Here is a 72089-nt window from a genome sequence, read left to right as displayed (position 1 = left end):
TCCAACCAGTTGCCCTTTGATGGGATTCACGGGAGAACATGTGCAACCGGTCAAATCAATTGAATTACTAGTCATGACCGGATTATACCCAAGACAAGCCACGGTAATGGTGCGTTTTCTGCTAGTAGACCGGCCATCATCATACAACGCCATTATAGGGAGAACGACACTTAATGAGCTTAAAGGTATAACCTTAACTCTGCATCTCAAAATGAAATTTCCAACGAACGACGGAGTTGGAGAAGTAAGAGGAGAACAATGAGTTGCTCGGCAATGCTACAACATTTCAATGAAAGAGTGTTTCGAGACATCAATCCTAGGAGAAAACCATGAAGGAGGAAGATAATAATTACAGGGCGGTGAACCAGTCGAAGATCTAAAGGAGTTTTCAGTTGGTGAGTCGGACATAATTACTAGGGTCAGATCTGAATTAAATCCTACACTAAAGGAATAGCTGGTATCTTTCCTTCGAAAGAACAACGATGTGTTTGCATAGAGCCACAAAGACATGCCGGGAATATCTCTATCAATAATAGTGCACAAGTTGAATGTAGATCCGAGCTATAAACAAGTACAATAGAAGCAGAGAGGATATTTGGCCGAGAATAGCATAGCAGCAATCGAGGAAGTAAGCAAACTATGTGAAGCTAGGTTCATCAGAGAAGTCCAATACACCACTTGGCTGGCCAATGTGGTATTGGTAAAGAAGTCTAACGGGAAGTGGAGGATGTGTGTTGACTTCACCGATTTAAAGAAGGCATGTCCTAAAGATTATTACCCATTACCCCTGATAGATTTGCTGGTAGACTTGACTTCCAAGCATGAGCTTTAAAGTTTCATGGACGCATTCTCGAGCTACAATCAAATATCCAATAAAGACCTATACTACTAAAAGGTAATGCCCTTCGGATTGAAGAATGCCAGGGCTACATATTAGAGGTTGGTTAACAAGATGTTTCGGGAGCAATTGAGATGTAACATGGAAGTATATGTGGATGACATGCTAGTGGAAAGTACACAAGTAGCTAACCATATTGCTGACATGTCTGAAGCTTTCAACACTCTAAGCCGCTACGATATGAAACTTAATCCATCGAAATGCGCGTTTGGTGTGTCCTTGGGAAAGTTCTTGGGATTCATTGTCTGAAGAAGAGGAATCGAAGCAAATCCTGAGAAAATAAAAGTGGTGTTGGAAATGTAGACACCTTAAAGTACCAAACAGCTACAACAATTAACTCGAAGAGTAGTTGCGTTAAATCAGTTTATTTCCAGATCCACCAACAAATGTCTTCTTTTCTTTAAAATTTTGAAAAAAGCCTTCTCTTGGGGACCGGATTGTGATAAACCATTCCGAGAGTTGAAAGAATATCTCAGGAACCCTCCTTTGATAGGCCGACCGGTAGAAGGCGAAGCTCTGTACTTATACCTAGCCATATCTCCGACAGCAGAGAGTTCGGCGTTAAAGGAAGAGTTGCCTCAAGGAGAAACATGGGTAGCATGTGTGGACGGATCTTCAACCCGAAATACAGCGGAGTCGGGGTCATACTCAAAGGGCCCAACAAAGAAGCATGCGAAGTAGCAATACAATTAAAGTTCACCACCACTAACAACGAAGCCGAGTACGAGGCTATAATTGTTGGAATGAATATGGCTCGGGAAATGGGAGTAAAGAGCTTAGAAGTTAGAAGTAATTCCCAAGTAATGGTCGGGCACATCAAGGGAGAATACGAAACCTGAGGAGAGAAAATGCAAACAGTACCTAACCAAAGTGAAGGAAGCTATTGAGTTTTCGACAAAATAGTGTTCACAAAGGTGCCTCGGGAAGAGAACACATGCAAATGCATTAGCCCGCATTGGCGCCTCTACGGATGAAGAAATTAATGCAGCTAGACACCTAGTTCAAGAACTAGCCTAACCTTCAATCACTCGGATAGCCCAGATAGCATGTATTGAAGAGGAGTGGGGAGATCCGGAATGGAGCCACGATATAGTGCAATTTCTCAGAGAAGGTAAATTGCCTTCCGACAACAAGTTGGCTCGGAAGATTCACATCCAAGCCGCCTGGTATACATTGATTGACGAGACCTTGTATAGAAGAGGGTATACTCTTCCTTTACTTAATGTCTATCAAAATCCAAGGCCTCCTACGTGCTAAGAGAGATTCATGAAGGTATTTGCGGTACTCACTCTGGAGGAAGGATTTTAGCCCATAAAGTTATTCAAGCAGGGTATTATTGGCCCGGAATGAACAAAGATTCGAGTGAAGTGGTGAAGCATTGCAACAAGTGCCAATGATTCGACAAAGTAATGACCAACCCTCCAGAGGAGCTAAGCCCTGTGTCGGTACCATGGCCTTTTGCGCAATGGGGTGTTGACCTCTTAGGGCCTCTACCAATAGGGAAAGGAGGTTGAAAATTTGTAGTGGTTGCCATTGACTACTTCACGAAGTGAGCAAAAGCTGAAGCTTTGGCAACCATAATTGCCGGGAACATAAGAAATTTCCTTTGGAAGTCAGTATGTGCAGATACGGAATTCCTCATGCATTTGTAACCAACAATGGCAAGGAGTTCAATTGCGAACCATTTCTTGTCCTCGGGGCACCCTCAAGCAAATGGTCAAGTGGAAGCTAGAAAACAAGACCTTGATGAAAACATTGAAGAAGAAGCTTGAGGATAAAAAAGGAGCATTGGTGGAGTTTCTCCAAGAAGTACTATGGTCCTACCGAACAACTGTGACGTCCCACATCGCCTAGGTATGGAGATGGGGATGTGCTTAAATGTATACTACACCCATATGACAACAACGCGTTTTAAAGCCGTATGATCATGATCCCATCAGAACTTCGCAGTTAAGCGTGCTTCTGCTGGAGTAGTACTAGGATGGGTGACCTCCTGGAAAGTTTGGTTCGAGGGGAGCCAAAAGCGAACAATATTGTGTGTCATTAGGGTGGGATGTTACAATTGGTATCTGCGCCATTGCCCAGCTTGAGATGGGAGGAGCGTGTACAAGCCCATGAAGGTCGCTAGCGGGCGCTTGCTGGGGCGACTGCCAAGAATGGGCTAATCCCATGAGGGTCGCCAGCGAGGACGCTGGGTCCTAAGAAGGGGTGATTGTGACATCCCACATCGCTTGGGTATGGAGATGGGGATGTGCTTAAATGTATACTACACCATTAATGACAACAACGCATTTTAAAGCCGTGATGATCATGATCCCATCAGAACTCCGCAGTTAAGCATGCTTCTGCTAGAGTAGTACCAGGATGGGTGACCTCCTGGGAAGACTGGGTCGAGGGGAGCCAAAAGCGGACAATATTGTGTGTCATTGGGGTGGGATGTTACAACAACTGTTCGTACACCAATAGGAGAAACTCCATTTTCTTTAGCCTTCGGATCCGAGGCAGTTATTCCAGTTGAAGTTGGTTTCGTCAACTTCTGAGTAACACACTACAACCTGGGACTAAAAGAAAAAAGGTATGAAATTAAGTTTGGACCTATTATAAGAGAAGAGGGATGACACAAGCAACGATGGCTACCTACCAACACAGAACAGCCAAATATTTCAACAATAGAGTCAAACCCAGACAGTTCAAAATAGGTGACTAGGTTCTGAGGAAAGTCAGCATAGCAACCAGAAATCCAGCAAAAGGCAAGCTCGGACCAACATGGGAAGGACCATACAAGGTCATTCGGAGTCATCGGCAAGGTGATCTACAAGACATGGAAGGGAGACCACTGCCAAGTACATGGAATGCAGATCACCTAAAGAAATATTATCAGTGATTTAAAGTTTATGTAATTTCTTTTAGTTTCCTTTTCATTTCAAAAATTCATGAATAAAAACTGACTTGAGCGTCGGAGAACCCTTGGTCAAATTGACCACCGGGCCCAATGGCAAGCTTCTCATCTTATAGGAAGGAAAGGGAGACAACCCTTGGAAAAATCTTGGAACAAAGCAGTACTCTTGGAAAAAGAACAAAGTGGGATTCAAAGAGAAAGAAAGGTGCAAACCTTGGACATGGTTAGACAGGGAGAAAACCTAGGTAAAAACAAGAAGGGTGCAAACCCTGGACGCAGTTGGACTGGGAGAAAGCCCTAGGAAAAAAACAAGGAAGGGTGCAAACCCTGGACTTAGTTAGACAGGGAGAATGCCCCAGGAAAAAAACAAGGAAGGGTGCAAACCCTGGACTCAGCTATACAGGGAGAAAACCTTGGAAAAATACAAGGAAGGGTGCAAACCCTAGACTCAGTCAAGCAGGGAGAGAACTCTGGATAAACAAAGGATGCAAAATCGAGGACACAGCAAAACAAGAAAACAAGTGTATTCGTGAATCAGATCACTTTTATGCTACGAGACCTACACATTAGCTGATTAAGGTCGGGGGCACTCTATGCGTCAAACATACAACACACCAAAAATTCAAGGAAGACATTTTATTAAAGAGGCAAATTAAGTTTGTTACAAGAAGATTCAGCCACAAATTGAGTTCGTTACAAGAAGATTCAACCACAAATTGAGTTCATTACAAGAAAATTTGGTCACAAATTAAAGCCATTACAAGACCCGATTACCATAAGCGCAAATAAACCCGACGTCTGAACTCGACCTGGTACTCAGCATTCGACACTGCACAAAGAATCACATTTGGGTAAATACCTGGGAATATGATGAACAAAAAAAAAAATAGCAGCCAGTGTATGGCTAAGCCATTGCCGTTTATATCGAAGATCATTTGCGATGACCCTCATTCGGAGGACCATGTCTTTCAAGAGCTTTTGCTTTTCATAGCCGGTATTTCCTCCAGAGCCTTTTACACTTTTCCTCTTCTTTCAAAAACAGACGGGTAGTAGAATAAATGCCAGAAGCGTGCTTCCTTCTATTTTCATGAACATTAACAAGTTGAGCCTCAAGGTCTACAATCCGACGCGCAACTCCAACTAATGATATTGACGCCACCAAAGACACTGCCTCCGCCAAACTACCGGAGGAGGAAGAAGAAGCCATGAAGTAGAAAACCAAAACAAAAGAAAGGTAAGAACAACGAAGGAAATCTGTCGAAATATCGAAGACAAAGATGGTATTTGTAATGCAAGGATGCTCAGGAAACGAAAGGATGCCTTAAATGCGAGAAGACATTCCATGCAAGAGCGCCTTGGAAAACCAATCGGCGCAAATCTGGAATCGAAAGACTACGCTCCACGCTTCTCACCATAGATAAATGTGTATGATAATGATGGCCTCCGATACCTTAAAAGTCAACGCAACAAGAATTTAATGACCAAGGATAAAAATTACTTTTTTATCCCCGGTCATGAAGGGTAGTACAACTAACTACACAACAAAAAAAAAAAAAAAAAAAAAAAAAAAAAGAAAAGAAAGATTCAAGAAAGTTTTGAAATAACAACTTAAAAACATCATCATCATCAATACCAACCTCGGGGCCGAATGGCTCGGGGGTAGATTGACCTCTGGTCGAAATCCATAAACATTGATCTCCAAAGCATCTGGAATTAGATCTCTACCAGTATTAATGAATTCATCAACAGCGCTAGCCGGAATTGGCAAGAAGTCAGAACCTACTGTAGGAGGGGTCAATGTTGAACCGCTCTCGAATGATGGTCAGATATCGGCAATTCTCGAAGCCCCAATGAAAGCCTCAAGCCCAAAGCAGATCTCAGAGCCAAGGAATAAAAGACAACTCCTTGAAATATCGAGTGGCTTTAGCTCTCCAATAACGATACCCTCGACGGAATTGGTAGAACCGATCCCAAGAGCCCTTCAAATCAGCCTTAGCTTTCTCATGTGCATCCTCGAATTGAGATAACTGAATCTCCAAAGTCTTAAAAAGATTATGATAACTTTCCTAGGAGATCTGGGCCTAATGAAGCTCCTCCACCACTCTGAAATGTTTCGTGGTTGTTTGTTGGACATTAATATCTACCTCTTTGGCATGCTCCACAATCTCCTGGTTCTTCCTGTTTGTAGCTTCTAGGAGTTCTCGCAGTTGTGCATTGGCGATCTCCAACTTGAAACACCTCTACTTGCTCTCAAGAAGCTCTTGATCTTTCATGGCTAGTAAGAGGTGAAAATTCTCTACTTCAGAAGTAGGAACTTCCTACGAGGTCGACGCTTCTTTCCAATTAATCAGCTTCCGAACCAATTCACGGAGTTCAACCCTTTCATCAACGTACTTCTGCATACCTTCCTGGAATTCGTTGTACCAACTAGCGATGAGAACCAAGGACTAGAAAAAGAGATTGTGTGAGAAATATGAAAGGATATTGAAACAGCAAATGTACACAAACATACCAAACAATGACAGTGTACAAGCTTATCCACAAACATCTCGGGAGTAAGCCGACCCTCTCCTTGGGTATGATCTGTAGGTAACAGTTTCGTAATGCCAGTCAAGGAATGTCCCTTCAAATCCTTAGCTAGTGATCTAATCAGAATGAGTTCCTTCCATAATGGCCTTTACGCGGTTGTCCCTTGCAGTCAGGCTCCCGATCCACGGGCTCCGGATTCACAGGCTCGACAAGAGGAGGAGAAGGAACAGTCTCAGAAAGAAGAAACTTGGCAGACTTAGAAACCTCGTTGTGAATGGCGATTGGCTTTCACTGCTCCTGAGGCCGAATACTTAAAGGAGTGACCAGCAAAGGATCTGAATCTCTCAAGGGAACTGATTCGGGAGCAAGAGTCGAAGAGTAGGATTCTCCGAAAGTCACAGCAGCAAAACTGGACTTGACAGATGATACCAAACTTAAAAGCTCCAAAGATTTGTCGACTCGCCCTCTTTTTGAAGACAGATCCAACAGCTTTGCCCTTGTCCACCTTTCTCTTTGGCGTAGGGGGGTTGGTCTCAACAACCGAAGCTAGGGCTGTAAATGAGCCGATACACTCTACAGCTCGCTCGCTACCCACTCGACTAAGCTCGATCCGAAATCGAGTTCGACATTGTACAAGCTCGCTCGTTACTGTTGAAACTCGCTTGATTAGCTAGTCACACATACCCGACTCACTCGATTAAGCTCGACGGGGGCTTATGAGTTTGACTCGTTTAAGTCGAGATCGGCAAGCTCGCCCGAGCTCGTTTAGGGATCGTGAGCTCGACTCGTTTAACTCGATAATCGACCGGCTCGCACGAGCTTGTTAAGGGATCGTGAGCTCGACTCGTTTAACTCGATAATCGCCAGGCTTGCCAGACTCGTTTAGGACTCGCAAGCTCGACCCGTTTTATCATCCGACCCGACCCAACCCGCACGACAATGTCACTAAAAAAAAAAATTAACCATGTTATTAATCAATAATAATCATAGCTTCAATGTGTATACAATTAAATAATTAAGATCTAAGGCTATAGTATAACTAACACTATATGGACTATGTTATTATTTATAGGTTTAATGTCCAATGCCCAATTCAAAAATAATAATAATAATAATAATAATAATCGTATTCATAGGTTCAATGTGTGTACAATTAATTAATTAAAATCCAAGGGTACAGTATAAGTGTATAACTAAAATTGTATAGAGTATAGACTATGTTATTATTTATACGTTTAACGTTCAATGTCCAATTAATTAGTTAATAATAATAATAATAATAATAATAATAATAATAATAATAATAATAATCATATTCATAGGTTCAATGTGTGTACAATTAATTAATTAATATCTAAGGGTATAGTATAAGTGTATAACTAACATTGTATAAAGTATAAACTATGTTATTATTTATAGGTTTAATGTCCAATGTCCAATTCATAAGTTAAAAATAATAATAATAATAATAATCATATTCATAGGTTCAGTGTGTGTACAATTAATTAATTAAGATCTAAGGGTATAGTATAAGTGTATAACTAACATTGTATAGACTATGTTATTATTTATAGGTTTAATGTCCAATGTCCAATTAATTAGTTAAAAATAATAATAATAATAATAATAATAATAATAATAATAATAATAATAATAATCATATTCATAGGTTCAATGTGTGTACAATTAATTAATTAAGATCTAAGGGTATAGTGTAAGTGTATAACTAACATTGCATAGAGTATAGACCATGCTATTATTTATAGGTTTAATGTCCAATGTCCAATTAATTAGTTAATAATAATAATAATAATAATAATAATAATAATAGGTTCAATGTGTGTACAATTAATTAATTAATATCTAAGGGTATCTCCATTCTCAATTCTCCCTCTCAAAAACCCTAAGCCCCCCTCCAGAGCGCCGCCGCCTCAGGGGAGGAGGGATGCCTGTTGCCTGCATCCCTCCTCCCTTCCTTGCTTCCCGATTTTTGTTTTAGGTTTGTTTCTGTCTTTGGTGTTTTCTGTTCTTTTGTGCTTGTGTTCTCTCTCTATGGGTACTGCTTTTGGGGGGGTTTTCACTCAAACTCTCCCCCTCCCTGTTTGTTTGTGTGCGCCGCCGATCTCCTCCGCGCTCGCTTCGCTGCTCACCGCTCGCTGTCGGGTCTTTTCACGCGCCCCTCCCGCGCCAAGCTTTTTGTGCCACCTTCCGTGGCGGTTTCTGGCCAGCTTGCGATCGGCCTCCTCCGGCTGCCGTGACCCGCTTTGAGTGTTTTTCGCATTTATTTTCCTGTTTTGTTGTTTTTCTGTTTTGTATTTCCTTTGAGTTCCCCTGTATTTGGTTTTATTTGCTGTAATTTCTTTTCCTGCATTAGTTTTATTGTTCCCTTTATTTCCCTGTATGGTTTTATTTATGCTTGTAATAAGGCTTTCTCCTCCTGCTTTGTTGCGCCTGGTTGCTGCCCGATATTACTGGTCCAAACCTTTGGGTTGGGGATGTGAAATTTATCCTGGCTTTCGAGTCGAGGAGGATGAGTATCGACTTGTGGGTTTTGCTCTCAAGGCCGAGGAATAAGTATCGGCTTGGGGGTTTTGCTCTCAAGGCAGAGGAATAAGCGCTACCTATGCATTAGATGGTGTCTGTTTGATGCAGATTTGAGTTTTCAACCTGATATTTAGTCATAGGTTAGCGGATGCTGTGTTTTGATTGATTTGGTCTGTTGTTGATGACTATATCTTTAGCTTCGGTTATGATTTACTTCAGAGCTTTTTGCTCTGTTTGTAAGAGCTTTAGGCTCACAACTTTTATCAATGAATGAGTATGATATGTTTCAAAAAAATATATATATCTAAGGGTATAGGATAAATGTATAACTAACATTGTATATAGTATAGACTATGTTATTATTTATAGATTTAATGTCCAATGTCCAATTAATAGGCTATTTAAAAACATTAAATTATATGGTACTAATTTTTTTTTAAGAAAAAATGTATTAAGTAGTATTTAAGTTTTAACTTTTAAGTAGTGTTTAAATTTGTTAACTAATGTCTAATGGTATTGCAAAACAAATGCCAATAATGCTATAATTATTAATTCCTATAAACTAAAACAACCAAACACGCGTTTGTTAGAAAAAAATAATAAATAAATAAAACCGAAACACAGGTTTAGAGTTGTTTTGGGTACTAAAACTAACAACTTGTTAACTTAAATAAACGGTTGTGGTTAAATTGATTGAAATTTTACTAAAGATGATCGGTTTAGATCATTTATGGAAAAACGGAGAGGTGAGCCCACATATAATTGTGCACACAGGATAATTCAATTTTTTTGAATTTTGAAAAAAAATCTGAACTTTTACCTAGATTAATCTTATCCGTCCGATTAATTTGCATTATTTCGTAGCCGTTCGATCTGCAAAGTGGACAACAGCTGTATACCACCCCCGCAGAGATATTTATCTGGTGTTCCGCATGACACCATGAGCTTATTAATCGAACGGTCATAACTTAAATTAAAAGTTTAAGATCATAATCAACGATTAAAAAAATTCCTGTTCACAAATGAAACCGGATTCACTTAAGTCACGCCGCAGAGAATCACTTCCGGCCTTCTCTTTTTGCACGCGACGCACAGGAAACGAGACTGACGCACCTCGATTGTGCAACATTTATTTTCAGCTGTCCAATTTTTGGAGATTAAACGTCAACCGTTGGATTGAGAAAATGGAAGCCAGCTATAATGCAAGCCTACACGTGATAGTTATCTGGTGTTCCGATTTGCTTGATAAGCTCACTAATCCAACATTCTTAAATAAATCAAAAAATCAATCTTAGATTAAACGATCAAGATGGAATATTTTGCATATATGGCACCAGATTCACCAACTCACTCACACGGTGGATAAATTATCCAATTCTCATTCTTCACATACGCACGGGAAATGAGCCTTAAATTCTGACTTGCATCTCAGTCATCTAATATTTTGAGATTAAGCTGCAACCGTTGGATCAATGAAATGGAGGACAGCTGTAAACCACACCCAACGTGAGAGTGATTTGGCGTTCCGTGAGATAGAGTAAGCTGCCTATAATCACCGATCGAACGATTGAAATAATATAAATAAATAATTCTATATAATCTACGGATTGTATTAAAGGGTTGCACGAGATTGCTGTAGTCACGACTGTATTGGATCAAAAAATTTAAAACTCATAAGTAGGAAACGCGGCACGCTAGGACAAAATCAGAATTTTTGGATTAAATCCAACCGTTCATTAAGAATTCTTGTTTAAACATTTATTAGATCCAACGGCTAGGAATCGTTTTGAGAAAAAAGAAAACCTAAAACTATTCGTCTACCTGCGAGATCAAGAGGGAGAGGGAGAGTTTCTTTCTCATTCGCAGAATCGCAATGGGAACTATGAAGTCACTGAAGTGAGCATTCAATGCCAGTCTTGGCCCTCTCCCATCATGGTTGAAGAATTGAATGCACGCATTCAATCCTTCTCAACCCCCTCCCAACAACCCGTTTGTTCCAGATTCTCAATCAAGGCTATCCAGCCATTTGATGGATCATTTCTCCACTACATCTAATGGCTTCTAGCCATTCGTACAATAGTTTTGAGATAAACTCTTGAGCTAACACGTGAATCTCTTCTAGTCTTCCATTTCAAACTAGAAGACTGAGTTTGTGTATACCAGACTACCAGTTGTGCACCGAATCACCTATGCGGCTATGCCGTCCAATCTTGCCGCCAAATCCCCATCTTTGTTTTGCTTATTTAAGTTATTTGAGTTATTTAACTGATTTTTGATTTTATTTTTTTTTTGTTAACATATGGTTGTAATGTCAGCCGTGTGGCCTATGTGCTGTGGTGTGGCAGGTTTCTCTTCTCCAAACCCTAGCCCCTAGGCGTAGCACATACCATTCCGATGGCTATTGATCTAACGGTGATGGTCCTGATGGATATGGCACTTGAGTATTGGGCTTTCAGTCTCTTGCTTTGTTTTTTATTCATTCCCATCCCCTATTTATACGTGCTCTATAACTCTATTTGCTCTTTCCTTTATTATCGATTCAAGAAAACAAACTTGTTCATTCTTTTGAAGAGTGAAGCTGGCAGACTCTATCACTCTAACTCTAAGTTATGTTTATCCTAACTCCTAATTTCCTGAATCATAACTTGTTTAGTCTCTTAAATTATTTTCTGATTTGGTTGTGACTTGTTTAATTAATTTATAATTCTAATGTTGTGTGTTTTAATCATTTCAAAGAGGAAATTATGCACACTGCCTCCTTGAATTGATGGGTTGTATTTGCAAAGTGCAAACCCTATTGCAACATATTCAATTGTCCACCGGAGACTCAGGTTTATAACAACTTATGCTAAATTAATAGGAAACCCTAATTAAGTTATGCTATGTTTTTTGATCCCTGAGTGGTAATGTAAATGTTTGTTGTATTTTATTATGTATAATATATTAATGTGCCTAATTAAACTATGCTTTGAGCTTTTGATTAAGTTCTGTTAAGTTATGCATTTATGCTCAATGTGATTAATTTTTGCCCATCTCATTAATTTATGATCTAAAAAATTTATGCTTTGATTTTTGCCCTCTGATTAATGATGTAAATGTTTGTTATATTCTGACATTTTGTTATGAATAATGTATTAATGTGCCTAATTCAACTATCCTTTGAGCCTTTGATTAAGTTCTGTTAAGTTATGCATTTATGCTCAATGTGATTAATTTTTGCCCATCTCATTAATTTATGATCTAAAAAATTTATGCTTTGATTTTTGTCCTCTGATTAATGATGTAAATGTTTGTTATATTCTGACATTTTGTTATAAATAATGTATAATGTGCCTAATTAAGCTATGCTTTGAGCCTTTGATTAAGTTCTGTTAAGTTATGCATTTATGCTCAATGTGATTAATTTTTGCCCATCTCATTAATTTATGATCTAAAAAATTTATGCTTTGATTTTTGTCCTCTGATTAATGATGTAAATGTTTGTTATATTCTGACATTTTGTTATGAATAATGTATAATGTGCCTAATTAAGCTATGCTTTGAGCCTTTGATTAAGTTCTGTTAAGTTATGCATTTATGCTCAATGTGATTAATTTTTGCCCATCTCATTAATTTATGATCTAAAAAATTTATGCTTTGATTTTTGCCCTCTGATTAATGATGTAAATGTTTGTTATATTCTGACATTTTTTTATGAATAATGTATAATGTGCCTAATTAAGCTATGCTTTGAGCCTTTGATTAAGTTCAGTTAAATTATGCATTTATGCTCAATGTGATTAATTTTTGCCCATCTCATTAATTTATGATCTAAAAAATTTATGCTTTGATTTTTGCCCTCTGATTAATGATGTAAATGTTTGTTATATTCTGACATTTTGTTATGAATAATGTATTAATGTGCCTAATTAAGCTATGCTTTGAGCCTTTGATTAAGTTCTGTTAAGTTATGCATTTATGATCAATGTGATTAATTTTTGCCCATCTCATTAATTTATGATCTAAAAAATTTATACTTTGTTTTTTGCTCTCTGTTTAATGATGTAAATATTTGTTATATTTTGACATTCTGTTGTGTATAATGTATTAATGTGCCTAATTAAGCTAAGCTTTGAGCCTTTGATTAAGTTCTATTAAGTTATGCACACTGCCTATATTAAAGCAAAAACATAAGTTATTCTGTTATGTAAGTATTCTGTTAATGTAGTTTTTGTTAATTGATTTTTGATTTTCCATTAATGTATTATGTTATTTTTTTTGCTTTCTTGACTCCTTCAGCCACCAATGTTTTCCATTTTGGGTGACGTCTCATTGTATTCCTACAATGTTCAAAATGAAAGTGGCTGCCGTGGAGCTCGTGATACAAAATCTTAGCTTCCGCAATTTGAAAAATTACCAAAGATTCATAAATAAAATCTTGATACTAATTAGTCATTGGCTTAGTAATTCAATAATTAAGATACAACAATCCATTCATACCTTGTCTAGTTCGGTAACACCACTTGGGCGTTTTGGTTCAATTTGACCTACCTTGGAACCAAACTTGTTAACGGCTTTTTGGATCGTTTGCCATCGATTCATTAGAGAGTTCACAAAACATACAGAACAATTAGACTTTTTATATATTCATAGTGTGCGTGAACTGTACCCCAAAATGTTGAGCTTTTTTTATCGGTACCATCAATTGGATCCATACTAATAGTGAGCCAAGCCAATACTAATACGTTGTCTTCTTATACACTAAAGTTTCCTTTTCGTTGAGCTCTTTTAGTGGTGGATTCAATTTGAGGTTGATTGTCTTAGGAATCAATGGTCTCATATAGAGGAGCTGGCATATATGCATTGTACTCATAATTTGTCTCGTGTATGAGAGGTGTTGTGCAAATTTTAATATACTCGCAAGTGCACAAATCGTTTGCAATATAATGTTTTGCAAGTGCGAGGTCGAACCCACAGAGAATTGTATTTTTGAAAGAGCAATTTAAATCTAAACTAAATAAATCCTAACCTAGTTCCAAAAAGATTTTGAATTTTGGTTTTAAAAATTAAAAGACAAACATTAACTAATTAAAATAAACTAAGAGATAAAATACTAAGGTTTGAGAATTCACACTCACCGAATCATAACAACATACTTCCATATTTATCAATATTAATCTGAAGTTCTCACAATTAAAATCTTAGATATGTTTTACTATGCTTCAAATAATTAATCAAAACCATCTCATGTATCCATTCATTGCACAAATCACAAGATGAATCTAATATCAATTAAATCATCAAATGTATCCGTAAATCACAAAAGATATCAAATCTTAATTGAAACACCAAATGTATCCATAGAACAAATCACAAGGGATATCCAATTATTTAGGCAAATAAAATGAAGCAATCAATTATGTGAAATTATTTTAAATCATCAAGTGTATCTTTAAATGACAAAAGATATCCAAGAATCACTTCATACATTGAAACGAAGTAAAACAATTGAAATATTAAACCCAATAAAATCAGATAAATAAAGACTTACATGAAAATGTTGAGGTTTTTCATCGGTGAGGCTTCATCCCCAACCTTAGTTGGGAATTTAGCTCCACATAAAAATAAAACCTAAATCTAAATAAAACCTAAACTAAAAAGAGGAAAATTGTAGAATTTTGCTCTTTGAAATTCTCTATCCTTTCTTAAATGCAAAGAAGTCTATTTATAGGCATAGGGAAGTCCTAGAAGCCCTATTAAACCTAGATAATTCGGAGGTCTGTCTCCCAATCAAAATAGAAGTTTGAAATCAAAATAGGATTCGTCCAAATTTGTGTCCATTTATTGCGGGGCGATTTTGGCATAGTAACCCTCTGAATTAGGAAAATTCTATTTCACAATGAACTGTAGTATTTTGAGTTAGATTTCCAATGCCTCTTGAATCACTTCAATATGATATTTGAGCGGAAAGTTATTGTTAAAATACTGAGACATGTGCAGAATCTGAATTTAAATCCAATCTGAAATTTTATCCAATCTGAACTTTAATTCAATCTGATCTTTAATCCGATTCAACCTTTTCTTGGATTTGGTTAGACTTAACCACATCATCTAGGCCTTCTCAAAGTATGCTTTCTTCCAAACTTTGCATTTTTCCCTTTAAAGCTGTAGTTTTTCTTTAATGGCCTATAAAACATTAGAAACACAAAACTAATACAAAATATTAAATAACGACACAACTAAAGGATTAACTAATGTAAATAAAGGGGTCCAAGTATGCAATATTTGGCACTTATCAAACACCCCCAAACTTACATTTTGCTAGTCCCTTACCAAAACAAAACGAAAAATACAATGAAAGCAAGAAACGTAAATCCTCTTTCGTGGGAGAGACGATTGCATTTAGCATATGCAACAAGCCTTTTAAACCCCTAGGCATTCCTAGTGGACGAGTGAAGTCTCATGAGGGCTTAACAGAAATGATACCCACAAATATTGTGCACTATTTTTTTAACAAGAAAGAAGTTTCACATAAACCGTGGTTCTTATTCTTGAGCAAACTTAAAAAGACCAACACCATCATCACAGTCAAAAGAAAATCCAGAATCAAATCAATCATAAATGGACAATTTAAACCTCATATGTTCTGAAAAGTGTAAAGTGTAATTAGCATACATTTATGAAGCTTTCAGCTTAAACTCAAGACAAGTTCCATAAAATTTGTAAAAATCTCTATCAAATGAAACAACCAATGCAAGATATGCATTTTTTTTTTTTTTTTTTTTTTTACAGGCTCTGCAATGTCTAACTCCCTTAAGCTTTCTAATTGACCCATGTAACAAATGTTAGGCCAATGACTCCCAAGCCAGGTGGCTTTAGGGCACTAGATGTAGAACTTCCCTAAGGGCTTATTAACTTAAGTAAAAAATGCTACAAAGTCAGACTAGCCATATCACAAATCAGCACTGAACTTCACACTTTTTGACGCGAATACTCAATGCTTAATGAGGCAAGAGGTCCGGTTACTCAGCGGAAAACTCAACATGATCTTTTTCTCTATTTATTTTTTTCCTTCTCTTTTTTATTTATTTTTTTCTTCTTTTATTTTATTATTATTTTTTTTTTTATATCTCACAAGCCAATGGTTATTCATCAATAGGTCATCCAACAAATCTCAAAGAGAACAAGCTTAAGCTCAAACATCATACCTCACAAAAAACATGCTAATGTGCCATAAAAATTTATCTCAAAACAAGTGAAATCTCTTTTACCCAAAAATAAGTCAAGGGACTCAGACTCCTAATGACATAATGATGTGTTCAACCCTTTAAGCAAGCTAATAAAATGCAAATCACAGTTACAATTTAACTCAAACTTGACAACAACATAGCACAATTTTTTTTTTCAATTTTTTTTTAACACAAAATGACAAATAAAAATAAACAAATAAAAACAAAAATAAACAATAAGAACAAAAATAAACAGACAAAGTGTTTTTCTATACCCCCAAACTTGAATTACACATTGCCCTCAATATGTAGTATAGAAATACATTACCGGAAGTAAGGAAATCTGAGTGTGAACAAGGCCATGGCGTCCCCTAAACTTAAACACCAAAACACCTGTCAACAAAAACTAACAACAATATTTTTTTCACATAAACAAAACATCAAAAGATTAATTGTTGTTAGAAACAAAAACAAATAAAAAGAAATGCAATATAATGAAAATGGAAAGAAAGAATTTGTGGAGTGAAATGCCTAAAATAAATTAGAGGAGAAAACTTTACAGCGCTTCCCCCTATCATGTGGATGTCCAACTAATCCCTTTCACCCCTTCTTCTTCAAAACTTCATACCCATCTGGAAGGATATTTCGCCATCTTATGTAGAATTTCTTGCTTTGAAGGATCTTCTTAGGAAAGTGGTTCTTAGATTTGTGTGCTTATGTGCACAAGTCCTTGAGTATCTTGACATAAGATGGCTCTTTGAGACATTCAGGCGATGAAGCTTTGGATTCTTGATGTGTCTCAAGAGGGACAGTGATGCAGGCATGAGCTTCAGTACTCACTTCCATGTCACTGCTTAGATCAGGATTTGTTGGGGGCTCACTGTTCTCATGGTGCTCAACTTGCTTATGGTGCTCAACTTCTTCTTCTTTTTATTCCTCCTCAATGTTGTCCTCTATGCTCTCATTGTCTTTGGAAGTCTTTTGCCTTCTTTCCTTTGGAAGGCAGCTGACCCAACTTCACCCCCAACCCCAGATTCAACAATAGGAGAAACCAGATTAACATGTTCATCTGGTGTGCATTCAGTGCTAGCAGACACACCAGATCTAGGAGTAGGGTCGGCAATGAGTGAATCATCACCCAAATCAACATCATTGAATTCATTGAGTTGAAATGTATTCTCCATAACTGTTAATAATTTCTAAAATTTAAAAACTCAATAATCTGGTTTCTCCTATTGTTGAATCTGGGTTTGGGGGTCAAGTTGATGTTCAGATGGGTGTTCATTCTCACTTTCACCAATCCAATCTTCCATCCCTGCGGTAGCTTGAGTGTTGGCATCTTTGAGCTCTTGATTGAATTGAGGTAGTTTATCTTTGTGAACTTGATTGAATTGATGCAATTCTTGTATGGTTTGTGAGTTAAGTCTGTTCATATCTTGCTTCATCTCTTGCATGTTCTTATCAATTAATTGCATGAATGCTTTCATCATGTCTTCCAGTGATGACTGTGGTGCTGGCTATGACATTTGAGTAATGGATTGATCCGTAGGAGGTTGAGCTTGGTGATCAAACTGCATATAGTCTGAGTGGTGAACTTCATCAAATTGGTGAGTGTAATTTAGCTGAACATGAGAAATTAGATTGGTTGCTCTACTTCGGGTTGTAATAATTGGAATTTGAATCAAACCCTAGACTGGAGAAACTAGTGTTCATTTGCTCATATGAAAAATTAGAAGTTTGTCCCCATGATAGACAATCACTATAATGATGATAAGGATTGGAGCAGTATGAACATGGTTTATGTGGGTAAAAATTTTGAGGGTAGTTGGTAGGAGCTGGTGTCCTAGATACATTAAAATCATTAAGATGAAAATTCATGCTTCCCCCTCACCTTTTAGCATGCAAATATCCCTCATAAAACATTAACCTTTTTTTTTTTTTTTTACTTTTTTTTTAAAAAATAAAATAAACTAAAAAAAAACAACTAACATAATAAAAAAAAAAATTCAAAACTAAAATTAAAAAACTCACAGAAAGACCAAAAATAAATTTTTGGCAAAGATCTACGGAACTGCTGTAATTACTGCCTCAGCTGTGAGTGCGCTCGATCGCACTAGCAGGGGCGTGCAGAAAGTGGTTTTGGCAGAACTGTAACACAAACAAAACAACAAAGAAACAAAACAAAAAAAATTCTCTTTTTTTATTTTAATTTTTTTTAGTAACAAGAGTAAAACAAAACAAATTGCAGAAAAATAAAATCCTAATTATAACTAGTAGAAGAATAAAACTAATTTAAAAATAAATTGGTTTAAAAAATTGAACAATTCCCCCGGCAACGGCGCCAAAAACTTGTTGTGCAAATTTTAATATACTCGCAAGTGCACGAATCGTTTGCAATATAATATTTTGCAAGTGTGAGGTCGAACCCACAGAGAAGTGTATTTTTAAAAGAGCAATTTAAATCTAAACTAATTAAATTCTAACCTAGTTCTAAAAGGGTTTTGAATTTTGGTTTTAAAAATTAAAAGACAAACATAAACTAATTAAAATAAAGTAAGAGATAAAATACTAAGGTTTGGGAATTCGTACTCACCGAATCATAACAATATACTTCCATGTTTATCAATATTAATCTGCAGTTCTCACAATTAAAATCTTAGATACGTTTTACTATGCTTCAAACAATTAATCAAAAACATCACATGTATCCATTCATTGCACAAATCACAAGATGAATCCAATATCAATTAAATTATCAAATGTATCTGTAAATCACAAAAGATATCTAATCTTAATTGAAATACCAAATGTATCCATAGAACAAATCACAAGGGATATCCAATTATGTAGACAAATAAAATCAAGCAATCAATTTTGTGAAATTATCTTAAATCATCAAGTGTATCCTTAAATCAGAAAAGATATCCAAGAATCACTTCACACATTGAAAGAAGTAAAACAATTGAAATATTAAACCCAATAAAATCAGATAAATAAAGACTTATATGAAAGTATTGATATAAGTCTTTATTTATATCAATAAACTCCAACGTCAGAATTTTCTGACGTGGAGACTCTTCCACGTCAGAATAATTTTCTGACGTGGCAGAACTCCAACGTCAGAAAATTCTGACATGGCATTTCTGCCATGTAAGAAAATTAGGTATTTTTTTTATAAAAAAAAAAAAAAAAAAAAAAAAAAAAAAAAAAAAAAAATTCCCTGATATGTTTCCTGGGTTTTTTTTTTTCCCCTGATTCAATGACCTTCCTGATTCGAAATTGCCAATTCAATGACCTTCCTGATTTGTTTGCTTCCTCAAAAACAACAAAAATGAAACTGATTTGTCTACAATTTATTTGTTTCCTGATTTGTCTACAATTTATTTGTTTCCTGATTTGTCTACAATTTATTGTTTAGGGTGAATTGGGAATTTCATAGGATGGAACTAGGACAAAAGCAACAAAAATGAGTACAAAAATTCAGTCATGTTGGCAATTTAGAAATGAATACAAGGATGTTGCATTTCGTATGTACAGAAATTCAGTTACATATAATTCGACATTCAGGCCTATCAACATAAGAAATAAATAGAGACAGTCATGGAATAATTGGTAGGTCATTGAGTTAGGTTCCACAATTTATCAACAAGATTTTTTGCCAGCTCATGTGAAAGGTTCATTTGACACCAATATTCAAAAGCAACCAGTTTGTACCGAGGATCAAGAACAACTGTCACAAATAACAACCGGTTTATTTTCTCAAAGTTCCCCCAATATTTGTCATATTTTACTTTCATCTGCTTAGCCATAGCACTCACCAAAGGATCAGGACTTCCAGCATAATTTAGCACTTGCCTACGAACACTACAAAGTTGTTGGAAAAACAAGTTTGCACTTGAATACAATGAACCAGAAATGTTCATAGTGACATCATAAAAGACCTTCAAAAAATGTACAAAGTGACGAACATTGTTCCAATCATCCTCCTTGTGAGGCCCCAACCCCTTTCTTCCTCCAACAGTTCGATTTAAATAACGCAAAAGAGGCCCATCTTCCTCTTGCAAAAGCTCAAATGCTCTTTTATACTTCTCTGCGACCTCCAACATGGAATAGGTTGAGTTCCATCTAGTGGGAACATCAAGGACCAAGGAGGCCTGACAAACAACCTTTTGTCTATCTGCACAAGACTTAAACCTTTCTAGTCTTTTGGGGGAGGACTTCACATACCTAACCACATTTCGGACCCTCTCAATTGAGTCATGGGCATCTTTTAAACCCCTTTGCACAATTAGATTAAGAATTTGGGCACTACATCTCACGTGAAGAAATTCATTAAAACAAATAATGTCCTCATCATACATTGTTTGTTGTTTCAACCAATCTAGTGCCATATCATTGGCGGAGGCATTGTCAACCGTAATTGTCAAAAGCCTACTAATGCCCCATTCTACTAAACACTCCTCCAATGCCCTCCCAATTGTGATGCCTTTATGATCTGACACTTGACGGAATGACAACAATCTTCTATGCAATGTCCATTTGTGGTCAATAAAATGTACAGTCACACACATATAATTCATATTTTGAATAGAAGTTCATGTGTCGGTGGTCAAGCAAACCCTTTGATTAGTTGTCATAAACATATGCTTCAAATCACTCTTAGTCCTTAAATATGTTTTCACACAATCCTTCATCGTTGTAAATCGAGAAGGAATGTTGAAGCGAGGCTCAACTACTTTCATAAACTTCTTAAACCCATTTCTATCCACAAACATAAAAGGCAACTCATCCTCAATAACCATTTCAGTAAGTGCAGCCCTTATTTTTTTTTCTCATCATACTTTGCAATCATCAATGCATTACCCTTCCCCTTCTTAGCCTCAAAGGTAAACATTTGTTGACTCTTATCTTGTCTAGTCTTATGGATCTTATACTTTGGGCACGTATTGACTTGGTAAAGCATGGAGGAGGTCCCATTAATTTTAGGGTGACACTTGTAAGCAGACCCACAATAATTACAATGGGCCATAGGGTCATCTTGGGAAGAACTCTCATCCCTAGTGAAATGTTCCCAAGCTGCAGATGGTTTGGACATATTTTTTGGTTTCCTAGGTTGTGGTGGACGACCCCCACGACTCCCACGACTCCCACGACCCCTTCCAGTTCCTATAGAACTATCATCCCTTACACCACTACTTCTATGAACATCCCCAGACTCATATGCAACATCTTCAACTTCCATGGGAGTAATTGGAATATCAAGAGATGGAGTATGAGAAGCACCACCTGATGTAGTCGGTGCCGGTGAAGGTACGGGTACCGCCGTAGCAGTAGCAAGAGAAGACCTTTCAGTAGCAGCAGCAGGTGAAGACCTTGCAATAGTAGCAGCAGGTAAAGACTTTGCAGAAGCAGACTTTGTAGAAGCAGCAGCAACAGTAGCAGACTTTCCAGAAGCAGGTGAATCTTTCGTAGAATTGGCACCATGAGAATCCATCTGTGAGTCATTCATATAATGAGAAAAAAACCCTCAATGATAACCCTTTCCTCTCTTAAATTAGAAAAAAATATATGTATAAAATCAAACAACCAAGCAACCCACTTCAAAGACAAGTGGACCTCACTGAACTTCACATCTACTTCAACCAAGTCTAAATTAGTAACTGCACTTCACTAGGATTTTAATTTTCAGCAGTGGGTTTGCATTTCCATTTTCCTCCACTAGTTTAAAATTTTAACAGTGTGTCGTTTTCTTCTTAAAGGCTATACTCATACTCAGTTATTCACAATTCACAATCACAAACACCTGACTCGTAACTGAGACAGCAACCGGACCTGCATGATTGTCACCCAGGGCATCATCTAAAATGATGAAATGGTACCTATTATTCACTTAGTTCTTCTTCTTACTGCATCCTCTATGTGGTAATAATTCTAGTCAAATTATTTCTTTTGAAAACAAGAAAGTTATCACTTGAGCATGAAGTTTTGTAACACCCAAGTACCCAACCCAACTACCCAAGTAAAGATCTTTAAAGAAGAACAGAAAAGTACAGGGTGAAAAACATTATTAATCAAAAGATTGTTTTTTTCCTCAATATTGTTTCCTTCGTTTACAACTTTACATCATTACATGGGTTTTAAATATAAGATAAATAGTTAACAATCAGGTAATCAGAACTCAGAAGAATACCTCGTTTTCGTTGAGAGAAATGGTGAACTGAGAAGACGACCGACGTCGGGGACCCAAGACAGACAGCGACCTTCGATGGCTAAAAGGCGGAGCAGCGGAGAGGAGACGAAGAGATGAGAGGAGGGGACAGTGACCTTCGGGCTTCGGCGGAGCCGCGAAGAGGAGACAAAGAGATGAGAGCCTGAGAGGAGGGTCACGGACTCACGAGGGTGCGCTCAGTGAGGTGAGAGGTCTGAGACAGTGAGACTCACTGAGTTGCGGCGCTAGGGTTGGGAAGTTGGGAACTTGGGGGAAATGGGTTAGGGTTGAGAGGGTTAGAACTTAGAAGAGATATATATATATATATGCTACTCAAAACGGCACCGTTTTGAGTAGACATATATAAGTTTTTTTAATATTAATCAAAACGACATCGTTTTGACACCAAAACGACGTCGTTTTGAATGTCGGTAGGAGTCGGGTCGGTAATGGCGAAAACCGACTTCCAGAAAACCTATACCGCCTGCCGACCGAAATATTTCGGAAGAAGGAAATCCCTGCCGCCTTCCGTCCATCTTCTCGTCGGTGCCGGTCAGTCTCGGTCAGCACTCGGTCAAAACTCGGCACTCGGTGAATCTGCTCACCCCTACTAATACGTCCTATATGACTAGGTTATACTTGGCAATATGCAGAGGCCATAATATACTGGCAACAACATCCATGAGCTTCTCATACCGCTATTTCCAAAGGCTTCCCAAATAGCTTGATGTATACTGGCAACAACATCCACGAGCTTCTTCATAATCTGCAGTAAGAAATAAATTCGAAAAAATATGTTACTCTACAAAGAGAAACAAATACTCTACTCTATCTTGTGGAAGACAAGACTGAATAAAGTAGAAACTTTCCTCCATGACCTACCACAGAATCTTATGTTATAAATAGGCATTTATATTTGATTGTCAAACAGATCTACTTCACAAATAACAAGAAAACCTAACCAAAACTAGCAGTTTAATTTATAAATTGAAGCATAAAGTACCTTCAAGAACATAAAAGTAAATTGATAATTGATATTTTCTACCGGTACCCAAATATCATAATTTGTCCTCTTCATAAAGAATAACAAGTGCTCATAGTTACAAGAGGCCCAACCTATTAAACCCCAAACGATATTCTGACTAAATATCCATCAAATGCAACTTACTATTTATCATATAGACATAATTATATATATCACAAACATGCAGTCAATACGTTAATTATATACAACCAAACTATATATGTTATGACGAATATAAACAATAACAAAATATATAATATGTTTACCAATACGTTAATCAATCAAGACGTCAATCAACTAAACAATAACAAAATATATAATATGTTTACCAACTACGAACTCACAGACAATGCTCAATCTAGGTCTATAGCTTCCTCATTCGACAACTTCTCCGCAGCACCTGGAGATGATAAAACAATTAACCAAGAAGCAATAAGTACCTTTCTTATCAAGATCCTAGGCGAAAGACAAAAAAGGGCACCATAACAACTTTAACATATATGTTAACCAAAATGACATTATTATAATAGAACAAAAAATGCACTACCTACAATTATAAATCATCATCAATGTTGCGTGTATATATATATATATATATTCCGACTGGAAAATAATATCCTTCTAAAATTAGACGCAAACACAATGCTAACGTTTAGTAGTAGAAATAATAACAAACATTACCGAGGTCACTATCAACAATAACAACATAAAAAACAATACTAATTCCAATCAAATATATCACCAAACCAATGAAGAACAAAATATTTTGCAACAAGAGTGTCCATATATATATATATATATTCAAGAAAACCCAAAGCAAAAAAAACAAATTGCATTACCTGGTGCATTCCCCACCGACGATTTCACCACCAAAAGGGCTGGAGATTCTTTGTCTGGCACATCTTTAACTCGAGTCATATCGGATGAGGACCTCGACTTCAACATAGACTCAAGTTGACGAAAACGTGCCTCGTAAAAAGTGTTCATATTAGCCTCGTTCTCAGCTAGCCGCACAGCAACTTGCTGATCAACCTGCACTTGCTGTGCATCTAACAGCGCAGCTATCTCTGCCCTGTGCCTCTCCCGTTCAGCTTGCTGCACCGCTGCCTGCTCTCGCTATGTCTCTAGCAGCGCATCCATCTCCTGCTTGTGCTTCTCCCGCTCAGCTTGTAGTGCAACTTCTATCATTTCTGGGACACCAGAGCTCCCGGGAGGTTGCGAGCGTGGCGCGACTGGTCTATAGTAGGAGTGTATGCTGCCGCGCACAGGTAGTATACCTGTTCCAACCTGGCGAACCATACTTCAACTTATTGCCCATCCCCTGTGCGTACGCATCGTCGGGCGCTCACCATACGGTGCCCTCGGTTACAGATTTTGTAGCAGCGGGGTCAGTGGGAAGCAACTCCTTCATCCTCTCCTATAGGGTACACATTAAGAGAAGCAATTAGAAATATTACATTAAATTACAAAGAAATATACATTAACCAAAACATATCGGTTATTAGTAGCATACACATCTTTCCCTGACCAAGTCATTTGGATATCCGCCATCCTTCTTCACGTGTGTGTTGATGTAAGACTGCGCTCGTGTTGGCGGAATCCCGGTATTTATGAACTGCATAAACAAATAAAACTTAAACAAATAAAATAAAAACATAATCAAAATAAATTTTATATATATATATATATATATATATATATATATAACTGCTCAAAAAACATACTTCTTCATGTGTCACCCTAGCATAGCTCTTTGACCTGGTGCAATGAGGCTCCTTATTCTTCGACCGGATTCCCTTCATATATGCAGCATAGTCCTACACAATTAACATTGTTAATATTTTAGTCTAACACATTCATTTTAATAAAACTAAACAAAGCTCACTAAAATATGTGACTTACTTGATTCTCTTTACTACACCATTTCTCCAATAATATATTCACATCCTCTATGTTGTACGTGGATAATTGTCCTCCTTCCCTAGCCTTCACTGTCGCCGGAGTGTCGTCAGACGTAATGTGAAGACTCTGCTTCAAATCATACCTCCAAGTCTTATGCATGTTTCGCATATCAAGCAAAGCGTCCCGTTTTATGGCGACGATATCACACTCAGGCGGGATATAAAAGTGCTTCTGCATATATTCACACGTATATATGCATTAATAATACAACATCTATTTGAGATAAATATATGAATATATAAATAATTATCATAAATACAATAATATTTAATTATAACATACCATCAATGCATCCCAAATATCCTCCTTCCTATGCTCAGGTACATTCTTCTACTCGTCGCTGATCCTTACATAAGTATTGCCCCTGACGAACACTCCGGTCATTCGTCTAAATTTGGAAGCGCTTTGTCCCACAGGCTGCCACGCAGGGTTACACTCGCACACGATTCTCTGGCCATCGAGGATCTCCCACAGCTTGTGGCATGACTTGACACTCAAGATATGATAGTGGGTGATGTCAATTTCATCTACACCTAATACATTAAGGATTTGAACAAGTTAGTTACTTATTTAAACTAATTACATATTAAAATAGAAAAAAAAAATATTACGATTTTTTAGCACATATACTTACTTATCGTCCGAACCTCGTTCACCGCCAACGGGCGTGTAGTGGCATCATCGGAATGCGTGTCCCGCGCAACACCATCCTCATCGCCCACATTGCTATCCGAGGGCTGTGTCTCATCACTATCATCCACCTATGATCCGGTGGGGTACGGGTGCCGCTCGAAATGGCCATGAGAAACGATCCCCAGCTCGCTCAACGTCGTGAAGTCAAGCGTGAAAGGTGTGGATGTGCTCGGCTCTGCCACGTCAGGATGCTGATAATCTACATGAATGTCACCACCAATGCCCACGTCCTGCCTTGCATGGGTCTGCCCTTCCACATGATGTGGATGTACCGGTTTATACCCTTCTAGCTCCATATCAGCCCGGGGAGACGAATGTAACTCATGGGCGGTGGATGTCAACCGCACGGTCGGTTGCCTCTATGCTTTTCTATTTTCCCTATAACTCATATCTCCCTACAAAATACGTTGCAAACCGAATTAGTATTTAAAATAAGTAAATAGGTACAAGTATATGTAAAGTAATCACACATTTAAAATTTTAAACATATACTAGTTACTCAATTAATTATATATCATTTCCACAAACTACATATAAATTTTATGGTTAACCTTAAAAGCAATTAAAAATTAAGGTAAATATTTCTTTTAAAAGAAATAAAAAATAAATAAAAATTCAAAGATAAGGGTATACTCCAATTTCATTAAATGACATACGCTTCGATTGGTTCTAAATCGGGTCGGATGTAATCAACATCATCAGGTGCGTTAACATGATCATGATTGGAACTCAACAGAAGGGGCTCAATCTCGTGGTAGCTGACTAGAATCGTCAGACCCTTGACCCTGACCAACATCATACACATTTCTAGGTTTAGTCCTTACAGCGTAAGCCCAATCTGGGTTCCTTTCATCTTCGACGTAAACTACTTGGTCAACTTGTGAAGTTAGCACAAACTGCTCATCCGTAATACTCTCTCCGGTGTGGATAAGGTTTTTGCAATTGACAAGCGTTATGCCATACTCGTCAACCTTGTACCCGCTGTCTCTCGTGTTGTCCGCCCAATCACACTTGAACATAACATACTTTGTCCTATCGTAGTACTCAACCTCAATTATTTTGGTTAACTTCTCGTAATACGTTTCGCCATTAGTACTCGGCACACACACGCCGCTATTTTGAGTCCTTTTTTCGATATCAACTGACAGAGTGTTGAACAACTTTCCGTTAACCACATATCTGTTATTCTTGACTGCCGTTTCCTTTGGCTCTCTACAGTGCATTACCAGTTTCTCACCTAGCTCCTGTCTGCGTAGGTCGTCTAATCCATTGACCTGCGTACAATGGAGGGCGATATATGAATTGAAGTTGGTGTATATAGGATTTGTAAGCGAAACAGGTATACAAATCATTTAACCAGTAAGAAGACAATATTCTTACGTAGTCACGATACCAATCGACAAATTGTTCAAAATGTTGGCTTTCCAACTAATTGCCCGCTGTTTGCCCTCTAAGCGTTTCTATGTGCATCCTACAATTTGAAATTAAATTCATTATAGTGCATTCGAAATTAAGGTTGTACAAGGAATGATAGGGCATGTACTAGTGAGATGACTCACGTCCGTAGCGGTAGGAACTCGTCTGAGTTAAACAATATATATCGATGAATCTGTGCCAGTGTGATACGGTTGAGGATGACTCGTGTTCCCGCCTCCTTACAACCATCAGGGTTTCTTTGGGCCTTATTATGAAACGTCGGTGCGTCATCCAAATACATCGATCAAAATGTCACAAACTCAGTTACTATGTAGCCCTCCGCAATACATCCATCGAGAGCCGCTTTATTGCGCACATTAGATTTGAACCACCATAGGCTCTTGTATATGGAAATCAATCAATCAATTGCAGTGAATCACTGTCTTTTATTGGTGGGGAAAAAATAATAATAATAACTTAACGATCAAAATTTACCTCTCAGCCCGATACATCTACCTATACTGAACTGGTCTACCCAGTTGGCATTCACGGACAATATGCACGACAACATGAACCATGTTAGTGAAAAAGCTGGGGGGAAATACTTGTTCCATCTTGCACAAAGTCACGCAGACTTCACTCAGGAGTTGGTACAAATCATCTAGTGTCAGCGTAGTTGAACGTATGCCCCCGGAAGAATGTTCCCAACTCAACCAAAGGTCTAACCACGTTACCTGGCAGTGACCCACGTAAAGCAATAGGTAGAAGTTGTTGCATCAGTATGTGATTGTCATGACTTTTCAAACCCGTCATCGTACGGCCTTTCAATCGTACGCATCTAGAAATATTAGAGGCATAACCATTGGGCACTCTCACATCCCGAAGCACTTTCAAGAAACTGATTTTATCTTCATTGGATATCGTGTGGCAAGCTGGGGGCATATAGTTTTTTCCATTCCTCGTAAATGGATGAAGTAGACGTCTCAATCCCATCTCTTGCAAGTCTTTGCGAGCATCGTAGTTGTCCTTTGTTTTCCCTTTTATGTTGAGTATTGTGCCAAGAATATTGTCCATTGCATTCTTCTCTATGTGCATCACATCAAGGTTGTGCCGCAGTAAATTATCCTTCTAATACGGCAACCTAAAGAATATACTCTTCTTCTTCCATAATACAGGATTGCTCGCTGCTGGTCTAGTGTTGGGAGTACTCTTCTTCTGCTTCTCTCCCTGCTTCTTACTACTGTTTGGCTTTGACTTGCCGGCATCCTCATCCCCAAATGGCATCCCTTCTAACTGTCTTAGTATTTCATCTCCACTAAGCACATCGGGTGGACATTGTAGTTTTTGGTTATCGTCAAAATTACTTTTGTTCTTCCTCCACGAATAATTCAAGGACAAGTATTGCCTATGACCCATAAAACATCATTTGTGGCCGTGTTTTAACCATTGAGACCTGGTTGATTGCATACAACAAGGACATGCATTTACTCCCCTTATAGGCCATCCTGACAGATCTGCGTATGCCGGGAAATCATTAATTGTCCACATCAATTGTGCTCGCAACATAAAGTACTTTTTAGTGGAAACATCAAATGTGCGTACCCCTACATTCCATAATTCCTTCAATTCCTCAATTAAGGGTTGTAGGTAAAACGTCTATATCCATTCCAGGTAAGCTCGGGCCTGGGATAATCAAGGATAATATAAAAGATGTTTGTTTCATGACATCCAAGGAGGTAAGTTGTATGGCACAAGCATTACGAGCCAAGTGCTGTGTGATGTACTAAGGTTCCCAAAATGATTAAATCCATCTGAAGTTAGTCCAAGCCTTACATTCCTGCTGTTCGCCACAAATTCCCGATATAACTGATCAAATGACTTCCATGCTTCACCGTCGGCCGGATACCTCAATTTGCCGTCATTTGTGCTGTTGTCTGCATGCCACTTCATATGGGGCTATGTATACTGCGACATAAACAATCTCTGTAGTCTTGGTATGAGTGAAAACCACCGCAACATTTTTACTAGGCGTTTCTTACTTGACGATATGGGTTGACCGTCCTCGTCCAAATGAATTTCATCTTTCCACTTATATTTGCCACAAACTGTACATGAATCTAACTCTTTGTTGCCCTTCCAAAATAGCATGCAATCATTACGACAAGCCGGAATCTTCTCATACCCGAGTCCCATGTCCCATAGATATTTTTTTGCCTCATTGGTATTAACCGGCAAACCTTCACTATCCGCAAACAACAATTGATTGATGAACTCAAGGAGAGATGAGAATATCTTGTTACTAATTTCACTAACACACTTCAAGTTGTACAGATGAACAGTTGCGCTCAGCTTGTTATGTTTGGTCCTATCATATAACGGTGCTTTTGCCTCTTTAAACAGCTCGTGATACTTTTGGGCATCAACTTCATCCACTTCTTTGACTACAATTTCTTCATCACCCTACACAACAACCTGAGGTTCACAGTTGCCTTCCCTAACATCGTGTATGCAGAACACATCACGCAACATAGCGTGCATATTTCCACCCTGATCACTGCTTCCACCTGCTTCAGCTGTGGCTGGACGATTCAAAGGAGACGGTTCAACATGGTCCTGAACAGGCTTCTCACCATGAAACATCCAGTCCTTATATGTATGAAGTATGCCTTTTCCCCCTGTCAAGTGGGCGAGAACAACGCTTGGGGGATAGCGCCAGTTAAGGCGACACACCTTACACGGGCAATAAATCTTACCATCAGGTGTTGTGTAGTTCCCAATTGCAAAGTCAACGAACAATCTACAACCGTTTCTGTATTCCTTCGTACCCCTAGGCTTTGTCATCCAACTCTTGTCCATTGTTGTCTACGGACATTACAGAGAAATATACGCGACTTAAAAGTATTCAATAAACCCATACATATTAAATGGAATTTACATGCAAACTTAATTAGATGCTAAGGTTGTTGGTAATTTTTTTAGTCATGAAAATTCCTTAAACTTAAACGAATTAGCAACTATTCCAAATGGGGACCATCAATAACATCATCTATGTTGGATAGTTGTTTTCCTATATTTTTTTTAGTGCGGTTTAGGGCTCCTTCACACACTTTTTTAATTTTGTTCTTTTTTTTTTTTTTTCCTTTCAAATTTACATTATTTGATGTCGTTTAACCGTTAGCATTCTTCATTCACATCCAGGTTCTATCATTTTTTCCCAAAAGTTCATATATATGCATTTGTTAGATGTTGGGGACCCTAGTCAAATAAAATAAATCTAGCTAGGTTACGAAGTCTATATATATATATTTTCATATTGTCAAAGCAGTACGTATTTGGTCATATAGCATTTATAAGTATTAATAGGGCAAAACCTAAACAATATACAACTCTAAATTTAAATGCATTTATTATTATATATGACTAAACAAATTAAATAAATAAATCTAAGTTAATTACTAGTTTCCTGATATAACCGATCAAAACCACATGGTTGTTCATATATACCTCGTGCATACCAAATAACAATCATAACACATAGCATGAATGACTTAATTAATTAACAAATTAACAATAAAGAACTATCTCAAACAAAGCAAAAATTTAAATAAGTTAGCTATAAATGTGAAATTGTTATATATAGTATATATCACCAGCCGGCCATATATATACTATATATACTAGTATAGTACTATATAGTATATAGTATATATGAAGAACAAATGTTGTTGGGTCTTCTTTCAGAATGACATCTTATTGGAAATGTTGGTATCCAGTTGAAGTTCTGGAACCATAGCTCTTGCCGGATTCATATGTTGGGGTAAAATGAGATATTGTTTTGTTAATATACAATTATCTTAAATATTTCTACCATTTTCTCTATGTGTTGTTGCCTAGAAGGGGCAAGAGAAATATCTTGTTCTTTCTTCAATAATTTCTGATATCTAGTGGACCTCTTAGTAGGATTCGGATCCAACAGCGATTCTTACGTCCATACCAGATTCTTCACCATGAAGTGCCTTCTTATACCTGTTTCTTTTCCCTCCCTTTTGATTAATTAATCTGATATTTAGTAGGTGGTTTCCCATTACAGACATTTTAAATCAACACCTCCTATTATTTTAGGGGTGCTTAAGGAACGTGTTGTGGAATGAAAATTGTTGTTGCCTCATTATTGTCTTTTGGATGTCAAAAAAGATTAAAAAAAAAAAAAAAAAAAAAAAACGTCTAAGGACAACATCCTAGATAGACTCATTGTAGGCATTTGGTTTTGAAGACTAGAATGCATTCTGCCACACACACACACACACACACACACACACACACACACATATATATATATATATATATATATATATAAAACGCACCGGCCATATATATATATATATATATATGGCTAGGTACATGGCCATGTATATATATATATATATTGGTAGTATATATATATATTTTTTCCTGACGCGTGAATAGTGCCACATCAGATCATTTCTGACGTGGTTAATTCCCACGTCCGAATTATCTGACGTGGGAATGTGCCACGTCAGAGAATCCTGACGTGGTATACCGTTACGTTAGGATTTTTTTGACGTGGGGATGAGCCACGTCAGAAATTATATACGTAAAATTTTCTTTAAAACTATAAAATTTTCCTGACGTTCTAATATTTTACACGTCAAAATTTTCTGACGCGTCACAACTGACACGTCAGAAATTTCTGACGTGCCACTATTCACGGGTCAGGAAAATTTTTTTTGATGTTTTAAATTTTAAACATCATAAATTTTCTGACGTGGCAACAACACATGTACTGTAGCCACGTCAGAAAATGCTATTTTTTTTTTCTTTTGTAGTGGAGCCTATTTAGGTGTGCGTTTGAGGGGCATAAAAGGGTGTTTAACATTCAAAAAGTTTGTTTGAAGAAAAAAAATACCCGTTTTGTAAAAAAAATTGAAAGCATTTTTAAGGGTCCAAAAAGCTTAAAAATGGTCAAAGCATACATTTGGTAAAAGCTTAAAAATGAAGCTTTTGCCAAAAATCATTTTTTTGACTTAAAAGTTATATTTTTCAAACACAATCTCAAACATGATCTTAGGCATTTCTTATTTTTATCTAAAATAAATAAGCAAAACACTAAAAAATCATCTACATTCGATTATGCATCTCAAATACAAAATACATTTTTGTTGCATGTTCACATATCCATCTCAGTAATCAATATTCTATTTCTCTCTCCACATCTATATTTTTCCAAAATTTCCTCCTATTATTTCTCTCTTCACATCTATTTTTTCTCAAAAGTTGAAAAATAGGATCTTTAGGAAAAATACAATCCTTAAAAAAAATAAAAATAAAATAAATAATATAGATAAAAAAAAAGAAGATAATTTGATGTATGATGTCTTTTAAAACTCATTAGCTAAACTAGATAAAGTAGATTTTAATTAGCTATTTTACATAAAAATATATAAAAACCAAAGTGAATACTCTTAGTCACATAACTAACAAAGTAACGGATGTAAGTATTAAAGTATATAATAATTGATCGTTAGTTTCTTTTTTTTTGGAAGTATAATTGATAGTTAGTTTTTTTTTTTAAAGATATCATACTTATTCATTGATAAAAGTTGCGAGCCTAAAGCTCTTACAAACAGAGCAAAAAGCTCTGAAGTAAATCATAGCCGAAGCTAAAGATACAGTTATCAACAACAGACCAAATCAACCAAAACATAGCATCCGCTAACATATGACTAAATATCAGGTTCAAAAATCAGATCTGCATCAAATAGACACCATCTAATGCATAGGTAGCACTTATTTCTCGGCCATGAGAGCAAAACCCCCAAGCCGATACTTATTCCTCATCCTTGAGAGTAAAACCCCAAAGCCGATACTCATCCTCCTCGACTCAAAAGCCAGGATAAAGTTCACATCCACAACCCAAGAGTTTGAACCAGTAATAATGGACAGCAACTGGGGGCAACAAAGCATGAGGAGAGAGCCTTATTACAAGCATAAATAAAACCATACAGGGAAATAAAAGGAACAATAAAACTAATGTAGGAAAAGAAATTACAGCAAAGCTTAACTAAAATTGATAGTTAGTTAAATGTTAATATTTATATGCCATATCATTTATGTTATATTTATAAATATTTAAACATTATGAGTAACCTATATAAATATGTTATATAGGACGTACATCTAACTATATATATATATATATATATATATATATATATATATATATATAATAGTGAGAGAGCTTAACGGGCGGAAGCCAAGCTTATACGAGACTAAGTCGAATCAAATTGATTAGTTTAGTGTTCAAATTTGGAAAATTTATTAAAAAATGGAGCCCGAGTTGAACTTTATCTGATCTCAGCTCAAAGTTGTTCACGAGTGACTTTGTTATAGCCCTACTTGTAGTTTTCGGTTTTTGGTTGAACAAAAATATATGGGCCCAATTGTGGTTGGTGTAGAGTAGAAGGACGGAACGGTGGGCTTGACAGATTAAGCCCAAGTCACTTTAAGCATCGAGAGCATGGGTTGCTATAGATAACCCCCACGCAAGAATAAGATCCAAAAATTCCAGTCAAGGTAAATGGGCCCAGTTGGGCTGGACCTTCTTTACCCGTCCATCAACAAATTAGAACAAAAGCTGAATTTTTATGTTCCCTTTCCTTTCAAAATTGTACTAAAACTCCAAACATAACCAGGTACGTTTCCGCCTGCAAAGTGTTCGACAATAAGTCTCTTAGAAGTTCCGGTGCACTGTAAAAGCACACACTCACAGCTCGCCGCCAAATGAGAGGAAGCATAGGAAGAGCACTCTCTCTGCCGAACCCCATTAACTTTTCCAATGCCGCAAGACAATCTTTAATCCCTTTCTCCAGTTCCTCCTCTCCCGGCGGCGGTGGCGGTGCCGGTCGTGGCCGTGGACGCGGTTCTGCTTCCACGCAGTTTGACTTCATCGCCCCAGGTAAGCCCGGGCCCGACCAGTCCGAGTCGAATCCGGACCCGACTCCTCCTGGACATGGACACGGGCACGGCCGCGGCAGACCCATCCCTTCTTCCCCGACTCTGACCCCCAACTTCTCTCCCTTCATTTCGTCCATCAAACCCCCACCAGCTGGCCGCGGCCATTCAGTTCCACCGCCGCCAGATTCGGCGCCCAAGCAACCCATTTTCTTCAAGAAAGAAGACGGGCCTACACACGTTTCGGCCGCGGCTGAGAGCTTCCCTGACCGGAATCTACCTCCGAGCATAATCCCTGGACTGTCCGGCAGCGGTCGCGGAAAACCCCTGAAGCAACCGATCGCTGAGGCGCAAGTTGTTGAGGAGAACCGGCATGCCCGGGCCTCCCGAAAAACCCCAGCTCACGCCCCAGGTGAAAGAGGTGAAAGAGCGCAGAGGTTGACCCGTGAAGAAGCAGTGAAAAACGCGGTGGAGATTCTGTCGCGCGGTGGCGGCGGCGAGGGTGACGGCGAAGAGAGCATTGGTGGTGGCAGAGGAGGCAGAGGGTTCAGAGGGAGAGGTGGGCCCGGGCGGGGCCGAGGAAGAGGGATGTACAGAGGGAGGGGGAGAGGGAGGGGTAGGGAGTCGAGGGACGATGGGTATGGGGCGGGGCTGTATCTGGGTGACAATGCGGATGGGGAGAAGCTGGCGAAGACGCTCGGCGTTGAGACCATGAATCAATTGGTTGAAGGGTTTGAGGAAATGAGTGGGGCTGTACTGCCTTCGCCCTCGGAGGACGCGCTTTTGGACGCCATGGACGTCAATTATTCGGTGAGTAATCGTACTATTTGGGTTTTTGAGGAATTTCTGAATGTTTGTTTGGTTGCCGAGAAAGTGTAGGGAAAATTGCTTAAATGTTAGTTGATTTGAGCTTTTCTTGATCGGCAAACAGGAGATGTTCCTGTAGGAATTTGTTTGGTATCAGTTCTAGTTTTAATAAGTTAATTTTTTTTTTTGGGCGGAGTTGGTTGTGATTATTGCTTTTGGACTACAGATTGAGTGTGAGCCAGAGTATTTGATGGGCGAGTTTGATCAGAACCCGGACATTGATGAGAAACCGCCAATTCCGCTGCGAGATGCACTTGAGAAGATGAAGCCGTTCTTGATGGCATATGAGGGGATTCAGAGTCAAGAGGAGTGGGAGGTAACGTTTAATGTCTTGTATTATTCTTTGATTGACGTGTTTCATGTTATTCAACACTGCTGCTTATTTAATAATGCCTTTACAGTTCGGTTTCAATTGAATTTTGATCCTTAAGGAAGATTTCATGGGATCTTTGAACTTATTCATCTACATTACAATCTATGTCTTGCTTTATGGGCCATCATAAACACTGATTCTTGGTAAATGTGCATGAGCATCTAGTTGACTTCTGTATATTCTTTTGTTTAGTCAGTAGGGCTTGTTTACTCTGCACAATGAACTCATTTGATGCGATAGGCCTTGTATCAGGAACGATATAAACTATATTGTTGCTGATTGGTTCCTTTGTGTTCGATGATACATTTGAGAACTTGACATTGGACCAGAAACTGCATATTACAGGAATATGTTTACAACTGGAAAGCAACAAAAGCATTTATAATGGAGCATGTATTGATCATTGGAATGAGATGGAACTGAAGATGACCATAACTTGAAAGCTAACAAGTATCTCTTCAATGTTGACATCATTTGGACCTTGCCAAAGTACACATGACCTTCCAAACCCGATCTAGCCTAGTAAAGCTGAAGGACATTTAATATGGATAGCAACACTCATTTTAAAATGCATGGACATCAATTGAAAAGTAAAAATTTTAAGCCACAAATGTCTTCATGATAAGATGGACCTTTTATGACTTTTAACAAACTGGTGTTGGTGATAAAATCCATTTTAAAATGAATAGACATCGATTATGATAAATATCACGTAGTTATGTACATTTTAAGACCATTAACAAGTAGTGTAGGTGACAGGTATATCCACCAATATCCAGTTATATTTGGTCTATATTCATAGTTGTGAAATTATGTTGCTTTGACAACCTAAAGTGTCCAACTTGAGCCTTCTCTGGTCATTCAGCTTTGGTCAACAAAAAAGACTCTTTAATTGCAAGGCCAATGGGTTGTAGCCCAACTGGCACTTCCACCTTCTTGTAAGTTAGGGTAGTCAGTGTGAGGTCACTAGTTCTAATCCTGCAAGGCGTCACTTAAATTAGTGTGGGAATTTTTTTTTTTTTCAAATGAAGTTTCTTTCTTCTTCTTTTCATCTCATTCTTTTAACAGCTTAAGAGTACATGTCCTTAGCAGCCAATTGGCTCTCTATTGGAAAACATCTCTAATGTCTTATCTATTTATCGATTGAACTTATGAAATACTAAATCAGTATATCTGGGAATTCATATTCACTTCTTGTGGTTAAACTTGCAGCATCAAACTTATGATTCTTTTTTACTAAAGTTAGACTTACAAATTAAGTCTTGGTCAAATTCTTTTTGAAATTCTAGGTATCATGGGGTTCACTTGCTGTTTTGCATTATACCAATGTTTTTTCTCACCTTCAATGATAGCATAGAATTTCTGTCATACTGTCATGTTTTGGTGATTTGTACATAATACATAGTTGCTGATGGCAGTTTGGATTGGTTGACTTTTTTTTTTTTTTTTTTGATAAGTAATTGCATTTCATTAAAAAGTGCAAGAACACAACTCAAGTACATAGGAAGTATACAAGAGAAATACCTAATAATAAGAAGAAAAAAGATAAAAATGAAATCATGAAAGCTAGAAAAATGGAAGCAATCCAAGGCAGTCATTCGTGGTAAAGGGTATTGAAGGAAAAAGCTTTTAGTCTACCACCATCCTCTCATGTCCTTCAAAACATGGATTATTTCTCTCTCCAAATATACCACATTAGGCAGGATGGAACCATCCATACTGCTGCACTATGAGGACTACCAGACTGCCCTCTCTAATAGACGAAGAGGTTTACCACTCGTCTAAGCATGATCCTATCTAACCCAAAAAGATTGAAAATAAAATTTCATAGAGCACTAGCAACCTTATAGGGGTGCAAGAGGTGATCAGTGGATTCCCTACTCTTTTTGCACATGCAACACCAGTCTACCATTATAATATACAACTTCTTTATGTTATACATAGTGAAGATCTTCCCTAACACGGCCAAGCAAGCATAGAATGTCACTCTCAATGGAACATTATTCCGCAAAATATTTCTCCAAGGGAAAGGATTACTTTCATAGGGAATCGGGACATTATAGAATGATCCAACATTAAACAATCCTCTTTAGGAAGGGCCCAACAAAGCATATCTTCACCCTCTCATCTCAATCTGAAGGAGTACAACAAATTAAACAACAAGGTAAAGAGATCCACCTCCTAGTCATGTGTGAATTTGATAAAATTGACATTCCATTGATGAAAGTGTGGCATCCCACATCGCTTGGGTATGAGGATGGGGATGTGCTTATATGTATATTCACACCTCCTTAACACAACGCATTTTCAAAAGTCGTGATGGCCATGTTCCTATCAGAACTCCGCAGTTAAGCGTGCTTATGTAAGAATAGTACTAGGATGGGTGACCTCTTGAGAAGTCTGGTTTTGGGGAGCTAAAAGCGGACAATATTGTGTCATTGGGGTGGGGTGTTACAATTGGTATCAGAGTCATTGCCTAGCTTGGTGATTGTGGCATCCCACATCGCTTGGGGATGAGGATGTGCTTATATGTATACTCGCACCCTTCTTGACACAACACGTTTTAAAAAGCTGTGATGGCCATCAACTTGTTAGAACTTTATCGTTAAGCGTGCTTTTGCGAGAGTAGTACCAGGATGGATGACCTCTTAAAAAGTTTGGTTCGAAAGAGCTAAAAGCGGACAATATTGTGTCATTGGGATGAGGCATTACAAAAAGTCACTAGAAAATTTCAAATGGCAAACCACAAAAGCTTCCTTAAAGATAGCAATTTTGAATAATCCTTAAAACGTTGCCTTAAGGGTCTGATTCCCACACGGCATGCCAAAATTTAATCTTGAAGCTATCACCAAACCTCAAATCTAATATGACTAGAAAATTCCTTTTAGCCCCTCTTGATAGTTTTCCATAGACCCATCCCATACGAATCATGAACATTATTAGAATACCATCCATCCCACAAGCTGCCACATTTCAAATCCACTGACACTTTCCAAGAAGCGTCTCTCTCATGCACGTAGCTCCATAACCACTTCCCTAGAAGTGTTTGGTCAAACATAAGCAAATTTCAGAACCCCAACCACCTGCACCCCCTAGAAATCGGAGAATGGACCTTAGACCAACTTACCATGTGAAATTTGAACTCTTCACCAATATCACCTCGCAAGAAGTCTTCCGTTGGGAGCTTCATTTCATGTCAAACCTATTTGGAATGGCATTATTGAGAAGATAGAGCTTCATTTGGCTATCACTTTTTCCACTCCTTGCTGGTGTTGCAATCGCATAGAGAAGTCCCGCAATAACTTCTCTATGCGATTGCAACACCAGCAAGGAGTGGAAAAAGTGATAGCCAAATGAAGCTCTATCTTCTCAATAATGCCATTCCAAATAGGTTTGACATGAAATGAAGCTCCCAACGGAAGACCTATATACGTAATAGGCAAAGAGGAGACCCTGCAACTCAGAATACTAGCCAGACCATCAACATTGTTAAAGAACAAGTAACAAAGGTGATTTGGGTTTGCCCTATCCACAATATTGTCTAATTTTAACCACATGTTTGCAAACTTGAAGTACCTTCTACCTCCATGATAGCCTTAACAAGCTAGAAGAATGGGGAAATGATCCGAGCACAGTCTAGGTCGCCTCTTCTAGAACAAATCAAGAAATTGTGCTTCCCAATAAGGAGAAACGAGAAGTCTATCAATTCTAGACCAAGAGGGTGTATCATTATTGTTCAACCATGTAAAAGAACCAACAATAGGGATCCTAGAATTGGAATCGATCATCGCGACCTTATCACCGATGAAGTATGAGCTTGGAGATTGAAAGAGAGACTGTGTTTGAGTGTTTGTTGGCGAGACCTTTGACAGAGCGCTGCCAACAGGAGAACTCAAACCATTGTCCCCCGAAATCCCCTTCTGCTCTCCTCTCAATTGAACAACAGAAGCTACTGGACTCACCAACAAAGCATTCGAAAGTCGATCGGCTTGGATGAAGCACACAAAGCCCACACCAACACCTGAACCCGACCCCAAAATGGATGAAACCCCAGCCCGTGATTTCACCCTCCACATAAGGGTGGGCTTAAATATGGGCCAGATTGGGTGTCTAACTTGGGAGACTAGTGGACCCTTAACCAAAACACCTGCACCTTTAGCTTGGCCCATCAACAGGGAGGGATTCTAAATCTCCAAAAAACTCCTTTCAGTGTTGGGCTAGGCTTTGGCCCCATAGCAACTACCCCCACTGGGGTGACATTATTACCCGACCTAGAATGACCGAGGCCCACATCCAAACGATCAAGCAATTGGTCCAACTCTCCTCTTAGGCGCTCCAACTAGGCTCGCAGGTCATGAAAGTTACAATTGTCTCCTCCGACATGACACCCCTTAAGCCGCTCGCTTATTCTGCCACGCAGACTGTCTGGCAGCCTCCTTCAGTAGAGAACAGGAATGTTGAGACGTGCCTAGAGAGAGAGAGAGAGAGAGATTAAGAATCAGCAGAAAATGCTAGAAGGGGGAGGGAGGGAACAAACAAAAGAGTAATTTTGAGACGTACCTTGGGAGTGAGAGAAATTAAGATCAACAGAAAATGGTAGAAGGGGGAGGGAGGGAGGGACGGAACAAACAAAAGAGGAATTTTGAGACGTACCTAGGGAGAGAGAAATTAAGAATCAGCAGAAAATGGTAGTAATGTAGAAAAGATTACAATTAAAGTGTATCGACCCCATACATCCATATAGTAATTAGACATGTAAAACAACATTTCTAACATTTGTGGATGACGGCTTCAATGTACATTTATGTGTCTTGCAATTGTTAAAATAGGGTAGAGAGACATGCCAGTGAATCTTATATATCATGCCAACCCCTCTTTTTTGTCTCAAAATATTAGAGCTAGGTATTACTGATAAAGTAGAAGTGTAAGCTTTGGTTCTACATATGTATCTAATTTGTTTCTGTTTCCTATCATCAACTTCTTCTAGTTAGTTCTGTTTTAGATGTCTTGCTTTTAATACTGTCAACTTTTGACAAATATAGGTTAGATTTAGAAAAGAGTAGACTACGATAATTACTAGCTGGATCTTCTATAACACCCATGGGTTTTTGGCATTACTTATTAGGCAAGGTAAGGAGGCAGGTTAGTATTATCTGCAGTTAAGATTTTTTGTTTTACCCATGAGTGTAATTACAGGGGGATAATGGATTTTTTCACTTGGTTAGGTAAAGAGGCTGGCTAGATAAAGAGGTGCATTGTAGAGAAGAGGTTAGATACTTAGAATGCATGAATTGAAGATGAAATACCCTAAATATCATATGGGAGCTGAATCCTTGAAATACCCTCCCTTCTCATTATCAAACATCGCGTGCAGTGTTTACCAAAGACCAGTAATGTGATAAAGAAGTGCATTGTAGAGAAGAAGGAACGTTGGTATTCTTCCATAATAGCCAATGGCAAAGGAATGGATACCTTGATGAAGTCTCTCTTTGTCTCCCCCTCCAATGCCCTTGGTTCATTTTTCTAGATTGTTTTTAATCATAATGGTTGAGCTAGGCCTGAGAAGAAATGTGAAATGTTAATTAATTTGAAAAACATTACTTGATGAAATTGCTCTGAGGTGAGAGATGATGTGCTAAATATGAGATGGAGCAACAAGGGATCAAAGCCACATATTTTGCCAGCTCAATTTCTCGTGTGCATGCATGTATTATAACCATATATTTTGCCAGGTCTCTATTTCTCATGTATGCATGCATGTATTATAACTTTGTTCTTTTCCTCCATGGTCCCTAAATGGTTACCTAATATGACATTTTTGATAAGTAAATGCAATTTATTAAAAAGCGAAAAAAGGCTACCTAAGTACACCATATACAAGAGAAATACTTAGCTAGTAGAAGAAAAGAGATGAAGAAAAGTAAGAAAGCTAGAAATATTTTAAGTCGAAGGAAGCTGTCTAGTGATGGAGTCTTAAAGAGAAAATCTTTAGTTCTGCCACTGTCCATTCTTGGTTTTCAAAACTTCGATAATTTCTTTCCCTCCAATGACACCACATAATGGAACCATTTCCCAGATAACAGCATTCCGAAACCTACGAAAATCCCTAAATACTTTAGTGCAGGGTCCATTGAAGACTTAAAGAATAACTTATGTATGAGAGTGAAAGTCATGATTAAAGCCGGCTGAATTCTATCTTATTTTCTTTAATAAATTATGCTCAAATTCTTTACCTTTTTTATGCTTCTTGGTACAAAGCCAACTTTTTCCTTTCATGTGTTAACCACCGTTAATTGGATGATGACACACTATAAGAAATGCAGCTTATAAATTTTTAAATGTTGCACCACACATCCTAGCATTGGTCTTTGAATTTGTAGCCTATAGACATTTTAAGCACTTTAGGCTTACAGTTGCATACTTGCTTGCTTTGGGCATGTTGAAATGTTGTAATATTAGGGAGTAGAACCGCTGTTAAGTGGATGATGACACACTAAAAGAAATGCATCTTATAGATTTGTGAATGTTGCACCACACATCCTAGCATTGGTCTTTGAATTTGTAGCCTATAGACGTTTTAAGCACTTTAGGCTTACAGTTGCATACTTGCTTGGCTTTGGGCATGTTGAAATGTTGTAATATTAGTGAGTAGAAAGCGTTTCAATTAAGGATCTGAGTTCAATATATATGATATTAAAGATGTGTTTGAATGATAATAAATTTTAAAGATGTAGGATACTACATGCTTGGGCCACATCACACCCACCAACACCATGACTGTGCCACTCTAAGTTGTGCCATATGCCAGCTCCCATACCTAAAAACAAAAAAATCGCCACCTAAATTGTAATAAAAATGAGAATAGGTATGCATTAGGTTTGCTATCTGCTTGGTTGCTGAGAAATGAAAAAATTTACTTTGTTTTTCTCGGCAACCGACAGAGCAAGGGTTTTGGCTTTTCAGAGAAAACTAGAGCGGCTGCAGCGTCGAGACTTGGAGGTAGGTTACCATGGCTGTGCAGAAGGGGGAAGAGAGAGAGTGGGTGGTTAGAGGCTTAGGGTTGGCTGTCTTTTGGGGTTGTTTTTGAGAAAAAAAGGGGGGGAGGGTCGAGAAGGGGCAAGCGGGGCGGGTAAATTTTTTTTGAGCCATATTAATTTAGGAGGATTCTTTAGCACACACTGCTTTTGTTGTTCCTTTCTGTTTGTTTTCATTTAAACTCTATTTACTTATCAAATAAATAGGGAAATTATAATGCCCATAGAGTTGTATTAGCAAATATGGATGCTGAAGTTATAATATCATTCTTATGTTATTGCTTATAAATTGTTTGTTTTATGGGAATTATATGATGAGATTTGATCTTTTATTGCGATGGCAGAAATTATAGTACTCTTCTTGTGGGCTCTACAGTTCTTTCTGACCATTCTCATTTAACCAGGAAATCATGAAAGAGACAATGGAGAGAGTTCCATTGATGAAAGAGATTGTCGATCACTACAGTGGACCGGATAGGGTAACTGCGAAGCAACAGCAGGGAGAGTTAGACAGGGTTGCAAGAAGTGTTCCTGTCAGTGCACCAGATTCTGTAAAGCGGTTTGCTGACCGTGCAGTTCTTTCTCTTCAGGTTAGTATTTTCCCTTATCATCTTGAAATATCTTATTATTTCCACACCGTGCATGAATTACTCCTTTTAGAGTATCTGCTGGCTTATGTTGAACTAGCCATATATGTTCTCTGAATGTGTGTGTGCTTGTGTTGTATCTGCCTGCCTGATGCATGGGACTAAAAGTAGCACATATAGATGTCTGTATATTCAATTGTCTCACTGCCTTTTCAAGGGACTATGGTTACAACAGTCTTTGGAGATATCTGAGACGCATTCTTGGGTCATAGTGTCTCTCCCTTTTTGTGGTATGGGACAACAAGCACCATTATTTGACACCTAGACTAGTTTTTGTTTCACTCACAAGAAGAATTTATTTCTCCCCCTTGCACCCTCCATCAAACTATTGGAAAATATGCAGATTCGGACAAAAAAAAAATGATAGATGACTTAAAAAGGATGCAAGTGACCATTCTGTCTGACTTCCAAAAACATGCATAGATGATATGGTCAGCAAATGGTTGCAGACTTATGTCATCATACTGAGAAGTATTAAGATATTAAAAAAAAAATTCCAAACCCTATTGACGTGGATGGATATAAAATTTCTGATTTATCTACCAAATCTTGGTACTTGCTTTTTTTCAAGAACATTCATGAAGCTAGTCTTTCTACCCTAGTGGTGGCGTGTGTAGGCGCATCCTGCTAGGGTCTCCCTCCATCTTGTCGATTTGGAGCTCGATAGGATCTGGGCTGTGGGATTTGTGGTGTGGTTTGGGCCTTTTTCTGTTGTTCATTTTGTGAAGTTGAAGCGTTGTTGGTGGGTTTGCGTTGATTCTTGAAGGAGCTCGTAGAAGGAGTAGGGTGTTTTTGGGCCATCCTCGCCTTCTAGAAGTTTCAATGCGGCGACTATATGAGCGGCACGTGGAGGCTCATGTGGGTGCGAGGGTGTTGCGCAAGGGGGCTATCGAGCGGCAGTGTTCATGGAGACCAAGTCTTTTTCCTTTTCAGTGACGGAAGGTGAGGCAGTGGTCCAGTTGGAAGAAAGAAGGAAGGATTTTGCCGGCGTTGTGTTCTTGGGTTTGCAGTGCTCTGTGTGGCTGGTTGCTGCGTTGGAAGTGGCGTTGCGGAACTCTTGGGTGTTGGATTTCGTTAAATCTTTTCGGGAGGGGCTGAAGGTGTTGATCATTCGTGGAGGTGGCAATAGGGCTGGTCATTTCTTGGAGTTGGCGGTGTATCCAGAGGGTAGCCGAAAAGGGCTCGTTTTATTACCAGAGGGGAGTGAAGGGCGGGGTTGGAGCCAATTTGCTGGGGAGTTGTGTAAGGTGATGGCTTTCTTGAAGCCACGACTGTTCCGTCATCTTTTGCTGCTTCTCCTCCAGCGGGGAAGAAGATTTGGTTGAAGGTTTGGCCTGAGACAGGTGTGCAATCGTATGGGGCGGTGCTGCATGCGGAGGCCAGACACCCTGTGTCCAAAGCATCATCAACTGTGCTTGTTGGTGATCTGCTAGGTATTAAGCAGTCTTTCGATGGGAATTTGATGGGTAATTTTTTTGAATTTCAACTGGAGTCCCGTGTCTGAGGGAACGGTGAGTGGGTCATTGCTGATGCAGTTTTTGGGGCAAATTTCCTGCCTGGTGAGGAGTGCTTTGATCTAGGTAATCAGCCTTTCCTTTTCGATGCTGAGCTTGAAGGGGTTGGCAGATGTTCAGGAAAGGGGAAGAAGAAAATGCCTTATCAGGTTTGGAAGGATAGGTGTATGAAGCTGAAGACTAAGGTGGTGAGGGTTGTGCAGTGACGACATCCAGCACTACTCCTGGTGGTTCTTTTGATTTTGGTCCCAGGAGGTGGTTTCTCCAGCCTTCTTTGGCAGTGTTGGGGAAGGGAGGGATTTTCATCCCGACTGTGCTGGTTCTGTTGTCGACCCTGGTCGAAGTTGGGATGGATGGGGCGGAGGATAATTTCTGGGACGAGGAGGCGGAAGAAGATTATTATCCTCCAACCTTGGGTGTTTTTCCCCTTGCTATGCCCTTGGATCAGATCTTGTGCGAGTCGTCCCCAAAGGCTGTCCAAAAGGGTGGTGTGGATGAAATCGTTGCTCTTTCGCTGTTTTCGTCGGGTATTTGGTCCTTTTTCTCAGGTTTTGGAGGGTTTGTCTGGTGATCCCCCTCCCCCAATTAGGTTAGGGGTGGTTCCACCTTTGGCCTGTGCTTCTAATTCAAAAGGAAGGAGGGAATTGAAGAACTTGGAGAGTTCAGTCAATTATGAGGGTTCTAGTCGCGGTAAAGGCAAGAGGGTGTAGGTGTTTTTCGTGGGGTCTTGGGTTTGTTTTGTGGGTCTTGGGTTTTGTGTGTTTTGGGTCTCTCTTTTTTTTTTTTTTTTTTTTTCTTGGTGTCTTTGTGTATACTTTTGGTGTACTTAGGGGTACCTTATGCTTTTTTTATAAAGCTCTTTGATTACCTATAAAAAAAAAAAAGAAAAAAAAAGATGTATTTTATTTGCTAGTACTTGTGCTGGTCTAAGGATACCTTGCAGCTTGAGCAGGCCATCAGGGGCTTGTTCTAAAGAATATATGGGTTGGTGGTTATTTGGCCTCTGTTTAGAAGTGTTTTTACATTGTAAAATTACAGGCTAAAATCAGAAATAAATGCTATATATCTTAGTGTGTATACATTTTCCTGGCTATGCTTTTTTATTTTTTATTTTTGGAATAGAAGCCATTATCTTAGTGTCAATATTATATAGTTTCATACAGAACTTTGAGGCCAAAGTTCAAATAGAAGTTTGAACGAAGGTTGGTGTACTAAGGAAGTTAAGGGGCCTTTTGGTGTTGGAGTGTAGAAACATATTAGTAGGGGGTGGGGAGTTTTCTCGAGATTTTTTAGCTTTGAAGTGGGAGATGGTTCTTAAATTAGATTCTGGGATGATTTTTGGTGTAGGGATCATCCACTGAAGGAATCCTTTATGAAGTTATTTAGTATTGTGCGATATAAGGAGGCGTGGGTTATGGATAATATGCATGTTTTTAATAGTGTTATTCAATGGAATGTATCTTTTTTACGAGCTGTACAGGATTGAGTGGTAGAGATAGTGCTTGCATCTTTTGGGAGTGTATTCGGTGGATTCCTTCAAAGAGGAAGAAGTTTGAGGTGCGGTCATTTTTTCACAAGTCATTTACTTTGGGGGGTTCGTCTTTTCCTTGGAGGAGTATTTAGAAAGTTAAAAGTACCTTTGAGAGTGAGTTTTTTCTTTTTTTTCGTGTGGACAGCAACTCTTGGTAAGATTTTGACTTTGAATAATTTGAGAAAGCGATACGTAATAGTGGTCGAATGGTGTTGCATGTGTAAGAAGAGTGGAGAATCTATACATCATCTTCTTCTTCATTGCGAAGTGGCAAGATACTTATGGAGTGCGATCTTTACTCGTTTCAGCGTCACATGGGTTTTGCTTGAAAGGGTGATAGATCTATTAGCTTGTTGGAAAGTTCAGGTGGGGGTAGCTGTTTAGTTCTATTTCTGTGGAGAATCGCCCCTTTGTGCTTAATGTGGACCATATGGAGAGAGCAGAATGCAAGATATTTTGAAGATCTTGAAAAGTCGAAGGATGAGCTCAAAAACATTTTGTTCAAGTCACTCTTTAATTGGACAGGGGCTTTTAATACTTCAACTTTTTTCAACTTGTTAATTTTTGTTCTTCTTCTAGCCTTTAGAAGGGACTATATTTGTATACATCTTGTATATTAGGGTTGCGCCCCTTTGCGCTTTCAATGAAACAAATTACTTATAAAAAAACTTGAGGCCAAAGATTTTGGTTGATGAGTTGTGGTTTCAAATGACAACAAAATAATCCGAGAGATGTAATTTCAACCAAATCAAATATATTGGAATTTTCTTCATGTACAAATTATGTGGTTTTGAGGACTATAGAGAGAGTTTCTCTTTTAGGATGTTGGCGTTGGTTAATTATCAATAAAATGAAAGTTATATTTGTCAGTCCCTTGTGCACTAACTGAGGAACAAAACAAAACAAAAATCAATTGAGGTTGAAGCTAGAGATGAAGTAGAGAGGGTAGTAGGGCTAAGGGTTTTTTTTTTAAATGAATAATAATAATTTTATTTAAAGAAAAGGACGAAGGTACATGAAAAGTATATAACTTTAATTATCAGAAAAATGAAAGTTATATTTGTCAGTCCCTTGTGCACCAACTGGGGAACAAAACAAAACAAAACTCAATTGAAGTGGGAGCTAGAGATGAAGTAGAGAGGGAAGTAAGGCTAAGGCTTTTTTTTTTTTTTTTAATGAATAGTAATAATTTTAGTTAAAGAAAAGGGCAAAGCCCTCATACATGAAAAGTATACAAGAGAGTCTTTGAAAGCACTCTAATCTCCTAGCTATGCCTGCTGGTAAAGGGAAGACCAAAGATGAATAAAAGCATTCACAACAGACTCCATATATGTGGTTCACTTCCTTAAGTTTAGGGAAAATATCAAAAAAATCACAAAAAGCCACCTACAGTAGACTCCCTATATCTCCCATAGACATTAGGATCGCTACAGTACAACCCAATGTATAGGCTTGCACTATAGCAATCCTTGTGCTTATTAAAATAGAACCAAAAAAAAAAAAAAAAAAAAACCTCATTCTCTCTCCTGAATCATTAGAAAAGTAGAGAAATAAAGAATAAAAAAATAAAGAAGAGTAAATAAATGATATTTAATTAGTATAGGAAATAATAAAGGGAAGCTATTGTGGAATATATGTATATAGGAAAGTAAAAAGTAGTTTTAATCCTTAAATGTATGGAAAATGACAAGCAAGCTGCTGGGAATTTTCTAAGAAGTATGTAGGAATATTTGATAGCGTATTCTTGATGAGAATAAGCTTATTCCACTTCATGAGAATACTGGTTATCTTTTGGGTAAATTACACTTCATCCTTCCAAACTACCACCTCATTCTCAGAAATGTTACAAACTTTAAATCACAGGCAACTCACCTTCTAATTTGAAGTTTCGGTTTTAATATATCGTTTTTGTCGAATTAGCCGTTAAGTTTGGTGAAAAGCTGTATCAATTGTCAAATGATCAAATTATCCATGATGTGTACCAAGCCCTACAAAAGTCCAAAACATAGCATAGAGAGAGAGCTCATAGATAGGTATGGTACCCGAAATATTACTTCTACACAACTCCTTACCATGCTTAAAAAAAGGCAACCAACAATTCCATAAGTGCATCAAAGCCCTTCGAGTTTCTTTTTTTTTGTCCCCATCTCAGGGGCAATTTGGTTATTCATATGCTATTTTGTCCAATTTAAACAGGGAACAAATTGAAACCAAGATTTCAAATTAGGAAACGACTTGCAAGGATTTAAAGTTTTGTGGTGGGTTTAAGAATTAGTTAATAGTTTGAGGGGGTAAAAGTATAGAATCTATCCTGTTTTTTAATAATACTGAAACATTGTTGCTTGGATACTATGTCAAGACTTAGGGTTTAGTTACGAGAGAGAGATTGGGGAAGAATAATGTATGAAGTGTAGAATTGACTCCATCTCTCACTATTTAAATGTATATATATTGGAAAGAATAGTGCAATGGACTAGTATACACTTATGTGGTACACTTATTACAAGGATTTCATCTAACAATACCGATGATTTCAATTAGTAAGTTTCTATTTATTTTTTGATTGTTTAAATAAATATTAGGGGAAACTTCACTTAACGCTCCAGAATTGTCATCACTTTTGCAATGTAACCCTTAAAAGTTTAATTTCTCTCAATTTAGTGTATCGAACTTTGAATTTTTTCAATGTCCCCCCCCCCCCCCCCCCCCCCGCCCCCTTTTAGAATTTTTCGTTAAATCCCAAAAAAATTCCCAAAATACCCCCATTTGTTTTAGAAAAAAATAAAATAAAAAATTTGCAAAGATTGAGGCATTGGTCCAAATTTAACGATATTTGCAAAAATACCTATGCCTCAATCTTTGCAAACAAATGTATTTTGAAAATTTTGTTGGGATGTAACAGAAAATTCTAACGCGGGGAGGAAATTGAAAAAATTAAAAGTTAGATATATTAAATTGAAAGGTTTTGAACTTCAGGGGCAACATTGCAAATGGGGTGATAATTGGGAGGTAAGTGAAGTTTCCCCTAAATATTAACAATGTTGTTGAATGACCATCTTGATTTGGTGTGGTTGATTTACAATCTGCAAACGTTTTGTTGCTAACAAGAGAAGAATTTGATTGTGAGATCTTATTGCGTGTAGCTTGGCCAAGCGGACTCGAATTCACCTTCAATTGCATTTTATTTTTAGGGAAAACTCTTAACTCCATTGAACTTTTAGCATTTTTGTAGTCATCCCCCTAAACTGTAAAAACTTTCAATTTAGTGTATAGAACTTTTAAAAGTTTGCAATGCCACCCCTACTATTAGGGTCAGGGTTAAATCAGATGGAGTATTGGTAAAATGTCCTTTATACTCGTGTTTAAAATTATGTAATTTTAAAAAATAAAAAAATAAAACATTGAAAGCTGTGGGTCAGCCCGGCAGTAATTTTTTTCTATTTTTCTTTTAGTTTTTTTTTTAAATAGGAGTATTTTGGGTATTTTGGCGTCCTCTGTTAGAATTTAATAGAATGCTGGCATTGTAAACTTTTTAAAGTTGGATACATTAAATTGAGAGTTTAAGTAAGGGAATGATTGTAAAAATGTTGAAAGTTGAGGAGTTAAATGAAGTTTCTCCTTATTTTTACGAAAAAACATAGTTAATCCATTTTTAACATTCAATTGTTTCCTTTCATGGTAGGTTGTGTTGCTGGAAAATATGTAACACCCGCAAATTATATGTTCCTAATAATAACCTGGCATAATCCATGAATTTTATTTTCTTGCACACGGAAGTTTGGTATGAATGCAAGCTTGGGTTTTTATGGTTTGAACTTTTGGCTTTTCCTTACTTGAATAAAATTGAAAACATTTGTGAGGTTACTACATAGAGAGAGAGAGAGAGAGAGAGAGAGAGATGTTTGATTTGGAATTCTGTTGGTTGGGTGTTTGAGAAACTTTTTTTAATTTTTGGTAATGCAGAGCAACCCCGGGTGGGGATTCGACAAGAAATGCCAGTTCATGGATAAGCTTGTGGGGGAGGTTTCCCATCTTTACAAATAAGGTCTGCTAACTTGTCATTCTCTCAACTCAATTGTTAAGCATACTTTATATTCTTTTTGTTTTTTTGGTTTTTAAGGATTTCGGTGTTTTAACAGTTAATAATTATTACATCTTTCTTCTAATAATTCTACGTGGAATGTATAACTGTGATGGTTTTTTTAATTTAAAATTTTGTTTTTGTTTTTGTTTTTGGATTTTTTTTTGTTTTTGGAAAACTATGAGAGATGAGAGGCATTGTTTAGGGTTTTTTTGTTTTTTTGTTGTATTCTTTGCTCTGCACCATGAGAGTTTCCAGTGTTTTGAAAGTATCTTCTCAAATATGTTTTATCTTATGATAATACTTCTCAAAAATGCTTCTCAATTTTACCAAATGAATTTTCTTTTAGGGACCTCATAAAAAACACTTTTTCAGGTGTAGAGACTCTTTGGGTCAAGTATTTTGGTGGCCCTTTACGCTTTAATCTCTTTTAGACTAAAGAAATCTAACCCTTGGCCTTGATGGAGAAACATGTTACCAGAACTAGAAAGCCATATCCTATGCAGCTACATATTCTGTTTGCCATCCAAATTTTTCTAATACTCGGTTTTCATTCTTTGTAGGGAAATTGTTAAGATAATTAAAAAAAAAACATTTTTCGGAATTTTTTGTACAAGGGAAGCAAACTTTCTTAAACCCCCAAGGGAGCGAAGGATATATGCTCAAGCATGTTTGGAATCTTTGCTTGGATGAGAAGTAATTGATTTAGTGTAATTGGGTTTTCTTTAGAAATATTTAGATTTTTGTAATTTGAGATAACCTAGTGATGGATGGCATGGGGCAAGTTGTTGAATTTCACAAGTCATGCCTGTAAAAAGTTTTCCTTGATGGTAATGGAATGGTGATAAACTTTTCCAATAACGCACCCAAATTTTAGTCCCCAATATCGAGTAAAACCAAGCCTATAAACTACACATAAGTACGCAATAGAAATTAAATTTAGGCTCTGTTTGTTTCGGCGTAAAATAATTTTTAAAAAATAATTTTAATATTTTCGAGTATTTGGTGTAACGAAAATAACAGTAAACAGAGAATATTTTCATTGAGAACTTTTAGAAAATATTATATATTGAATCTCACTTGAATACGTCTAATCCATTGGAATAGAAGTTAATCACCATTCAATATTTTTTGGCCCACTATTGGCCAAACTATCTGGACACTAGTTCCAATGTGAGTATGATTGCTTATCTGCGCTTCGTAATTGGAAAAATGAGTACCATGAAAATATGCCACTTTGCAAAGAAAGATGAAGAATTCCCCGAAATAGGTATCAAATGCTTTTTGGGTTAGCATCATTAATCATTTTTTACTGATCACACTTATATTACGGATCACGCTTCTCATTTCTTTTCAAAACGAATCCTCCAATGTTGACAAAACCGTAGCTCTTTTTTCTTTTCTTTTTTTTTTTTTTTTTTTTTTTTTTTTGGTCAAAATTGCATGATGCAGAGGTCGATTTGTTAATTGCAAGTTCACACGAAAACCCATGAGTTGCAACATCAATTTTTTTTTTTTTTTTTTTAACTATTTTGAAAGACCAATTTTTCCATTTACTTTTTCAACAATTTTTATTGCTAGAAATCCTATCAATTGCTACAAAAGATAATTCATTGCATTAATACATTATACAAGCTCAATATTAGTGATTCAACAATATTCCACATTTAATTATAAAATGCAAGAATTGGTATAATCATTTATGTACAATTTTTTTTTTTTCTTCAGGTGTTGATTGTGTATAATAAATAAAAAGAAAAAATATTTTTTTAAAAAAATTTAGGGTGGTGTTGCACCACTTGATGGTGGTTGTAGAAACTATTTGGTGGCCCGAAGGCGAATGCCATACACATTTGGCAGCTGCCAGTTCAGTCTCCTAACTGATGGCAGCTACCAAATCACCGCCACATTAAAAATAATATATTATTTTATTAAAAAATAATTTTTCAAACACACAAACATTTCTCCAAATGTTACCAACCAACCTTTTGTTTGTGGACTCCACATAATCAATTTCCATTTCTTATTTTGTTCAGAACTTAAAATTCAAAATACTTCTCAAAACTTTCTCAAAACTTTACAAAATGAGGCTAATTTTCTCTTTCTTTCCTTTCATAAATAATTCGGATTTGGAAAGAACCATAAAAACATGAGACATTCCACGTTAATATTTTTTTCATATTTTCTCCATCTTATTTTACAAATCAGCCATTAAATTTGTAGCCCTATATAAAACCCATACGAATTTCACAAATCTAATAATTGATCTATTGAATTTCTAGAATGATAGAAAGAAAATATAAAAAATATATATATATATATTGTCTTGCCACAGTTGTGTTTAGTCTTTTGCTTCCTAGTGCATATCAATTATAAAGTAGTAGACAGACGCATTAAATATTAATTGTGTTATTGTCTCAAAGGAATTCGGCTTCTGTGGTAGATGCTGTTGCCCAAAACGATACTGTTTTGGGCAGTAAAAAAGTAGGAATAAAAAACAAATAATAAAAAATTCATTAAAATTTAAAATTTATAAAAATAATAATAATTAAAAAACTAAAAATATTAAAAAATTAAAACTAAAACAAATAAATAAATAAAAATGGGCTGGGGTGGCCGGCCACCCAAAAAAATATATATATATATTTGTGGTTTGGTTTTTGTGTGGTGGCCGGACCACCCAAAAACCAATGTTCGGAAACATTCCACCACCTAAACCATTTGGTTCCATCAGTCAAAGGCTGTTCTCTTTCGAAGACAAAAACACAAACACCCAGGTGAGAAAATTGTCACCACCTACTGGGTTGAGGAAAACATTCAGGAAAGTAGAAGTGAAATCATACCCCAACAATTGAATAGATTAATTCGAAGAAAACCCAGAAAATGAAACTGCCCAAAGCGCTACAATCCGAAAGATTGGAATCCAATTGTCACATCTAAAGCTGCCTAGAACTATAAAACAGTCTTCTTGAACTTTTTGCAAATACAGATGCCACAAAAGAGGGAGGGAGGGAGGGAGGGAAGGAGAGAGAGAGAGAGAGAGGGAAAAGGTGGAGATGCTCAGATGCATTAGATTGAGTCAAGGGATAGAAAAAGACACAGACATATATATAAAGAGCGGAGCAGCCGGTTTTGGATTCGTAGGTTTTGTTTGGGCTGACAGAAAACTGCCCATGGCTTTGCTTCTTCCTGCTTTGTATTGGGAAACCCACAGGTACCGTATGGGGTGGCTCGGCCACCCCCATAGCCCTTGGGGGTGGTCCAGCCACCCCCAAAACCAAATCCTCAAACTTTTTTTTGTTATTTTGGCCTTTTTGGGTGGCCAGCCACCCTACCCCTTTTTTTTTTTTTTTTAGTTTTGTTTTTAAAATTTTTTTTAATATTTTTAATATTTTTAATTATTATTATTTTTTTAATATAATTTTTAAGTTTTAATGAATTTTTTATTTTTTATTTTCTATTCCTACTTTTTAACTGCTCAAAACGGTACCGTTTTGGGCAACAGCATCTGTGTTTCACTACCGCACTGGTCCGCACAGAAGCGGAATCCGTCCCAAAGGGACAACTAATCCATCCTCTTGGAGAGTAATCATTTCTTGTCATACCCTAACCCAAGCATGTATCCCATGGTATGGATGCCTCACTAATCTGGACCTACATACCAGCCAATCATTTCTCTCATGTCTTACTCAATAATAAAATATGCTTCAAGCCTTGATGTAATTTTGAATCTACATGTCACCAAACATACGTTATTTTTTATTATTATTATTTTTTTCTATTCAAAGAGGGAGAAAGAGTTACAAAGGGGATAATTTTTACTTCTAAATCTTAAAGAGTGGGAATGCTTTCTAACACTAAATTCGAAGCAACCCATTTGACGATATGGTCACAAAAATAAGTACATCTTGAGACCGTCAAAGCTATTCATTCTGGGAAAGAGAAGAGTTGAAGGTTGATGTCGGTGAAAATATGGGCAGAGGTCCATTCGATGCTGAGATGAGTGGAGTTGATTGGGATGTCTCCACTGTAGTCCTTTAGAATGGCATCTGCTATAGCAAAATGTGGCTTGATAGACACGTCAAAATTTACTTAAGGGAACCCCTAGGAGGAGGTCCAATCCTTCATGCTGTCAAAGGTAGAATGTCTGGTTCACTGGGGTCCAGCCATTTTTGTAAACGTTGGGTAATGGATCGGCCACTTTAAGCCCAACAGACCTCTAGGCTCGGTCCAATGTACAAGCCCACTAAAGACAAGCCTAGCCAAGAAATAATCGGTCCAAACCGAGGCATTGCCAGCCCACAGAGGGTATAATGGTTCTTCCACCGAGGGTACAATGGTCATTCGGCAAGTGAAGGAAACCCACGTTCACTAATGAATGTGGGATACGCCCAATGCCCAAGCAAAGCCCCACGTTCACCAAAATGTGGCCCAGCTATCATCGTCAAACTAAGACACATGTAGCCGAGGATAACGTGGGAACACACGTCCAACATAAGCATGGCCAAGCCACTCTCCAAACCCACGATCTCATGATCATGGAGTAGCCCATGATCCCATGATCTACATTGCGCATAGCGGATCCTTGGGAACGTGGGGCCGAGAATTCGAGGACAACAACTGCTCCTAATGCCTATAAAAAGGAAGCTCCAATTCATTATTTGGTAATTACAAATCTCTCTCAAGCTCATATTGCTTACTTGCTCTCCCTCTCTCAAATAAAATACTTAGACATCAGAGCTATCCCCCACCAGCACACCCCGACAACTCTTATCCTAAATTTTCTCTTTTTGCAAATCAACGACTCCTCAGATTTCGTGCAACATCACTCCTTGAAAAACTGTCGTTAACAGTTTGGCACCGTCTGTGGAAATTTTGATTTTCATCAATTCTCAACATTCAAAATCCGGTATGGTGACCACACATTCGAGGGAGCCCGATCTGAATGCTCTGGGAACATCAGTTGATTCGAACGGCCGAATAGCTTCATTGGAAGATCATATGCAGCGTATATCAGAAACTATGGAGGCCCTGAAGAAGCAAGATGAAGATCTCGCTTCCCGACTCATAATGAGAGGGAAACAGGAACGTGAAGAAAGGCGCAAAGAGAAGCAGCCACACACGTACCGAGAAAGTTCTGCTCAAGACGACCATGACACAACCGTTCAAGGTGGTTCTCATCATAAGAGGCATGTGACCACCAACGTTGATGATGAAGTGAGGGATTTGAAAAAGAAGTATGCGAAGATGGCTCGACAGATGGTGATAAGTGCTGAATGTTACACATTCAAGTCCCTTCATTCACATATGTTAATCTCTTAGTTTTGTTATCAGTTGATGTTTTGTATTGTTTTTGTGTTTTCTTACATTTTTAGGAGTTTGAAGAAAAGCAAGTGTTTCCAGCAAGTTTCATACTTAAATTTTATTTTGGGAAAAAGCTTAAGGAAGTGCGCTCAAGCGCCAATCCTACGATTGAGCACAGTCGTGCGCTGGAGCAGCATTGAAGTCAGCAGACACGGTTTTGCATGATTTGAAAGTCTATAATCCAACTCCAACTCAATTTTTGAGTTGTTAGGCTGCACAAAAACGTCTAGGGTTGTTCCAAACTCTATAAATTCTCCCTCAATTCGTCCAAATTGACGGAGGGAAGAGAGAAGGAAGCCAAGACACAAGCTTTGGGAGAAGAATTGAAGGCTAGAAGGGTTTTTGGGTTTTTCTTCCTTTCCTTATTATTTTCTTATGAGGATGATTTTCATCCGAATTATGTGTAACTGACACTCTAGTTAAGGGCTCGATTGAAGCCCTAATCATGTCTCTTTAGGATTTCAATATTGGCGTCTTTGCTATAAATCATATTTTGGATACTTAACTTGATTATTTCCTATTTTATTAAATTCCTCACATGAATGTCCTTGATCATCATATGCATATGGTATGAATTTGTTATTTAAGTCAATTTGGATGACCGAGTCCTTGGCTTAATAGAGTGAGAAAAGAACCCCATCATAGGTTCTTGGATTAATCAATATGGAAAACTGGAAGTAGATACCATGCTCTAGGCTTCATGTATTTGTCGATTTCCTTAGATTTATGCTTGCTTGACGAACAACTTAGTAGATACCATGCTAAATCCTTTGAAAAAGAAAAGAATTAGAGTAGATACTATGCCTAATTCGTTGCTTAGGGAGATCAATAACTTAAGGAATAGATATCATGCCCTTAGGTTCGCAAACATTGGGTATCTTGATATGGTTGTAGCATTGGCATATTGTTTATCTTATTTCAGTATCATTAGCGGTGGATATGAAAACCCTACCCTTTCCTTCTTATTATTTCAACTTAATATTTTATCTTGTTTAATTCAGTGATTTATTTAGGCAATTCTTTTAGGCATAATTTGTAGCAATCATCGTGGGAATGATCTCATACTTGCTTTCTATACCATCGTTTTGATCTTATGCACTTGTGAGTAAAACGTACATTTATTTGCCAATTATTTAGGTAGATATTTTCACTACAAATTTTAGGCACAGTTGCCGGGGATTGCGTTGAATTTTGTTTATAAGTTTTTCCTTAAGTTTTTAGTTAATTTTGTTTAAATTTAATTAATTTTTTTTTTTAAATTTTTTTATCCTAATATGTTTCTATTTTCTGGTTTTCATTCTATTTCTGTTCAGCAGCACTATGATCGAGCACACAAGCTAGTGCGATCGAGCACACATCCAGACAGCAGCACTGAGGTTGTAATCTCTGTTCTGTTTCTGTGCTGCGACAGTACGATCAAGCGCCCAATCCAGATGGATCGAGCACACCACTGTGATCGAGCGCACAAACCAGTGCGATCAAGCGCACCTCCAGACAGCAGTGCTGAAGCTGCTGTACTTTTCGAATCTGATTGTTTTCTTTTTTATGCAAGGTCATTGACCTCATAATTTAGCCATTATTCCATACGATCCAGAGATTGAACGGACCATTCGACAAAGGTAAAGTGACAACTCCGAAACAAAAGAAGAATTCGAAGTTGAGGAAAAGATGGAGGAAGAACATGTTGAGAATCCACCACCGGTGCAAAGACCTATGAAAAGTTCCTTCATTCCTCAAAACCTTAAGCAGCCATCATGCATTGATTTCCAGCCCATTGTGCAGAGCAATTACAATTTATCTCCGCATCTGCTCAATATGGTTCCACACTATAGAGGCACACCTACAAAGGACCCATATTTGTACCTTCGGGATTTCTTTGACCTATGCAAAATGCAGAATATCCATAGCCTAACCGCAAAAGGAATCAGGTTACTTCTCTTCCATTTTTCCCTAAAAGAGAATGCTAAGCTTTGGTTAAATTCTTTGGCTGCAAATTCTATTCATAATTGGGAGGAGTTGGCCACAAAGTTCTTAAAGAAGTTCTTTTTAACCCAAAAGACAAGGCAATTGAGGAGGGAGATTCAAACCTTCCAACAAAAAGATGGAAATCTTTTCTTTGAAGCATGGGAGCACTTTAACGCGCTACTTCTCAAGCGCCCACACCACAATCTATCTCAAGATGAACAGGTACAAGCTTTTTATGAAGGTTTAAATGATCATAACAAAAGTCTTGTAGATTCAGCTTGTAGCAGTGTGTTAATGGAGAAAAACAGTGAGGAAGCCATAAAACCCTTTGAGAGTTTAAGCGAGAACTCCCAACAATTCTTATCTAGAAGGAGACAAGGACTCAAAGGGAAGGGCGTATATGAAGTGAGCACAAATGGCGGAGTTCAAATTCAAATGGTTACAATGGAAAGAAAGCTGGATATGCTCATAAAAGCCATGACCACTCACAACATTTCCCCAGTTCAACAAATTGCATAGATCAAGGTATGTGCTATATGTTTCCATTCTGATCACACCACTGAGACTTGTCCCATGTCTCCATTTACAAATCAGGAGAAAGTGAACTACGTGGGACAAAACAATTACCCCCTGAAGAATAATCCGTACTCCAACACTTACAATGCAGGGTGGCGCAACCACCTCAATCTCTCATGGAGTAACAGTTAAAATGTTCTGAACCCTCAAGGGCAACAAAGGAATATCCAGTAGGGAAATAACTATCAGGCTTCACCACAAGCAGTCCAACAAAATCCAAAGTTGAAAAAGAATGACCTTGAAAGTACTATACTCCAATTTTTAACTGCGCAACAACAAACCAATGCACAGACCAGTCAAACTATTCAAAAATTGGAGGCCACTACAAGTCAAGCTATTCAAAGATTGGAAGCACAAGTGGGGCAGATGGCTAAGGAGCTGAGTGAAAGAAAGAGGGCTGAATTTTCATCCCAAACAATACCTAATTCAATATGCCACAAGCAACTAAAGGCCCGAGAATTGTAGCACTGAAGCTACTACCAAAAGCACTCAAGCCACAAGCAGAAGGTGCTCGAGCGCATCTGCCCTGATCAGTGGTACGGAGGCCACTTCATGCACTGAAAAAGCCATATTCTTTAAAATTTTATGTTTTGTTTTAATTGTTGTTTCATTGTCTGTTGATTTTTTTTTTTTTTAAGTTTCTATTTTGTTTTTATAATTTTAGTTTTCCTTTGTTTTGTTTTAGTAGTTTGTTTTTCAAGGACAAGTTTTCTTTCAAGTTTAGGGGTATGCTATGAGCCATACCTATTCCAATCAGTTTTCTCATCTCCCTTGTATGATCTTTCCATTTTCTCTACACATTGAGGAAATGTGTAATCCAGATTTGGGGGTATGGGAGACATACACCACTTTGTCCAAAATTTTTTATTTTTGAAAATGCATGTTCATGTTATCCTTGAGACTTTGGTTAATCTAAAAGCTATTATTTGAATTTCATTGGTGAGCTTAGAATGCTGAACACATGATCTGATGGCCAGAATTCTAAGTCTTAGTACTTACTTTTGGCATTTAAGAATTTACTTGTTTTGATTTAAATTGCCAAAAGCACATTAGCACATAGTTCGTGAGGTATGACATGTGAACCTAAATTGTATATGTTTTCAATGTCTTGGGGGTGAAGTTGGGTGACTTATTGGATGGATACATTGGTACAATTGAAAGAGAAAAAAAAAAATGTTGATCATTTTGAGCTTTTCACTAAGTAACTGGACATTTTGCCTCATTAAGTAATGAGTGTTTATCATAAAATTTGAGAAGTTTGATTTGGTTAATGTCATGGCTAGTTTAGTTTTGTAGCCTTTTTGACTCGAGTTAGTAAGCCCATAGGGGTGTTCTTACACCTAGTACCCTAAAGCCATCTAGTTTGGGAAGCATTGGCCTAACACTCATTACATGAGTCAATTAGAAAGCTTAAGGGAACTAAGCATTGCACAGCATGACCAAAAAGAATAAATAAATAACACTCTTAATGTTATGCCATGGTTATTCATTCTAATGGGAATCCTAGTGAACTTTGAGGTATTGAGTCATTGCACCTTGGGAATAATTTGAAGCTTCATAATTATGTATTGGTTCACTTTACACTCAATTGAACTTATGATGCCTCAACCTGTCATTTGTAAGTGGTTAGACTTTGGAATTCCAATTCATTTTGAAGATGGAGTTATCCTTTTAAGCTTGTTAGTGAATAAAAATCATTATTTTAAGTGATACTTCAATCTTATGCATGACATGAATTTTGCATAATGTTTGTAGGTAGCATTTCTGTTAAATCCTCACGATACTTCACTTGTCCTACTAGGGATGCCTAGGGGCTTAAAAGGCTTGTTGCATATGCTAAATACAATCGTGTTTCCCATGACAGTGGAGGTAGAGTAGTTGTTGTTTTATATTCTTTTTATTTTTCAGTTTCATATTGCTAAGAGACTAGCAATATGTAAGTTTGGGGGTGTGACAGGTGTTGAATGTTACAGATTCAACCCCTTTAATTCACATATGTTAATCTCTTAGTTTTGTTATCAGTTGATGTTTTGTGTTGTTTTTGTGTTTCCTTGCATTTTTTGGATTTTGAAGAAAAACAAGCATTTCCGGCAAGTTTCGTACTTAAAAGTTATTTTGGGAAAAAGATTAAGGAAGTGCGCTCGAGCGCCCAAGCCAGTGGGATCGAGCGCAGTCATGCGCTTGAGCGCCAATCTTGCGATCGAGCATAGTCATGCGCTAGAGAAGCAGTGAAGTCGGCAGACATGGTTTTGCACGGTTTGGAAGTCTATAATCCAACTCCAACTCGATTTTTGAGTTGTTAGGTTGCACAAAAATGTCTAGGGTTGTTCCAAAGTCTATAAATACTCCCTCAATTCGTTCAAATTGAAGGAGGGAAGAGAGAAAGAAGCCAAGACACAAGCTTTGGAAGAAGAATTGGAGGCTAGAAGGGTTTTTTGGTTTTTCTTCTTTTCCTTATTATTTTCTTATGAGGATGATTTTCATCCAAATTATGTGTAACTAATACTCTAGTTAGGGGCTCGATTGAAGCCCTAATCATGCCTCTTTAGGATTTCAATATTGGCGTCATTGCTACAATTCATATTTTGGATACTTAACTTGATTATTTCCTATTTTATTGAATTCATCACATGAATGTGCTTGATCATCATATGCATGTGGTATGGATTTGTTATTTAAGTCAATTTGGATGACCGAGTCCTGAGCTTAATAGAGTGACAAAAGAACCCCATCATAGGTTCTTGGATTAATCAACATGGAAAATTGAAAGTAGATACCATACTCTAGGCTTCATGTGTTTGTCGATTTCAATAGATTTATGCTTTCTTGAAGAACAACTTAGTAGATACCATACTAAATCCATTGAGAAAGAAAAGAATTAGAGTATATACCATGCCTAATTCATTGCTTAGGGAGATCAATAGCTTAAGGAATAGATACCATGCCCTTAGGTTAGCAAACATTGGGTATCTTTATATGGTTATAGCATTGGCATATTGTTTATCTTATTCGAGTATGATTAGCAGTGGATAAGAAAACCCTACCCTTTCATTCTTATTATTTCAACTCAATATTTTATCTTGTTTAATTCAGTTATTTATTTTGGCAATTCTTTTAAGCATAATTTGTAGCAATCCTCGTGAGAATGATCTCATACTTGCTTTCTATACTATCGTTTTGATCTTGTACACTTGCGAGTAAAACGTACATTTATTTGCCTATTATTTAGGTAGATATTTGCACAACAGATGGCTTAAGGAGGAGAAGACTGATCGGTTGCGGAAGATCTGATGCAAAACACAAATTTGCCCTTTATTGGTAGGGTGATGAGGTTTCCTTTGCCCGAAAAGTTTAAAGTCCCACATGTCAATAAATATGATGGGAGCGGAGATCTGACCGATCATATGAAAAGCTTCTGAGCTCACCTCGCCCTCCATGACACTCTTGACGAGATCGTATATCGAGCCTTCCCATTAACATTGAAGGGAGATGCCAGAGAATGGTTCGGGAAGTTGCTTCCCAAATCTATAGACAACTTCGATTTCCTCGGACACCAGTTCTTAACTCAATTCCCCTTGCCTACTTGTTATCCCTCGTGCAAGGGAAGAATGAGTCCTTGAAGGACTACATGATCAGGTTCAACAGGGAGAAGTTGAGTGTAGAAAGCCAAAAGGTAGAAATGGTGTTATCTGCTTTAATGAACAGAATCAAAACCGAAGGCAAACTAATGGCCGAGTTAGCTCGGAGACCTACGTTAGTTAGTCTTCGTCAGTTTATGAACAAAGTTGAAGAGTTCATAAACCAAAAGGAAACCATCGGTGCCTTGATGAAGTCAAAACGGCAAAGTGGTCAAGGTGAAGCTAGCAGCAGCAGGGTAGCACTTCGTGGCTCCGAAAAGATGAGAAAGGAGGAAAGGAGCCCGAAGAGTTCCGACAAGAAGTTGGAGCCTTTCCACCAACGGAACCAAAGATTGACTCCTCTGAATACCAGTATCACCGAGGTGTTCATGGAGATCAAGAGGGATCCCAACTTCAGATGGCCATCAAAGATGAGAACTCCACAGATGCGCAACAACCAAAAGTTTTGCGAATACCACAACGATCACGGTCACCTAACCAAGGATTGCATATCCCTATGGATGGAGATAGAAAACTTCATCAAGAATGGAAGATTGGTGTGGTTTTTGGCCAGAGAAATAGAGAGGGATAGAAACCCTTAGGTGAACTAGCCTCTGCGGCTAGCGGCAAATAAGGAAGATGTGATAGGTGAAATTCATACAATTTCGGGGAGGATTAGCTGGTGGAGGAGAGTCCAACTCTGCAAGGGAGGCTCACGCGAGTAAGACAAATGTAGAAGAGGTTCTCCTTCTTGAAAGGCCTTCAAATGCCCAAAAGAAGGATCCAATGATTCTTTCATTCTCTGAAGAAGATGCAGAAGGGGTTTCAATGCCCCATGATGACGCATTGGTGGTGATGGTGACAGTGGCTAATCATGTCATCCATCGAATCTTGGTAGACAATGGAAGCTCGGTTGATATCTTATGTTGGCTAGTCTTCAAACAGATGGGCATTGATCGGGAGAGGATCAAACCATTCGATTCACCACTAGTTGGATTTGCAAGAGAGAAAGTCCAACCAATGGGGCTGATTTCTCTTCTTGTTACAGTGGGAACAACCTCCAAACAAGCAACAGTCATGGTGGACTTTCTAGTGGTCGACCAACCATCCGGTTACAACGTAATCATCGGTCGACCATCATTGAATAAGTTGAAGGCTGTAACTTCAACCTACCACCTAAAGATGAAGTTCCCAACAAAAGGAGTTAGAGAAGTGAAATGAGATAAGGTGGCAGCAAGGAAGTGTTATAACACTTCGCCAAAGAAACCATCGGGATTTGTGCTCCTAACAATCAACAATGTGGGTAGTAGAAATGAGGAATAGTTAAGGGGCGAACCAACTGAGGAGCTGGTGGAACTACTCATGGGGGACAACAAGGTTGTGAAGATTGGTTCGCAACTAACCCTAGAAATCCGAGAAGGCCTCATTTGCTTTCTTCGGGAAAATATGGATGTGTTTGCACGGACACATGAAGACATGCTTGGGATTAGCCCCGAGGAGATTATCCATCGGCTAGATATAGACCCATTGATGAAGTCGGTGAAGCAAAAGAGAAGGAAGTTCACTCCCGAGCGAAATATGGCCATCGCTGAAGAAGTGGAGAAGTTGCTCAAGGCCGGGTTCATCGAAGAGGTGTATTATCCCGATTGGTTGGCCAACATGGTATTGGTCAAGAAGTCAAATAGGAAATGGAGGATGTGTATGGACTTCACTGACCTGAACTAGGCATGCCTGAAGGATAGCTTTCCACTGCCACGAATTCATTCATTGGTGGATGCAACAACGAGGTATGGGCTACTCAGATTTATGGATGCCTTTTTCGGTTACAAGCAAATTTACATGCATGAAGCTGACTAAAAGAAAACAACGTTCATCACAGACCGAGGCTTGTACTGCTACAAAGTCATGCCATTCGGTTTGAAAAACGCTAGGGCCACTTATCATAGACTGGTGAACAAAATGTCCCGAGAGTAGATTGGAAGGAACATGGAAGTCTATGCCGATAACATGCTCATGAAGAGTGTGTTACCTCTCGACCATTCTCATGATTTGCAAGAAACGTTCAAAACGTTGAAGCAATACAGGATGAAATTAAATCTAGTGAAGTGTGTTTTCGGAGTCTCCTCAGGAAAATTCCTCGGTTATATGGTGTTAAACTGAGGAATAGAAGTGAATCCTGAAAAGATCCAGCAGTCCTGGATCATCTCTCTGTAGACCAACAAGTGCCTCCCTTTCTTCAAGATCTTGAGAAAGGCATTTGAGTGATCCGAAGAGTGTGACCTAGCATTTGAGTAGCTGAAGAAGTACCTAGCTTGCCCACCTCTATTGAGCCAAACCATTCCTGGAGAATTGCTGTATCTATACCTAGTCATATCTCCAACTGCGGTTGGTGCAGCTCTAATCCGAGAAGGGGAAAGCGTACAAAAGCCAATATACTTCATTAGTTGAGCATTGAGAGGAGCCGAGGAAAGATATGTGTAGATGGAGAAGCTTGCCTTTGCCCTGGCCATTGCATCAAGGAAGCTTCGGCCATATTTTCAAGCTCACTCAATCAAATTTTTAACGGAGTACCCACTGAAGAAGGTGCTTCGAAAGCTAGATCTATCTGGCAGATTAGCAAATTGGGTAATCGAACTCAGGGAGTTCGACATTGAGTATATCCCTCGGAAGGCCATCAAAGGTCAAGCTCTATCACCAGAAGGCCCGAGGGACGAAGTGTGGGTGATCTACATGGATGGATCATCCACAAAGAAGAATGGTGGAGCAGGAGTGGTGTTGATCACACCAAACGAAGAAGAGTTGTGTAGTTCTTTAAGAATTGAGTTCAAAGCTACCAACAATGAAGATGAGTATGAAGCAGTATTAGCAGGACTAAGCTTAGCTCAATAGATGGGAGCCGAGTTCATGGAGGTTCAAAGCAACTCCCAAGTTATTGTCGGACACATCCGAGGAGAATTCAAAACTTGGGGAGAAAAGATGAAGCTGTACTTGTCTAAAGTACAAAAAATGTAGAACCTTTTAAAAAATTCTGCATAATCAAAATCCCAAGGGAAGAGAATGAAAAGGCAGATCGATTGGCTCAGATGGGTTCAGCTGCTGAGGATGATGTAGAAGAATCCAAAGAACTAATCCAAATTCTACTCCAACCTGCTATAACTGAGGAAATAATGGTTTTAGCGTTAGAGGTGATGCCTAAATGGGCAGAAGAGCTAGTAGAATACTTGGAGAAGGGGATTCTTCCAACCAACCAAAAGAAAGCAGTCTAGCTGAGAACTAAGGCTGCTCGGTTTACAATGGTATATGGAACCCTTTACAAACGAGGTTTCATGTTACCCCTCCTCAAGTATGTCTCCAAGAAAGAAGGTGATTACATCCTTTGAGAGATTCATGAAGGAATCTGTGGAAGTCATTCGGGAGCAAGGGTGTTGGCACACAAAGCTATCAGAGCAGGATTCTACTGGCCGAACATGAGTCGGGACTCGATGAAAACGGTCATAACTTGCGACAATTGCCAACGCTTCACGAATGTTTCCAAGCAACCCCCCGAGGAGCTGAGTTCCATTTCCACACCTTGGCCCTTCTCACAATTAGGGGTGGATATAGTAGGACTGTTACCCCGAGGAAAGAGGGGTGTTTGGTTCGCAGTAATGGCCATGGATTACTTTACCAAATGGGTAGAAGTGGCAGCCTTGGTAAACATAACAGCCAAGTGCATGGAGCGGTTCCAATGGAAAAATGTAATTTGTCGGTATTAGATTCCACATGCATTCGTCACTGACAATGGGAAGCAATTCGATTGTGACTCATTCTAAGAGTGGTGTTCAAAGCTCTATATCAGAAACTACTTCTCATCTCCAGGTCATCCCCAAGCAAACGGACAAGTTAAAGCTGCCAACAAGACAATCTTTAAAATTCTAAAGTAAAAACTTGGTGAGCGGAAAGGAGAATAGGCCGAGGATCTCCCGGAAGTTCTGTGGGCATACACAACTACTAAGAGGACTCCAACCGAAGAGACGCCTTATGCTTTAGCCTTTGGGATCGAAGCAGTAATCCCAGTCGAGGTTGGATCGGGAAGCTTTCGTGTGGAGACCTTTCGGCCAAAGTGCAATAATGAAGGCATCAGGCTACACCTTGACTTGCTACAGGAGAAACGGGATCAGGCCCAAGTAACCATGGCAGCATACCAAGAAAAGGTGGCTCGGTATTTCAACCAGAATGTCAAGCACCGAAGCTTCAAGCTAGGAGATTTGGTCTTGCGAAAAGTTACCATCGCAACCAAAGATCCAACCAAGGAAAGCTAGCCCCAAGTTGGGAAGAACCATCCAAGGTGGTGGCATGCCATAGAGCGGGAGCATATCACCTCGAAGATAAAGAGGGGAAAGTGCTCCCAAGGCCTTGGAATGCCGAGCATCTGAAGAAATACTTTGTTTAGTCATTGTAATTTCATTAAAAAGATTCATACTATGATTTTCGGTTGTAAAAGCATTCCATCAATAAAAGGATCTTCTGAAATTACAGTGTCAAACAAAATCTCGGTAAATATAGCCTGCAAGGCACTTTACTGAAACCAAATCTCGGGAAATATGGTCGTAAGGGCGCTTTTCCAAGACCAAGCATTCGTAAACATTGCCGTAAAGGCACTTTTGGAACTTAACCCACAAAAGAATGAAAAGCCTCAGAAGAAGGCTCATTCTAAGGTTAAAATACCTCGGAGAAATATAGCCTTAAAATGCGCTTTCCCGAGGCCAAACATTCAAGAAAAATAGACGTAAAGGCACTTTCTGAACTTAGTCCAATTAAAGAATGAAAAGCCTCGGAAGAATGCTTATCCTAAGGCTAAAATACCTCGGAGAAATATAGCCATTACGACGCTTTCCCAAGGCCATCGTTTGAGAAAAATAGCCTTAAAGGCGCTTTCCGAACATAACCTATTTAAAGAATGAGAAGCCTCTGAAGAAGGTTCATTCTAAGGTTAAAATACCTCAGAGAAATATAGCCATTAAGGCGTTTTCCCGAGGATAACCGTTCAAGAAAAATAGCCTTAAAGGCGCTTTCTGAGCTTTGCCCATTCACAGAATAAAAGCCTCGGAAGAAGGCTTATTCTGAGGCTAAAATACCTCGGCGAAATATAGCCGCAAGGGCGCTTTCCCAAGGCCAAGCATTCAAGAATTAAACTTTTCATTTTGTTCTTAGAAAATGTCGAGCATTCAAATTTAAACCTTTTAAGATTATTTTTAAAGATTGCAAGAAATAAGGCAAACAAGAAAGATGGGGCAATAAAGAATTCTTCATTAAGATTTCAAAAAACATTTAAGAGTTCATTCATTCTTGGGCTCGGGAACCCCAACACTACCCGAAGTTACATCATGTTCCGAAGATTTCTCAGCAGGCCGATAACCGAACTCAGTGATGCCCTGAGCATCTAGCATCTACTCCTGACCGATGCGAATAAGTTCTTCAATCGCCTCAACTTCGGGAGGAAAGGCATTGGGAGAGATTGTGTCTATATTGATGTGCGAAGAACGGTTGAAGGCTAGGTCCCAGAAGGTCTCGAAGCCAACAACATATCCTCGGGCCTAGCCTTGGTCTTGGGCCCAAGACGCGAAGGATAGTTGCCTGAAGTATTTTCGAGCCTTATCCTTGTAATGGCATAGCTACCTCTTCACACGCTTATACTTTGCCTTAAGTCCCGTTGCTTTGGTCTCGGCAACTTTCTGTTTCTCAGCTGACTTCTCGGCCTTTAGGCGTTGAACCGAGGCTTCACCCTTGGCTTATCGAAGTTGTTCCAACATGACTGTACGTTGAAGATCAACCTCGGTGAACTTTTCTTCTAGCTATTTTAGATCCTCTTTAATAATTGAGTGATCTTCTTCAAGCCTCTAGGAATTCTCCTTGGAAGCCATCAGTTGAGCCTCCAAGCCCTGAATCCGAGAATTGGACTTGGAAGCCTAAGATTCCAAGAGGGGCTGCCATTGACCCGTGAGGAGGAGCTCATTGTCCTGCTGAGTCATGAGTTCTTTCAACTTAGCGTTTTCAGCCTCGGACTCCTCCAACTTTTTCTTCAAATCATTGATCTCCAAAGCCGAGCTCTAAATGTGGTTCCTGAAGTCACAGTAGATGCAGATTGACTTCATAACACTCTACAAAGATAGGTACAGTGAGCCAAGTTACTTAAAAAAAAAAAAAAAAAAAAAAAAAATTGAGAACAAAGAGTAAGAAGCACTTACTATCAATTGGTATAACAACATCCGCTCTATCTCTTCCTTGGGAAACTTTCTGCCAGCACTCGACAGGCATTCTAGGGGAATCAAACCCACCAAGGCGCTAAAGGGATTCCCCAATAACCCTTGGCCCAACTCAGAGAGGGGCGGGCCAACCGTCCAACTGACTGTGTTTAGGTTCCCCGAGGAACCGGCCGGCTAAGAAGCCTCGACAGCATTACGTGCGGCTCGGACATTGGTACGATCCTCGGTCGGGCGAGGAGCCTCTTCAGTTTGGGTCTGTACCTTCCCAACCTAAGGATTAACCTCGGTTTCACGAGGCAACTTTTTGGAGCAAGACCCAGCCTCAGGTTGACGAGTCATCTTCTCTGTACCTTCGGCCTCTTTGATCAAATCAAAGGTAGGCTTGGTGTCCATGGGCTGAGGAGGTGACAATGGATTAACCTCGGTGCCGGCAACTTAGGGGCAATCGAGGGACTCTTGGACTTAGTTGCCACAACATCATCCTCAATGATGATGTGGTCTGTGGCTACAATTTCTACTTTCCCAAACTGATGAGCAGCAACTTCCTTAAGGAGATGCTCCACATCCACCAGAGACTCCTCATCTGAATCGGAGGCCGAAGGAGTCAGGGGCTCCCCAGGAACTACGGAGATCGGCATAACTGCGAGCGGCCAAGCTTGCAGCGGCTTTTCTGGTCTAACCCTGAGGGTAGTCTCATAATTCTCCACGATGCATACTTTCAGCACCGAGAAGTTCTTCATTGATTCACCCATAACCTTGGTGAAGGAGTTGAGAAGGGTGGCAGACCTCGCCACCCCCGAGTGAACTTTGGAATTCCTCCTTTTTAAAGGAGGAATATCCGGGTCTTCAAGTTTGTCAACCAGCCTCAATTGAGGCACAGCAGGGGCTAACTGTTGGGCCTTCAGAGGGACTCGCGGAGAAGCCTCGGTCATCTTTCCCTTGCCCTTCTCGTCAACAGATTTCTTGGTAGGCTCGGTGGCCTTACCTTTGCTTCTATCAACAGTAGTTTCTCTTGGAGGTTCAGTAATTACCCTCGTGTAAGCTCCGGTGGTAGGCCTCTTCCTTGGATGAATGGTGCTTCCCGACCTACCAGTTGAGGGTACGCCAAATACTTCTCTAGATTGGCCATGGTAGCCCGGACGTCAAAGTCCATTTGCTTCTTGTTCTTCTTCGCCAGAGTGAAGGCTAGGATCTTGTCAACTCGATCCTCTTCTTCCTCAGTCAAATCAGAGTCCTCTTACCCTGTAAAGAATTATGGCAATTCTTTAAAAAAAATTAAAAAAAAAAATAATTGTCAGTTCTTTACCTTCGGACGAGATTATACTTGTTTCCCGAGGAACCCTCGGACCCTATACTACCTAAGAAGGAGAGAACTCCAAGCTTCCCAAGGCGAAGAAGAATGAATTCTTCCATTTCATATTATTGGAGAAGGTGGTCCGTAGATGAATGAACTTCACCTTCTTTCGGACTTGGAAGGTGAAGAGTGAGTTAGATTTGGGTTTCTTGGTAAGTTTGTAAACCTTTAGGAACTCCCAAATAGTTAAAGGATGCTCCTCCTCGAGAGCACGTGGCCACAGAACCACACAGGCAAAAAGATACCTCCAACCATTCAGCACGATCTAATGAGGAGCCAAGTTGAGGTGACTCAGCAATTCCCAAATAATCCTCGGGAAAGGTAGCCTGAAACCAGTTTTGAACATGGTCTCGTAGAGGTATACCTCGTCCTCCTCGGTATTCACCACTGCTCCATTTTGCGCATCATCAAAGCACAAACTGACTGATACAGGAATAAAATAGGACCTTTTGATCCGAGCTTCATGAGCCCTCGTCAAGTTTAACTTCCACAGGGCTGGGTATGCTTCGCCTAGTCCGTCAGAATCTGACCCATCGTTACGACCCATGATGTAGAGAAGGCTCGGGACTAATAACTGAGGAATGCATGGGTAACCTCCTTGACTCAAAAGGTGGCTAACGCTCAACCAAAGATGGTCAACCGTGGCTTCGATGAGTGGAAAAAGAAATCGAAGGTAGCTGAGAATCGGACTGTTTGGGTTGACGAAAGGCTCAACGGATGGCACAGATCTGACTGAAACTCTAAAAAAGACTACCCTAAAAAAGTAAAGTTGGAAGAATTAAAGCAAGACAGAGGAAGAAGATGGGTTGCAGAGAGCTTTCAAGAAGCCAAAATGGAATTCTAGCAAGAGAAGAGCATGAAATGAAGAAATGAAGGGGAAGGAAGCCTTTTATCAGGGTTTTTGAAAAATCCACTTGAGTGGAGAGATGGGGGAACGGCGCCTAACGTGAAACCCTAGGGTTCCTCGAGAAGGCGCACCTCGATTTGCCAAACCACCAGAAAACCGACACATGGTGAACCGCCGATTCAGCCACACAAATGGTGACACGTGGCACATTCCTTGAAAAACGAAAAACTGACATGCGTGCTGTCCATCACTCAGGACGACAAACAGCCTCAAAGGTTGTTGGCTCGGGAAGGTCAGCAGTCTCCAGATTGTTGGCTCGGGAAGACCAACAACCTCTAGACTGTTGGCTTGAGAAGTTCAACGGACAAAGTTTCCCTCGGGAAATTCATTTCAAAAAATTTCAAATCTCGGAAGACCGATCCAAGAAAATCCTCATACCAAGGTTTGGTCAGTAACTGATTCATTTTGAAGAAACAAGAAATTTCCAATAACTCGAACAAGAAAATTGGAGGGTAATTGTTGGGTAATGGATTGGCCACTTTTAGCCCAACAGGCCTCTAGTATCGATTCAATGTGCAAGCCTACTAAAGACAGGCCCTGGCCAAGAAATAATCGGCCCAGACCAAGGCATGACCAGCCCATCGAGGGTAAAATGGTTCTTCCACCGAGGGTACAATGGTCCTTCGGCAAGTGAAGGAAACCCACGTTCACTAATGAACGTGGGATACGCCCAGGGCCCAAGCAAAGCCCCACGTTCACCAGAACGTGGCCCACCTGTCAGCGTCAAACTAAGACACATGTACCCGATGATAACTCGAGAACCCACGTCCAACATAAGCGTGGCCAAGCCACTCTCCAAACCCACGATCTCATGATCATGGAGTAGCCCACGATCCCATGATCTACATTGCGCATAACGAATCCTCGGGAAAGTGGGGCTGAGAATTCGGGGATGACAACTATTACCTGATGCCTATAAAAGGGAAGCTCCAATTTCATTATTTGGTAATCACAAATCTCTTTCAAGCTCATATTGCTTACTTGCTCTCCCACTCTCAAATCAAATATTGACTTGGGCATCGAAGCTATCCCGCACCGACACACCCCGGCAACTCTTATCCTAAATTTCCTATTTTTGCATATCAACAACTCCTCAGATTCTGTGCAGTGTTATTCCTTGAAAAACTGTCATCAACAGTAAACTTGTAAGGGATAGCTAGGAATAATTAGGCTAACCCTTGTCGTGTCTCTCCGGCCTTCACTATTGCAAGCATGCCACAATCAAAGCCAAAAACTCATCATCATCTTCTGACTTCTTTAGAATACCTTTTCAAACAGAATAAAAAAAAAATTAAAAAAAAATTAAATTAAATTACCACACAAGCACGTTAATAAATAAAACCTTACTCTTTTAAGAAAAAGAACAATTTTTTCTCATACTTAATTGATCTTCTCATATATAATATACTAGTATTCGAATCTGTTGTTAATTGCTTTACTTTTGGTACATTGAAGTAAGTTAATTATTGAAACAATTTTTGTTATGATTTAAAAAAAAAAATGAGTGAGTTATTGAAATAAGTTTAAAATTTTTCCAGTTAAAGAAACTGTTGGAATTAGTTTAAGCTAAACAAACATGAGTGGAGCTATAAAAGCATTTTCAATGAATTCTTTATTCTTTAGTTAAATTACTCATTTTTTAAAAGTTTAATTAGCAACTA

General features: G+C 38.6%; 4 protein-coding genes across 5 annotated transcripts; all 4 read left to right on the top strand.

The window, feature by feature from the left end:
* The first annotated feature begins 979 nt into the window (after positions 1-979).
* LOC148584508 (uncharacterized) lies at positions 980-1737 on the top strand. The gene is made up of 2 exons (XM_088518487.1): positions 980-1141; positions 1375-1737. Exons 1-2 carry the CDS (start codon positions 980-982, stop codon positions 1735-1737), a joined length of 525 nt encoding a protein of 174 aa, XP_088374613.1.
* A 32360-nt stretch (positions 1738-34097) lies between these two features.
* LOC132184442 (hydroxyproline-rich glycoprotein family protein) lies at positions 34098-51262 on the top strand. Of its 2 annotated transcripts, none has more exons than XM_059598083.2 (5): positions 34098-35163; positions 35387-35536; positions 43032-43217; positions 50283-50364; positions 51018-51262. In XM_059598083.2, the coding sequence occupies exons 1-4, from the start codon at positions 34183-34185 to the stop codon at positions 50361-50363; spliced, it is 1398 nt and encodes a 465-aa protein (XP_059454066.2). In that variant the 5' UTR covers positions 34098-34182; the 3' UTR covers position 50364; positions 51018-51262. The 2 variants fall into 2 exon arrangements, with proteins under 2 accessions (XP_059454066.2, XP_059454063.2); XM_059598080.2 differs by having other exon boundaries at positions 50964-51262.
* A 10542-nt stretch (positions 51263-61804) lies between these two features.
* LOC148584507 (uncharacterized) lies at positions 61805-63143 on the top strand. Its single transcript, XM_088518486.1, has 2 exons — positions 61805-62411; positions 62602-63143. Exons 1-2 carry the CDS (start codon positions 61805-61807, stop codon positions 63141-63143), a joined length of 1149 nt encoding a protein of 382 aa, XP_088374612.1.
* A 2559-nt stretch (positions 63144-65702) lies between these two features.
* LOC148584506 (uncharacterized) lies at positions 65703-66223 on the top strand. The gene is made up of 2 exons (XM_088518485.1): positions 65703-65780; positions 65873-66223. The coding sequence occupies exons 1-2, from the start codon at positions 65703-65705 to the stop codon at positions 66221-66223; spliced, it is 429 nt and encodes a 142-aa protein (XP_088374611.1).
* The last annotated feature ends 5866 nt before the right edge of the window (positions 66224-72089 follow it).

Source organism: Corylus avellana, chromosome 7, assembly GCF_965113065.1.
Source record: "Corylus avellana chromosome 7, dhCorAvel1.hap1.2, whole genome shotgun sequence".
In the NCBI taxonomy this organism is placed as follows: domain Eukaryota; kingdom Viridiplantae; phylum Streptophyta; class Magnoliopsida; order Fagales; family Betulaceae; genus Corylus; species Corylus avellana.
Note: the sequence above shows the minus strand (reverse complement) of the source record. Positions and strands in the feature narration are given on the sequence as shown.

Coding starts and splice junctions, on each gene's coding strand:
- LOC148584508 (XM_088518487.1), top strand. CDS start 980: ATGGAAGTATATGTGGATGACATGCTAGTGGAAAGTACACAAGTAGCT. Junction 1,142..1,374: donor GAAAGTTCTTGGGATTCATT/GTCTGAAGAAGA, acceptor AGAATATCTCAG/GAACCCTCCTTTGATAGGCC.
- LOC132184442 (XM_059598083.2), top strand. CDS start 34,183: ATGAGAGGAAGCATAGGAAGAGCACTCTCTCTGCCGAACCCCATTAAC. Junction 35,164..35,386: donor CCATGGACGTCAATTATTCG/GTGAGTAATCGT, acceptor TTTGGACTACAG/ATTGAGTGTGAGCCAGAGTA. Junction 35,537..43,031: donor AGAGTCAAGAGGAGTGGGAG/GTAACGTTTAAT, acceptor TCATTTAACCAG/GAAATCATGAAAGAGACAAT.
- LOC148584507 (XM_088518486.1), top strand. CDS start 61,805: ATGGTTCGGGAAGTTGCTTCCCAAATCTATAGACAACTTCGATTTCCT. Junction 62,412..62,601: donor CGAATACCACAACGATCACG/GTCACCTAACCA, acceptor GGGGAGGATTAG/CTGGTGGAGGAGAGTCCAAC.
- LOC148584506 (XM_088518485.1), top strand. CDS start 65,703: ATGGGAAGCAATTCGATTGTGACTCATTCTAAGAGTGGTGTTCAAAGC. Junction 65,781..65,872: donor AAACTACTTCTCATCTCCAG/GTCATCCCCAAG, acceptor AAAGGAGAATAG/GCCGAGGATCTCCCGGAAGT.